The sequence below is a fragment of the Pistacia vera genome, unplaced genomic scaffold (genome assembly GCF_008641045.1).
Source record: "Pistacia vera cultivar Batoury unplaced genomic scaffold, PisVer_v2 Contig32, whole genome shotgun sequence".
Lineage (NCBI taxonomy): Eukaryota > Viridiplantae > Streptophyta > Magnoliopsida > Sapindales > Anacardiaceae > Pistacia > Pistacia vera.
In genome coordinates, this window is record NW_022196135.1 from 275,759 (window position 1) to 331,614 (window position 55,856).

Here is a 55,856-nt window from a genome sequence, read left to right on the forward strand (position 1 = left end):
GTATAATCTATGCACAAATAACAAAAACAGTGAGACATAATCTGATTCAATATTGATTGGGGCTAGTGAATTATGGTGTTATAGATTGCATACCTTTTATGTTGTTTTAAGATCAAGAAGAGGGAAGTAATAAATTGATGTTGAATAGAAGTTGGTCAAAGAAAAAGTCTTTCTCTCTGCTCCACGTCTCCTGTGATTATCTTTGTTATTTGGTTCTCTTTTACTCGTCAATATATTTGTTTTCAATTTGAGTGACATTTGTTTTACCATTTTGAACTCAACATCTCATGAGTAAGTAATGATTTTGTGCATTCCATTTCATTTAGACTTGTGAGATTGGTACTGTTAAATATGTGGTTCAATTGCAAGTTTTGATGTCCAGCATTTGGTTGATATTTTTGATGAATGAACTATGTTTAGTGGTACTGGTGTTCTGATAAATTCAATATGTTTAGTAACTTAAAACAGTGCATGCAAGATGGCTGGTGTGAAACGAAGAATGTATACTGATTCAGATATTCATGCTCTTCACAAAGAATTGGATGAGGTCTCATGTCCTATCTGCATGGACCATCCACATAATGCTGTTCTCCTCCTCTGCAGCTCACATGAGAAGGGTTGCAGATCTTTCGTTTGTGATACAAGTTACCGGCATTCAAATTGTTTGGACCGGTTTAAAAAATTAAGGGAGAGTTCTAGCAGTGTGACTTTACCTCATTCTTCACCTATAAACTCTTATAATGCTAGTAATACTTATGATGTGAACTTGGCTTTGAGAACTCATTTCATTGAAAGTAATGGAAATCACAATCCTAATGGAAGCAATGGTTCACCTGTTGGATTTTCTGAACAACCAGGCGAAAATAATATTGAAAATGTAGGTAGGCATTTAGAAATTCAAGGAGAAGGTAATCTGAATTTGGAAATGGGGGACTCTGTGTCCTTGCGTGAGAGGATTGAACTTGAAGAGGTAGATGTGGATAGTTCATTAGAATCAAGCTTGAATTTGACATGCCCCATGTGCCGAGGAGCCATTCAAGGCTGGGAGGTTGTAGAAGAGGCCCGAAAATATCTTAACTTGAAGAAGCGATCTTGTTCCAGGGAATCATGCTCTTTTGTTGGTAATTACCAGGAATTACGTCGACATGCTAGGAGGGTTCACCCAACAACCCGACCCTCAGACACTGACCCATCTAGAGAACGAGCCTGGCGACGCCTTGAGCACCAACGAGAATATGGTGATATTGTCAGTGCCATTCGCTCATCCATGCCAGGTGCTGTTGTAGTTGGGGACTATGTAATTGAGAATGGAGAAAGATTATCGGCTGGAAGAGAAAGTGGCACTGGTGAAGTTAATGGACCATGGTGGACTACTTTCTTTTTGTTTCACATGATTGGTTCAATTGACAGTGCTGGCGAATCAAGGGCTAGGTCAAGGGCTTGGACAAGGCACCGGCGTTCTGCGGGAGCTTTATCCGAGCGTCGTCGGTTCCTGTGGGGTGAGAATCTTTTGGGTCTACAAGATGATAATGATGATGACGACCTGCATATATTGAGTGATGCAGGTGAAGATGCATCTCCAGTCCCAAGAAGACGGCGGCGTTTGACACAGTCAAGGTCTGATGAGGACCAGCCATGAGTGATGTCTATTTCTGGTAAATTCTGCTTCGTTACACGACTTTGATATCCACTGGAATTGTATTTCAGATTGCTTTTGGCTGACCCAAATGGTAATTTTACCATCAATTTCCAGTATTATGCAGAAACTGCCTCTCTTAAGGGGAGAAGATTTATGGTGATTAACATGTTTATCAGAAACCATCTACTTTGAGAGAAGGGAAAGCAGGGTCTTTCATTTGGAGATATATTGACTGGGATTGTTTTTAACCTTGATGGGTTTCTGCACGCATGGGAAAGAAAGAGAATACCAGATTAAAATGGTTTACTGAAATTTATGTCCTTTGTATCTAGTGTCTTATGATTTCAACTTTTGAAGTTGTGTTGTATTCCGAATTGGGTTAATTTATATTCCTGTCTGTCATCTCTTTTCGTTTCCATTTGAGCAATTCTACACCTTTTTTACTTGAGCAATAGTTTTAAATTAGTGGGAATGTTTGTTTTATGCATTTAAAGCTTCATAAATGCGGAGTTGTGAAATCTGATTTTGAGAATGACTCCGTCTCGACGACTGTTTTTCAATTGTCTAAATTACTCGATTACTAATTTTGTTTGGAACAGAGAATGTTGGAACTGGTCGTATATAGTATCAACATAATTTATGTCCATTTTCATGATTTAAACATTACCAAATATTTCTGAAGTGGAGAATGAGATTGGTGTCAAATCCAGTGAAAGAAGATTCGTTATCTGGTTAGAGCCACTGTTTTAAAAATCGGATCGAACCAGTCGGTCCAACTAGTTGGACTGGGAATCGGTCATGTGTCCGGTTTGAGTCAACTCCAAAACTGTTATAATACAATGAGCCGCTTTAAACCGTTTGAAAACTGGATAATTTTAGTGAACCTCCGGTCCAACCGGACCAGCGGATAAACCGGTCGAAATTTTAAAAACCCCTAAATCCCTAATACGCAACGTAGTCCTTTCTCTGTTTCTCATCTTCTTCTCTTTCTCAGTTTCTTACGAAAATTTCTCAGCTTTTTCTCTGTTCTCTGTGAAAATTTCTCACCTTCTTCTCTGTTATCTACGAAAATTTCTCTCTGAAGTCCCACCCAAATAGCAACTGAACTCTCTGAAATCACCGACGACATCTTCCTCCCTCGCCGGAAATCGACGACGACAGCTCCGTTCCTTGCTGAAAATCGATGGCGGCAGCTCCATTCCTCGATCCAGGTAATAAACACGCCATTCCTCGATCCAGCTTCAATAATCAATAATGATTTCGTTGCAAACTTAATCTGGAGCAATAATCAATGCGCCATGGCTTTAGTCATTTGTTCATCAAAAAACTTTTGACTGTAATCGTTGTATTCTGTGTAGGCTTGGCTGTGGCTGGAGGCATTTGATTCGCGATGCTTGTGTTTATTTTTGAGTTAGTTTGTTTATTGAGTAGCTGTAAGTCTACTTTGACAATTAATATCTAAATTTTATCTTTTTGTCGCATCTCTGTAATCACCCTTAATTGATGTTTGGGGAAATGCATGTATTATGTAGTTGTCCAATGTCCCATTGAATTTCTTTGTTTAGAGCATACAAAGGAGCCCTAATTCTCAAATATCTAGGATGTATTCTTCACCAGAAATTTAAGTGTCAGCTGCAAAGGAAGTGGATACTTGTAACTTTTGTTACATGGCTACAATATGATCTGTCTGAATTTTATTTCTCAAGAGCAGCTACCTCAAATATGAACAGGTGTAAATATATATGAATTTTGTTTCTGCGCACATCAAGAGGAGAATTAGGTTATTAAGTTGATGGTTCATGTGTAAGTATATATCATCAGAAAGTTTGACTTGAATTGGAGACTTATAATGTTTATGAGGATTGGTGGTACTGTAAAAAAAATTGTTAATATGATTCCAAGCAGTTCTAGAGTGCATTAAGTTGGATTTGAGGGATTTTGCAATGCTTAATGTACTCTGCCCATTAATTGCCCACATGAATGTGCACCAAAATATTGGTCCTAATAATTTTTGAATGCCCATAATATTTCCATTAATTGCCCACATGAATGTGCCGACATCATCATGATGTGTGATGATGTCATTGGTCCAACCGGTTAAATCGTGACCCGGCTATCAGAGTGGGTTGCCCTTCGATCCAGTTTTTAAAACAATGGTTAGAGCCACGAAAGTGTATATTAATTCGTTACATAAACCATTAGTCGGACCCAGCTTGTAAGAGACTAGAACGTTCTTGGCTGTCTGCCACGTCAATTTCTGTCCGGAATACAAGAAGATTGATTCGGGTGAATGAGCTTAGAAATAACCAACAAAGCATAGTGTTAAACGTAGAAGACGTGGAGTGGAGTGTTGCCACCAGATCTATACATTACAGTATTACAGTAGACAAATAGAAACAATCTCACAAACCATTTGTTGGATCCCAAATTAATTTATTATTAAGTAAGAGATACATATTCCTTAATGGAGACAGTTTCCTTGAAACTCTCCCCTTATTCCACATCAAACCCTTGGGACCATGCCACGTCAATCCAAAACCAAGAAATGGATGGTAGAGGCAGTGACACATCAGTCATAAACTCAACTGGGATCGCTCTCAAAACCGGTGAGAAGGAAAGGTAGGAGAAGCAGAAACACACACAAAGACAAAACGCAACAGAATAGACACAAACCACGAGTTGGTTCTCTGGTAATATTAATCCAGAGAACACCACAAGCACTGTGGATAGTGGAAGAATAAGAGCATTAATTAATTAGAGGAAATTTCTTATTCAGCTCAGCTCCCATGTGACCCCACTTGGTGACCACCCCCAATTAAGGCTAACACTATATGGTTTTCATTACGCAAAAATATCTCCTTCTTCACATGCTCACCCAACATATCATTTCAACATTTATTTGTCATTTTCAGCCACATAGACAACCCACTCACTTCCAACTCTAACCATTATTTTAACATAAAACTTCACTTGGCCTTGCTGGCCCCAAAGGAGCTTCATACATAACTTGAATCCCATAGTACAACAAGGTGAACGTGAAATAATTAGAATTATTTAATTATTGGGTCAATAATGTTATCAATTACTTGAACAAGTCTCTAAAAATTTATATTGATGATCCCAAGGATAAAAACAGAATATTTTCCTTCTTACTAGATTATCATAAAAAGTATTTTCGGATTAATGCATGAATATAACCCTACCCTTTATTAGGTCTTAATTTATAGGCCATCACATGTTTGTCGTAAATTTTTCTATCCACCGAAATTTGAATTGAAGCACGTTTGTTCAGGGCAAAAGAAAAATTAAAGTGAAAGAAATCCAAGACCTAAGAGCATTTTTACCTATTGTGTACTGCAATCACTGCTATTTGTCCCCCTAATAAATATTCTCAGTCGAATAATTTAGCTTCTTCTTCACATATTCTTTTTATTTCCTTGATCTGAGTCCAAACCAGAATATTTTAGTCAAGGTTCATGGAACAGAACAAGCAACGTAATATGTTTACTTGTATTTCTTTACCATGAAGAAAGCAAATAATAGAATTGAAGTAATGGTTGGCAACTTGCTATACGTTTTGGGATTAGCTGGGGCTTATTTACAATGATTAATATTACCTGAACTTACTCCAATGAAAGCGTAAGCGTTTACACTAACTAGCAGGCAAAAATTGAATTACAAAAGTAAATGGAAATCAAAATCAAATTCGTAAAAAGTGGCACATCATGAAGGGACCACAGAGATGAAACAAGTGTATGGCTAAGAGTAATGACACAAGGGCTAGTTCTAATTGGGTGCTTAAATTGACTAAAATCCTTTCCTTAATACCCACCACATGATCGTCTTATATAATACATTGGCATGTTACAAAGAATCCCAAGCCAACCTTCCTCTACTCACTGCCTAGTTGTCTCTTCATCTTCCTTAGATTCACCTCCATTTTCTTTGTCTTCTTCTCCCCCAAAACCCTCTTTGTGTAGACAGGAATCTTTTAGCATACAGACAGCACAGATAGATCTTTCATTGCTGTCCATTTGACCAATTTTTTTTTATCTCTACTCTCATATTACACTATATATAATTAGGACTCTCAAAATATCAAGCTGAACATGCAGGTGAGCAAAGTATACACATAATATTAATTAAAATTAATACCATTCACATCAAGGCTTATGTTTATAAATAATCACCCTGAATTGTAGCAGATTTTTCAATGGCTCTTGAAGGTAACACCTCAACAACCAAGAGACATTATTTCATCTTCTACGAATAGGAGGAGTCCTACTTATAATGGTAAGAAAAACCCTTTTTCATAATTTGCATTGCTTACATTATAATTAACTGGAAAATTAACTCTGTAATTTCTGTTTTGTTTACTATTTTATCAGGGAAAGATGCTAAATCAAAAGATATAATCTTATATAAGCATCGAAGAAGATCGAAGAGAATTGAGTACTGCTGCAAGCCATTTGCATTTTTATATAGAAAAGATGTTGCAAAGTCTTGTTTCTATAGCACTCTGAATTTAAGAAGAGTTGGAAGAGAAAATAGAAGGCCGCATTGGATCCATTCTATGAAGACAAAGAAAGAAGATATTGTTCAAGGATTAGGTAGCAGTAGTCACAAAACAGATTCAACAACTCATGCTGCAGCTGGTAATAAAGTTTTACCTATAACTGACTCCACATTATCATCCTCCACCAATACAAACCAGCAACAAAGCACACAAGAAAAAAAAGAAAACAAGCTTGATAAAACCAGAACAATTTCAAGAATGAAGGAGCTGCTTAGATGGGCTGCTGCTACAAAATCAGAGAAGGGAGGCAAATTTATTGGCAGAAAGGTACTACGATCTGGCCACAGTAATTTTTTTAGCTAGAACATAACTTTATAATGCAAATATTACTTATTTTTATATATTCTTTGACCCTCCAGGTTCTTCAGTTTCGCAATCGATCAGCCTTGAAAGCAGTACCAGATGATGAGCAGCTAAACATTGAATCTCCTAAGATAAGTTTCAGATGGGAGGTGGAAAGTTGCTCCACCACTTCATCTGTCTACTCTGGAATTTCAATGGCTTCTTCATCGAAGAATTATGATCACCAAACCAATACAGTATCTTTGAATTCAACTCCTATTCATGACATAAATCATTTCACTCCAAGAAAAGGAAATTGGATCACCACAGACTCTGAATGTAAGATCTTCACCCCTCCACATACATCTCTCTCTGCATTAATCCACTTGAATATGAAGTAATTCTTTAAATTCTTTGTGCAGTTGTGGTGCTAGAGCTATAAAAGAAAGACCTAAAGAAGCTGAAGAAGATATGATTGATCTTGCATGGAATTGAGTCAAATTCAAGTACTATGGGCAATTGTTATAACGAGTATTGGTAGATGGGTTTGGTTCTATTTCTAGTTATGTGGAGATGCTAGAGAGAATTTAATTGTGTAAACATCAATGGAAGGATCTGAAATGTAACGAGTATTGGTACATTGCATGCATGCTTTACCTAATTAACTGATTATATCTTCCATTAGCATTAACAAGAAAAGCGGAATGTCTGGCGTAGATTAACCTTTAATATTTAGGAATTGATGTTCAATATTGGACTCATCACCTAACGCATAAACATATATGTTCATTATCTGTTCAAGGGTCTAATGTCCATTGCTTTCACTTGTTAAAAGCTAGCTGTATATATCTTCATAATATTAAATGAAGAATTATATCGATTCCAATAATATCATATTGATTAATTTCGTTTCTGATAAATAAAACTGTACCCACTCCACACCACATCAGAAACACACAATATATAATCTGAGACTCAGAGAGACTCTCTCAAACATTAATTCTTATTCCTCTAAGAAGCTACATTTTATAATGCGTCTGACCTGTCGGATATAAAGTTCATATATGTTTAAGAGAGTTAATGACTTTTTCCCACTCAAATAATGGTTTAATGATAAAATTTTAAAATATCATTTTAATATTAAATTTATATTTCGACGACGAACAGAAGAAACTTGGTCTAGGTGTGAGATTTGAAGAGAGAGATCAATAAGTCTTTTGGTGGTGAATGGAATTGGATTTGGTGGTTGAGATTGATTGTAATTTAACTTGGAAGGGGCGACTAAGAAAACCGTAGTTGCTCAATTGCTGGTGATTGGCGGGGTCGACGGGAGTTGGGTTGAGGGGTTTTGGTGAGTGATGATTGGGGAAGAAAATTGTGGTGGTGTGGGTGCAATGATTTCGTAACGAAAACGAATATAAATTTAGTAGTAAAATAGTATTTTAAAAGTCTGTATGTGGAAAAATATCATTACATATTATTTAGGTGGAAAAAAGTCATTTACTCTGTTTAATCCTGCCACCATTTTGGCTTGACAATCGGGGACATTGTCTTATATTATGTCTATGAAAATTAGACTGAAATTTGGACCATATATAATTTTTTTTCTATTTTTCCCACATGAATTGCCTCAAATCTAATAAAATAACGATGAGTTTGAAAGATTATTTCCTTTTGGCTGATATTCAAGTATATATGTGTTTGTATGCAAAAGCAAATTAAACATTTATTGTTGTATGTTCTACTTCTAATGGACATTATTCATTTCGGAAATGTTAAGGAGAAGAATGTGCAAGTGGGCCATTTATTAATGGAGAGTAAGACAGTAAGGGTGAAGCGATTTTCAGCACGGGCTTGGCGTTGGCCCAGCATGAACTTTTCCATTTCCAATTTTGCTCATTTACTTTTTGTAGTAATACCGACAAATCATAACACTGTAATCTAAACATAGTAAACTCGTATCCATTATGGCATTATCCACCTATAAAAAAAAAGCCAACATCATTAATTGTTAGTCGTGATAACTTGGAAATCTTTTTCACAATCTTTTCTTTACAAATCATCAAATATATGAGCTTCGTACCCTTCTTTATATTTTATCATAAATTCTCAATTATTTGTCATTCTCATGAGCCATACCATTGGCTTTACGTAGATCCAGAGACTGAGTCAATCTGAAGCAAGGCATGAAAAATACGAGTTAAGAGGCATTTGTCTCGACTATTAACTCATTTGAAAACGAAAGCAACCAAAGCCACATATTTTAACTTGCCCATCTCCTTCATCTCTGTATATTTCTTTCTCATTACCGCTCTAATTCTAACTAATCCCAACCACTTCTGCCCTCTTTCTTCTTCGAGAAAAAAAAAAATGTCTGATCACAGCCCTTACCCCAATTTCAACATCCTTAGCGTTGACGTTTCTGAACAAATTCTGTCACTGCTTCCAATCCCAACTCTAATTCGCGCCTCTTCTGTCTGTAAATCTTGGCACTCCATCATCTCCACTCCTTCTTTCTCCTGTCTCACGCGCTCCCTGCAAAATCGACACCCTTGGTTCTTTCTCTTCGGACTTCACAACACTAACTCGAAGAATAATCAATCTTTTGCCTTTGATCCCGTTTCCAATTCTTGGTTTCAACTCCCTGCAACTCAGGAGTCTCCCGGTGGTTGCTTTATTGGTGCTAATGGGTACTTTTTTACTACCACTCCAAGATTCAGTTACTGTAAGATTTTGAAGATGTTTTGGCGTCTTACTGCCCCGCTTAAGTTTTCTAGAATTAATCCTCTTGTGGGTGTTTTTTATGATGATGAATCTTGTAATTCTTCTTCCGGGTTTGAGGCTGACGTGCCTAAGTTTATTGTTGTGGGTGGCGTGAGGTTCATCGGTGGGTTGGTTGATATTGAGGACAGATTGGCTGTGGAGATTTATGATCCCAATTTGGATTCTTGGGAGTTATGTCCGCCTTTGCCGGCGGATTTCCCCTCAGGAAATTCAAGTCAGAACTTGTCTTCTGCATTGTTTAAAGGGAGATTCTATGTATTTGGTATCTATTCGTGTTTTATTTCGTCTTTTGATTTGAAAAATCATGTTTGGAGTGAGGTACAGACTCTAAGGCCTCCTGGGGTTATTTTTTCTTTCTTGATTGCTTGTCAAGATATGCTTGTTTTGGCTGGAATGTGTAATGCGCCACATGGACCGTCGTTTAATCTGTGGAAGATTGATCAGAACAGCATGGAGTTTAGTGAGATTGCAATTATGCCTCATAATTTTCTGTATGGTTTGGTTGATAGCGAAGAGGATGATAAATTTGCAAGCTTGAAATGTGTGGGGCTTGGTAATCTTATATATGTGTTCAATGAGGAGTATCATAAGAAGTATCCTGCTTGTGTTTGTGAGATTAGTAGCGAGTCTGGTAAGTGTAGCTGGAGGAGGGTGCCTCAATTGCCATTACCCGTTAATAAGTTTCATAAGGTCATTAGCTTTTGCTCAATGGTTTCACTTCATGACATTCTCAACCATGAGGAGGAAGAGATTGGCCCTGTCCTAGCTATGTCCGACTGAGAATTCATCTATTTGGCATGAATAGACCTTGATTTCCTTCTATCTTGTGAATGATTTATGTTATTATAGCATCTTAAATAGCATTAGCTTATTTATTGTAGGCAAATAAATGTAGTTCCTATATTATCTGTTGGTGACCACTTGTATTGAATAGATCGCAGCAACTGCCTCTTCAGAAGAGTTCTTTTAATTAGCTTTGAGTTATTTATTTAGTGTATATGTTTTGTATGAATAAATTCATCTTGTGAACTGTCTCTATGAAGGAGTGTCTTACGATAAGGGATATGTTGTGATCATAAGGGTTATCAAAATCTGTACATTTTTTGCTGACTTTTGTAGTTACTAGTAAAAGAAAATGACACGTCCCTTTGATTTACTGGTAATTTAAACTAATAATTTATGGGCTTCATGTTTTGGACATTTAAGGATGACCTTAGTCCATTGATTTGTGCAATATCCATTGCATATCAGTTCTCAGAACTAACAGCTCTGATCTCTTTCAGTGGGAACTATTCTTTATTACACTTGGAGAGGTTTTGTGGTCGACGACCTAGAACTCCACTGAATGTCAAGTTCTTAATTCCTAACCTTAACTTCAGAATATCTCTATTATCTTAGTATTACCTGTACTGTTAATGGAAGCTTTACTGGTTTTTTTCTTTTTTGTCAGGTCCTTTATTTTACTAGTTAGAAGTTCACAGACATATGTAATTTGTGCATGTGTTCACCAGCACATGTATGAGCATGTTCTAGACAGTGTATTCTAAAGCGGTTTGGACTGGCAAGCAGCTCCTGCTGTGTCTAAAAACCATGTTTCCTCAAAGCCAAGTTCCACTTTGTTGTAACACAAACTAGCTAGTTCCAGTTAAGTTAAGGTGATGTTTAGTCTCACCAATGACATGAGCTGATTACCACTCTGTAGAGGTGGCAAATATACACACCTTGATGGCTCAGAAGATATTGTAGAGTTGTTTGATAATGTAGTAATAATATATCAAGACAAACTTTAGTTGTAATAGTTTTTTTATGACATAATGCTGCTTGCAAAAATGTGGCCCTGTTGTGAGCCTTACAGTCTTAAAGAGTTTTGGACTTGCACGCAGATGCAACCCTTCTGGCCATTGTTCAAAATCAATGCTTCTCTAACTCAGCTTCCTGCTTGTAATAGCACCAACAAACAAGTTCAGTTATGCTGATGTTATGTTTCACTGTATACATAAAGCACAAGCTGATGATACCACTTGGTAGAGGTGGTCAGAAGACTGTCTTAATGGCTCATTTTGCAGGATTAAACCACCATGCAAATACACATTGGAACCACCTTTAAAGCTATGTTACTGCCTTGTATTTTATGATTAAGTTATTCATAAGGATTATCTTTGAGTTGCTTCTGATGAAATCTTTGTTCGTGTTGAGGTGAAAATATAGCAACATCAAGGCTTCTTGCTCACACGCTTTATGGGTTAGTCCTTTTTGCTCTGTTAAACACTAGTGAAGACGAGTGTATTCTGCTTCTTCCCTTTTGTATTTTAGTGAAGGAAGGAGGATATTCATATACTGCTGTTAAACGCCAACCATTTTCAGTTTCCAATTTCCAGTCACATATGAATTTATTTCTCAAAATTTAATTTCATGACAATGTTGCACAATTCAACTGATGGGTACGAAATTACGGTATATACATAAGAAATGGGTATGTTGATGCTACTGGAATGAGGCGTTTCATTAGCTGTTGTCTGCCCATTTTATAAAATCTCTCATTTTGCAATCCTAAGAAGATTTTTTCTGGGGATGGAGATGATGAAATTGGATTAAGTCAGGTGTTTTTATGGGCGATTAGCCTGATTTATTTACCTTCTATAAACCTCCTAGAAACTGTAGGGTAATGGTGTTTCAGATCCTACCGTTTACTTAGTCACAATTATTTGTCCAAGTACTTTATCTTCACTGGGAAGGCTCCATCTTTTATAAGTTCTTGATTAAGTTGATTCTGACTAGCTGAAGATCTTACCTATGATTATGAAAGCAATTTGCGGAAAACTTGAGGATGTTTAAAGTTTAAACTACTGTAAGCTTGTGTATTTTTTTATCATTTAATAGTTGATTCTTTCTTCTTTAGTTAAGTTTCGTGTGTTTAGCTTGAAGTTGGCTCAGATTTCTGAAAGGAGAAAGCGTTGTATGCGGCCTTTTATGAATTGTGCAATGATTTATTCCATGAAAGTAATTGGGGTGAAATGATGAATGGATCATATTGTGCGGTTTGAACATCTTGAATGCTTTGCTTTACAGAGACTTATCCATTCGTTCATGCAGGCTTATCAAAATGATTCAATGAATGTACTGATCTCCAGTAACAATTATACTAAGCATTTATAGTTACACCATCTATCACCAAGCACAATCTATGACTTGGTTTGGCTATATCATTGTCACTTTGTTCGTATCCTTCTCCAAGAAACTGCTATACAATTGAAATTTTGCCTAAGCAGGGATCATTTTATATGAAAATTTTGTTTTGTTTTGTTTTTTTTGTTTTTTTTTTTTCAGAATTTAAAAGTGGTACTTGTGCCATTAAAATTGTAGTACATGATTCATGGTTTCATTCTCATCCCCCGACTGTCAAGTTGATTTATGCATAAAGGTGTTGGTTATATGCATGAATATTCATCACCTGTAAATTCTAAAACTCAGCCTGAAACATGCTTAGCTACCAACATACAATCAATAAATCAGTAACTATAAAATTCACTCTCATCATCCACCTTAAATTTTATCATCATTCATAACATTTAGGGTGCATTTGGCTCAGGGAATGTTGAATTATTGGAAAGTTAGATTCCATTGAAGATTACTGGGAATCTTTAGAAAAATGTATTTGGTTTGTTGGAATAAATTAGTGGGTATGCTTTATTAATATGTTTGGTTGGGAGAAATAAATTGGTGGGTATGTTATTTAAATTACTGAATTATCCTATAATTAAATATTATTATTATATTATTTTTTAATATTGATTATTATTTGGATTATATAACCCCCATGCGTTTAAAAACTTAGCAAAAACAACCTCATAATAAAAGTTTGGAAAATCAACAAAGCACCCTCACCAACCTAGCAATTACTGACCGTCGTTAACCAATGTCAGTCGTTGGCAATCGGCAACCTAACGGCGCATGGAAGGTCCGAAATGGTCGTCGTGCGCCGATATGGCTATTTCCAGCAAGATATCTGGCCATCAACAGCTAGATCGTGGTGGTTGTCAGCAACAAGCAGCGGTAGGTGGGTGGGGGTGGTGGTTTGGGTGGGTTACAATTTGTCTTGAATTCAAGAGTAATTTTGTCTAAAAAGTTAATTAATTGGGGTGAAATAATAAAAGCAACATTCATGTAAATAAATTTAAAAATAAGGGTATTATTGTCTTAAAATTTTATTAATAAGGGATAAAATTATAATAAAAAAAGATTATCCTGATAATTTTATAATACTTAAAAAAATGAAAGTAATCAAATTGTCTTTTATATTACTAACAATAACTACTTTTATTTAAAGATTATTAGAATCTTATATTACTTAACAATCAAACGTAATAATTAAATAATATAAAAACATAAATATAATAATTAAATAATATAAAATGATACAACTCAGTAATCCCACCTTATCCCAACCAAACGCCCCCTTAAGATCCATAACCGAACAGGAATAGCTACATGCAACAACGTTAATAAACTCTAACGTGTTATCATTATCACTAACAACATCCCTTTAAAAATAAAATAATATAATACAAAAACTCAATACGCCCTGCTTCCTCAGCCTCAAGAAAACTAATGCAAGAACCACGAAAACACACCATAACCAATCCCAGTTCAAGTTTGTACACGCGCTCTCTCTCTCGCGTGAGGAAAGGCTGTTACTCCGTACCCTGAAACAACAAAACCCAATAAAAAACCAAAGTTTAAAAATATGATGTAAGGCAAGGCAGAGGTTTTAGCCTTTACTTTCTTTATCAAACAAATCTCTGCAACTTTGCTAGGGTTTTAGCTTCACAAATGGATAGATACCAGAAGGTGGAAAAACCGAAACCCGAGTCTCCCATAAACGAGAACGAGATCCGTATCACAACGCTAGGCGCTATCAGAAATTACATAACCTATGCGACTACTCTTCTTCAGGTACCCTTTTCATATGAATATTATTGTATTTGTTTGTGGAGGTGTTTCTGCGTTTGTTTTTGTGAGTACTCATTGGTGGTGTCTGTGTTGCGGATATTCGGCTTGAGTACTAGGGTTTTGTGCATGGGTGGCTTTTAAGGATTGTGAGTTTCTGTTTGTTTTTTGTTGATTGATGATTCTAATAGTCTGTATTTTGATGGATTTTGAACCAATGGTATGATTATTTGATATGGTACTTGGGTTACTTTTGGGCTAGTTATTGTGTATTAATAATGAGTTTTGGATTGGTTTTTGTAATGTTTGGATGATATGTTTCTAATTAATAGTTCACACTGTTGTTGTTATTGGATTTTATGCTATAAAGCGCTTGTAGATTGTTCGTTGTTAAGCGCTCCATTTAAAGAGTTTTCTTGTGTTTGTGATCATTTGTTTGGTGTTTTTCTTTTTCCCTTATGGGTGAATTAAGGATATTATGCCCCAGAAGAATGAAAAAAAGGAATCAAGATGAGACCCTGAATCCATTGATATTGAGTCCTTTTAGGAATATCCTCCTGAAGTTTGAATGGTCGTTTGTGCTTCTATGTACGGGCTAGTCGATTTGCACTACGTTTCTCAGAATGAATGTTGATAGTTGCGATGCTTACATTTTGCATTAGTTACACCTGGTTGTCCACCTGCTTCTTTTATTGGACTTTCCCTTTAACTTCTCAGTATGTGCTGAGTCTTCACATTCCCTAGTTGAATGTCTTCAGGCATCTGAGAGAATTACATCTAAAAGCATATTACTGCTCAAGTTTGTTGTTGCTTTTGATTCATTTGCTGAACCCACTTACATTTGGAAGTCATGGCATGGTTTTACACTTGAACTACATTTTACGAAATTGGTTGTTTAGGTTTATGTTTGGGCAGTTTCCAGACAGTTGTCTCTCCCTCCCCTTTTTTTCTCAGCTCTACTTGTTATCTGCTGGTCTTATGCTATCACAATGGTTAAGAGTGGTCTTATGTTATCAGAATGGCTAAGAGTGATTGTTAGTTCATCTTTTAGCAGAAAATGTGAATTGTGGGTATTGTTATTTACCTTCCTGTGATGTTTTATTAGGAGAAACGTGGGAAGGAGATTGTCTTAAAAGCAATGGGACAGGCAATCAACAAGACAGTAGCCATTGCTGAGATTATAAAGGTACTATCTTATTTAAAATGTCTGCAAGTTCCTCCTTACCCTTTGTCTCTCTCTCTTCCTCTCTCTATTCATTTATCTACTACATTTAATTAGCCATCTGTATCTTAAAACAGAAAAGAATTCCTCGGTTGCATCAAGATACTGCCATCAGCTCTGTTAGCATAACTGATATATGGGAACCCATCGAAGAGGGTCTTGTTCCGTAAGTTTGCAGAGTTTGTATGGAATAATGTACTTATTTTGATTCTACTATTTCTATATACCTCATCATTAATGTCTGATGCAGTGTGGAGATGACTCGACATGTCTCAATGATTTCAATAACCTTATCAGCCAGAGAACTAAACAAAAACTCTCCTGGGTAGGTTCATTAATCTATATTGTAATAGAAGTGTTTGTGCTGCTTTGGAATATTCTAAATAAGTTAAGATGCTAGTTAATTATTATGGTAAAGACTGTTGTGCTGTGATTTCCTTTTTGATAATTGTAAATGTTATTTTATTCCATCTGAATTTCTTATTTTCACATTCTCAATATGAATTGGAATACATTTTCACAGGTACCAAGCTCCATCTAATGTGGAACCACCAAAACCACAGTATCGCTATCAGTATCAGCAACAACAACAACCACCCAGACAAGGGCGTATTCCGTACAATGCTGTTAATGAAGGTAACGTCAGCAATAGGTTGATTAATTGCAATTATAATTCAAACACCTTTTATTTTATTTTATTTTATTATTATTATTTTTAATCTTAACATGTCTCCAGCATTTGACTTTTAGATTCATATGGCCGAGGCCAGGGTCGTGGTAGGGGGCGAGGGCGGGGTTTTGCCAGGGGTGGATATGGACACTATCAAGGTACTTTGAATATTGAATTGTGTTTAAATTGAGAAATTTTATTTTCTTATTTATTTTCTATAACTGTTTTTTTCATTTTTCCTGTTAGATGTGTGTCAAGGGTATTCATTTTGGTCTTTTAAGTTATCTTACTTCAGTCCTTTTTTCTGATAGAAAATGATGGGTATTCAAACTGGGGCAGAGGTGGTGGGCGAGGCAGAGGCGGGGGTTATCGTGGTAAGTTGCTTCTGTACTGCATTTGCAAACCAAAAAGACTATCCTTTATGTGGCATGTGATGAATTTAAGAAACTAAATTTTTGTTGACATTATGTGGTTGAATAAATATTTGAATACGGAAGTAATCTTGAAAATTAGATTTTTAAATTTTTTTACTTAACATTGGAATTATTAACCTGAAGAACATAATCATTCATATACCGCATAGAAGAGTTACAATCAGGTCTATATATTTTTGCAAGCCAGGAACTTGATTTTTGCTGGCATGTTTGTGTTAAACAAGTTATTAGCTGATCAATGGAAGCACATGCTTTTTTGATAGGAACCGGATATGAAAGAGGCAGAGGTGGAGGGGGCAGAGGTTACGGCCGTGGCCGTGGAAGGATGGGGGGGCGATCAAGGGGTGGTGGCTATTAAGCAATAGTCAGGGGTTGGTGTTCTTTTCTGCTTTAGCTAAATGCTTGCCTTTGCCAGTGAGGAAGATTTTATGGGAGTACTACTATTAATAGCGTGAAATGTGGCTTATGATCTCCAGCGTTGTTAAGCAGTGGTTTGGTGTTCTTTTCTCTAAAAGTATATGAATGTGGGCAAGGTTATTTTTTTTTTTTTGGGGGTCTTTTTTTGCATTTAGCCAAGAGCAAGTAGTCATTTTATGATTGCTGTAATTCGTTCACAGTTATGGTTGCTAATATTATGTTCATAATTTTACCTCCATTTTTCTTCATTCCATTGCAAGAATTGTCCTACATTTTCTATTTGATTAGAGGCCACAAAAATGGGAGTATTCCTGAACCACAGAAGCCCAGTGCAGTATCTGTGTGGTATTGGGAGGCTAAACTTTTGCAACTTTTTTCATTTTTTTATACATACCAAAACCCATCAGCTTGTTTGGGAATCGAAAATTTTAAGCTTTACGGGTGCAAAAGCTTATTTCATTTTGGACATAAAATGGATATTTTATTCTAGATCTAGTATATGATTCGGACTTTTGCAAGATGTACCAAACTTCAGAAAATCGGTGGCAAGCAAAATGGTAGCAATGAGAGAACAAAGTTGATGTATTGAAGTAATAACATTCCCTTGTTATTTTCTACGACAAAAAGAGATTAGAGATAAGTCCATGGCAGTTAAGATTTGTATGAAGTAATCAAGTCTCATATATATAAAGAAGAAAAATCCAATAATCTTTCAGATGTTAATATTCTTATACAAGAATCAAGCACACGTATACAAATTTAACAACGCAGGCTTTATGAAAGTAATGTAATGTTAAGAGAGAAAGGGTAAAGATGTTAATTAAGATGTCTAAGTTCATTAATTAAAACCTCCTTTCAATTAGTCCATGAACTTGTCTAGATTCATTTTTGTCTCGTTTTTTGACTTTTCCTTTTCTGGCTGCCCCGCCATACGTCACTGATATTAACATTACTGCACAATTATCATTAAGCAAAACTTTTATCACTTCCAATTTCCAGAATGATTTTTTTTGCATTATCTATCTGCATGACTGAGACATGAACTTAACAGCTTTACTGGCCAGGTTCATCCATATGGCCACCTTTTTATATTTTGTCTTCGCGACCTCACCCACTTGGCTTAAACTTTAACGTGTGTTTTAACATTAAGATGAGTTTGATAAACAGTATCAATTCACTGTAATAATAATAGTGAGAAGTAATGTTACAGTTATCGAAAAATACGCATTAAATTTATGTATGGAATGACATAGTATTATTCTAATTTATGTATTGAATAACGTGTTATTATCTTATTTTTTTTTTTTAAATTCATAACTAATTGACGATTAGGATGATGTCACATCATTTAATGTATAAATTTTGTGTATATTCTTGATAACTATATTATTTTCTTTATAGCGATAATAGAAACATTTGTTAATGAAGAAGCAACTTATGTTTATGACAACTAAATAAAAGAATTTGAGGCTAATTCTCGATATTCTATATTGTAGTTAGATCAAAGTTAATCTAAATAGGTTATACTGTATCAGGGTTAGATCAGAATTAACATAAATAAATATTTTTTTTAATTAAATTGGACGGTTAAACCCATTGAGAGGCCTGCCCTGCAATGACACGTGCGCCAATGAAATACGTGACAGGAGTGTTGAAATTCAGACTACGGAATGTAGACGTTATGGCCGCCAGGTTCACGTCCAATTCCTACAGTTGCTTCTATCTATAAAATGTATATGTCGATCTATCATTGCTTCGCTTAGCTGTTTCTTCTTTATCTCATCAGAAACAGCGTTTACTGATGAGAAGAGAAAGTATGGAAGGGAGTTCAAAGAAGACTACTCCAAGAAATAAAGAAAATCTCTTTCATGTTATTCACAAAGTTCCTGCTGGTGATGGTCCTTATGTTCGAGCTAAACATGCTCAGGTTCTTTTTTTTATTCGATTCTTCCCGTTAATTTGTTACTTTCTTTGTAATCTTAGGCTTTGAAGGCTTTCTATAATTAGTTTGAACTAAATTATGGAATTAATCAAATAAGAACGAGCGAGCTACCTAGATACATCAAATAAGTCGATCCATCGTTTAAACTCTTTAAAAAGTACATTATAATGATCAAATTTTGTTCTTTTAGTGTGAATTTGTTCTACTTTCTCTTCTTAATTTTGTTCTCTCTTATCATGCCTGTAGGCTAAGCTTATTCAAGGTTTTAAAATAACAATATGAATTATATTCTTGGATCCTTGATTTGCTAGCTAGGTTGGCTAGCTAGGTTCAATGGTATTGTACTTGAAGAAATCTTGAATAATGAAGTAGTTGAACGATTTGCAGCTAGTTCAAAAGGATCCAGAAGCAGCTATAGTGTTGTTCTGGAAGGCAATAAATGCGGGAGATAGAGTAGATAGTGCTTTAAAAGACATGGCAGTGGTGATGAAGCAACTCGATAGAAGTGAAGAAGCCATTGAAGCCATCAAGTCTTTTAGACGTCTTTGCTCCAAACAAGCTCAGGATTCTCTTGACAACGTCCTTATTGACTTGTACAAGGTACATATATATAAATATATGTCTCATCATCATCAAATTTATATTGAACGTAAACAATATCTAGCTTCTTAATTTTGAGTTTAATAATGTATAACCCTAGCTTATACCCGTTTTGCTTTGGATTTTGATTTTGATGGTAATTAACTAATCATTAATGGAATTTGTAGAAATGTGGGAAAATAGATGAGCAGATTGAGATGATAAAACGAAAGCTAAGACTTATATATCAAGGAGAGGTTTTCCATGGAAAACCTACAAAGACTGCACGCTCTCATGGCAAGAAATTTCAAGTTTCCGTCAAGCAAGAAACTTCGAGATTACTGGTACGTCAGTTTTTCCAATTTAATTGTTCTCTTTGCATTCACCAGCTACCTACAAATGAAAACAAAATTCCACTTCTTGTTGAAGCCACATTCATACATTTTGTGGGACAAATTATAAAAATCTTCAATCAAAACACTGATCATTGAGACTTGAAAGAAAAATTAATGAACTACAATATATGACGACAGAGACGAGTATGGTCATCGTGTTGGCAGTTGCCACTAAAATAGCTAATACACATTATTAATGAACTTGCAGGGCAATTTGGGTTGGGCGTACATGCAGAAATTAAACTACATGGCAGCGGAGGTGGTGTATCAGAAAGCTCAGATGATCGACCCAGATGCCAATAAGGCATGCAACTTGGGCTTCTGTCTAATGAAACAGGCCCGATTCGATGAAGCCCAGTCAGTTATTCAACATGTGTTAGAAGGTAGAGTTCCAGGATCAGAGGATTGCAAAGCAAGAAAACGGGCTGAGGAATTGTTACAAGAACTGGAGTCAAGGCAACCGATACCGGATTTGTCGGATGCTTTGGGTTTTAATCTGGATGATGATTTTGTGAAGGGGCTTGAACAAATGATAAATGAATGGGCTCCTTCTAGATCCAAAAGGCTTCCTATCTTTGAAGAGATTTCTTCATTCAGAGACCAGTTAGCATGTTAATTTACTTGTTATTCTCTCTTTTTTAGTTTGGAGTGTGAGGTAAGGTACTCTTACTTTTTTAATTCAAGTGTTCATAATCATAAATGTATCCAAATAAATATTTCTTGTAAATAATGGGCGTAATTTAATGAAAAAAATTATATATTTGTTTTCGTTATAATCTGAGTTACAAATGCATTATTTTTTGAGCGGAAAACAGATAGATTAGCCATTTCCAATGGTGCTTAACGAGCATTTTAGCATCTTCATTAATTTTTAAATATAAAAAATAAAATTTTTATTCAAATCCAACACTCTTAAAATTTAAAGAAAATGCTCTTTAAAATTTAAATAAAATGTTCTTTATTTTCAAGAAAGACATTTAATAAGGGAGATAATTATTAAATAAAATGCATAGAAATTTATAGTTTATTAATTAAAATTGTGATAGAGAGTGAAATTTGAATCTCTAGATGTGGAGAATCAAACTCATTTAAAGGATAAAGAGTTGGACTCTTGTTTTTATGGACAGACTTTTTATAATAAAGAGTTCGGGCCATATAAAGAGTCTGCTCTAAGAACATCTCCAATAGTGCTCTTTATTTTACATAAATAAATACAGTATTTTTATTAATTTTTAAATATAAAGAACAAAATTTGTATTCAAATCCAATAGACTCTTAACATTAGACTTAATAAATAGGAGAGATAATTAATACTAAAATGTATAGAAACTTGTAATTTATTAAATAAAATTGGGATAGAGAGTGAAACTTAACTCTCTAAATGTAAAGAGTCAAACTCACTCTTTAATTTATATTTAAAAAATAAATAGTCTATTAGAGCATCTCCAAATGATTATTTATATGACTCAAACTTTTTTATTATAAAGAGTTTATCCATAAAAACAAGAGTCCAACAGACTCTTTATTTTTAAAATATAAATTAGAGAGTGAGTTTGGCTCTCCACATTTACAGAGTCAAATTTCACTCTCTATCCTAATTTTAATTAATAAACTACAAGTTCCTATGCATTTTATTTATTAATTCTCTCTCCCATTAAGTTTTTTTCTTAAAAATAAAGAGCATCTTCATTAAATTTAAAGAGTCTATTGGATTTGAATAAAAATTATGTTCTTTATATTTAAAAATGAATGAAGATGCTATTCAAAATAAAGAACACAATTAAATATGCTCTTAGAGTATCTCCAAATGACTCTTTATATGACTCAAACTCTTTATTATAAAGAGTTTATCCATAAAAATAAGAGTTAAATAGTCTCTTTATTCTTTAAATATAAATTATAGAGTGAGTTTGACTCTCCATCTAGAGAGTTAAATTTCACTCTTTATCCTAATTTTAAATAATAAATAAATTTTAAATAATAAATTACAAGCTTCTATGAATTTTATTTATTATTTATCTCTCCTATTAAGTTTTTTTATTGAAAAAACATATTATTTCTTCAAAAATTTAAAAAGTCTATTGGATTTGAATAAAATTTTTGTTATTTATATTTAAAAATTAATGAAGATGTTCTTTATTTTAAAGAGCACCATTGAAGATGCTCTTAGACTATTGTTTTTATAAACAAACTCTTTATAATAAAGAGTTTGGGTTATATAAAGAGTTATTTTGAAGATACTCTTACAATATACAAATACAATTAGAACTGAATTAGGATTTGGAAAGGAAATCTGCTTTTGTTAAACAGTAATTCTAGGTCCACAATTCACTTTCACAACTTTTTCTCATAACTCTTAACGTGGCAACTCATAATTGGTTAAACACTCTTAACGTGGCAACTCGTAATTGGTTAAACAGCAGGATCCTAGAAGCAAATGAAACTCATTTATGAATTGACCAATTACGAATTGTCAAATTCGAGAGAATGAGCATTTTTATGTGTTAAATTTAGACTACGATTATATTTCTTGGAAATACAAAAATTTTTACAAAGTAAATAAATTAATTATGTCCCTAATAGGCTAAAACTATTCAGCTGTTAATAAGTAAGGGTGTTCAAAAGAACCGGTTAGAACCGGAATCGGCGGATACCCTGGGTTTGGTTTTGGTTCCTACCCAAAACCAGTAGTCAATGGGTAGGTTTCGGTTCCAAATTTTTGGAACTGTTACTGTGCGGTTCCGGTTTCGATTCCTATAGTTAGGAACCAGAATCAGAACCAGGAACCAGGAACTGAGACTAATATAAAATAAAATTAAAGATTAGGGGGATTAATAAAATTTTTTGTAGAAAAAGTAATGTGAATACATTTATATTTATATTTCATAATATTTAAAGTAAGTTGGTTTGACTTTTGAGAATCTACCTTTACAAAGTAATGGAGTTTGTAATTTTGAATTTATAATTTGTAATTTTATTTTTGTTAACAAGTGTAGGTGGGGGGTATTGTAGGTTTTTAAGGGTTTTTTCATTTTAAAAATTTTGGGGGTCATAATTATATAGGGTACCCAGAATCGGAACCGAAACCGTTGTTACAGGTTTGGTTCTGGGTACCTAGGAACCAGAACCGTCGGTTTGGTTCTGGTTCAAATTTCAAGGAACCGTCGGTTCCGGTTCCTTCAAAAAGTGCAGGGTACCCAGAACCGAACCACCCTATTAATAAGAGTAAACGATGCCCACCCAAGGTTTGGCTAATGACATTTCCAACAAAAAGTTTCAAAATGCAACTTACTACCCATGTTAAGATATCTATTAAGTTTAATTGAAAAAGGACAAAATAGTAAATTAAAAAAAAGAGTCAAGGGGGAATTCTATATTTGATCCCCTATATATAAACATTATAAAAAAAAAAAAAAAAAACCCTGACTCAAACCTTTTAAACTCTTCCCCACCCCGCTGCCCCAAATCCTCTCCCACCAATTGCCGGAATTGCACTGTAAAGTAATGGAAACCATAAACAACCCTACACAAATCTTGCATTGTAACGTCGGGCGCATATTAGGTAGATTATCTTGTGGTTGATGGAAATTCGTGTGAGAAGGTGAAAGGATTCCAGTCAAGTGCGACTTTTTTTGTCGGCCAAACTTGTCACTCCGATGACTCCTTGGCCACCATTCATCATCCTCAAACCCCACACATACCAGCAACCATTTGCACCTCCCCACCTGGAAATTTGTACCACCCACCGTTATCGTGCTCGCAAGATTGAGTTTCCAATCGTGTCGAACATCTAGCACATGGGGCCACCCCCTCTCACCATTCTCTCATCTACTGGACCCCCACTACCTAGCATCCTTAACCTTTCAAGCCCCCATAACCACAAACGTTCACTCATTAGAGTTTGTTTTGCGTTGATTGTGGAGTTGGTTGGCAGAACCCACCTGGCCGAGTGCGATTCTAACCAATTGGGTGAGAAGGTGAGAAAGTCCAACCAACTTTTTTTTTAATTTTTGTTTTGATTTGGATGATGTTGTTGTGTGTTGATTGGATAGGGTGATGGTGTAGTGTGTGATTTGGATAATAGTGAAGATTTTGTGAGTTGATTTTTGTGAAAAGATTGTGGCGAGAAGGTTGGTAGTCGGAATCACAACCGGAATTGAGGTAGAGAGAAGGAGAAAGGAAAAAAAAAGATGAAAGAGGGTATTTTCGTCTTTCTATTGTTTTTACAATGCTAGAGAACATATTTGCTAATGGAACATAAGGGTGGGTGGGGAAAGTGTCAGTTTCGAAACTTGATGGGTGAGAAGGGTATCATTTTGAAACTTGACAGTTGGGAAGGTTATTAGCCCAAACCTTGGGTGGGGAAAAATCGTTTACTCTTTTAATAAAGCCAAACGAGAAACGTAACCTCGTAGGCGGCTAGGTGCCATCCAACTCCCAAACCGCCTCCTCTATTAAGATTTATCGTTTTTTGAGATTTGGTCTTTTCGCTCCAATATTCCAAATCCCCAAATCACCCCAAAGGCCCCCACATACCCCCCCAAATCTACCCAACTCCGACTTGAATTTTAACTCCGTACACTAAAGTCCTTTTAACCCCACGCAAATTTAGTAGTTTCATCACCTTCGCTTGCTTCCCATGGCAACCAAAGAACCAGAGATAATTACAGACAAGACCCAGATGAGGAACTGGTCAAGAGCTATGAGATCACAAGGCAAAACCATAGGCTTAGTACCCACTATGGGTTATCTCCATGAAGGTCATTTATCTCTGGTCAAACAATCCCACCGCCACGCCAATCTCACTGTTGTCTCCATCTATGTCAACCCAGGTCAGTTCTCTCTCCGAGGACTTATCGACTTACCTTCTGATTTTCAAGGTGATTCCGCAAGGTTATGTCTCTTTCTAAAGCTGTGGATGTTGTCTTCCACCCTATAATCTTTATGACTATAAAAACAATTTCAAAAATAACGATGTTAATGATAGTAAGAGGAGTGAGTCTGGTAATGCGGTGTGGAGTTGTTTCATGTGTTGAAGAAAGGGGATGGGGCATGAGACTTGGGTGAGAGTCGGAGATTGGAGAAGGGTCTGTGTGGGAAGAGTCGGCTGTTTTCTTCAGAGGGTGGCTACCATTGTTAGCAAGTTGTTAATATTGTGGAGCGATTTTGCTTTTTTGGGAAGAAAGATTATCAGCAGTTTCGTGTTATTCAGCGAATGGTGAGTATTCTGTGGAAAACAAATTAATGATAGAAAAGTTGTTTATTTTCCTGTCAAAAAATCAGGTTGTGATGATCATCGGTTTTGAACAAAACAACAGAAATTGGATTCTGCGTTTGATTGGGTTTGAATGTTACTGTGATGCTTAAAGTTGCCTTCTCTTCTTATATGTTAAATTCGGAACTGAAGATGATTTTCAAGTATAATGTATTAAATTTTTAGTGTTGAAATCGAGGCTCATGTAGTTTGGCGTTGGGATGATTCATGAAACATTTAAAAATTTCTTTCTTTATGTTTTGGGAACTATGTTGAGTGTGGGAATTGGCCTATAACCATCATATTCACGTGGGGTGAGAAAGTTCCTTAAGGGGTAGTTGAATCGGCTATTTTATTTGCATGCCAACATTTTTGCTGTATGAAAACTTGTCTTTCTTCTGTTTTCTGGAATGTAGAAGATCGAGACCGAGACTCAGCATGCAAAGAAAAGAGTTTTGGAGTGATTTGATTTTCATGGATTTGTCATTTGAAATATTAGAAAATGTCATGCTTATAGATTGTGATGACTGATGTGTATTCATTTAATAGTTGAAACTAGATTTGCAACATGACAGTTGATTTGTATATGTCTGTCCAATTAAAAACTAAAATCAGCAAATTTGAGTAATTTTTTTTTTTAACTCTAAATGAGTTCCCTGTTAGTTAAGTGCTTGGCTTGAGCAATTGGCTTCAATGATGCCATTAATAAGCTACAAGGGATTACACACTGCTGCTAATTGATTTCTCATCTGTTGACTTCCTACAGGTTCGAGATCTGATTTTGGCATAGAAGTGATAGGTTCTGAAATAGTTCGAGATGAGGATGGCCTTGCTTTGAGTTCTCGTAATGTGCACCTATCGCCTGAAGAAAGGGAAAAGGTCCTCTCAATGCTGTTGATCCTCTTGTGCTATGATCTACATATAACATGTATTGATTTATTCAATTTTGTATTCTGCAGGATTGTCTATAAACAGGTCATTATCAGAGCTGATCTTCTGCAGAAAAGGGTCAAATTAACTGTAAAGATTTGAGGGACTTGGTCATCCAAGCAATAAATGATGTGGGGGAAGAATGACTATGCTGAGCAAGAATTGAACTCTCTATACCCTTTAGTTTCCTGTAATTTGGATTGATATATGCCTATCTGAATTGCTTTATGAGCAATTAGAGCTTATTATTAAACAATCAAGGGCACAAGTATCAGAAACTATGCTAGGGATCTTCCTTGTATTCAAAGGTTTACTTGTTATATGCCCTTTTTGATGGCTGCCAGAGTTCCTTGGTTTTTGAGTGGTAGAATGAAAACAGAGCCTATGGCTCCAAATGTTGACCAAAGCTCCTTTCTTGAATATGCATACTTTAAACACCTGACTACTTATTGAATAGCACCAGTGTTTTATTTTATTGGACAAAGCAAAGCATTTATTTTTGAAACTTTTTAGGTTTTTATTTTGAGGTGCTCTAATTTACAATGATTCCTGCCAGCAGATTGTAGACCAAGAAAGTTTGGAGGCGATGGAAGATATAAGAGTCCTGTTGTCTTTTGCATTGTGCCTGGTTTGGGAAGGTCCGCCTCATAGATAACATGGAAATCAAATTATGAGCATTTTTCTATTAGCTTCAATTTCTCCTTGTAAATGCCATTTGTTGCCTTTCTTTTTCTTTTTCTGACAGCTGCTGTAATAGCCTTGCTCATTCTGAGTTTCAATTAACTATTGGATAGACGATCAAATTTTGTTTTGTAAATTGTAACACAAAAAATAAGCAAAAATGAATGTTTGTTGTATTTTATTGAATGATTATATGGGTGTTTCTGAGATGGTTCACCCGAATTAGAGACTGGAATCTGGACTGCACTCTTGGATATGGATATGGTGGTTTTAAATTTAATAAGGTAGCATTAATGTATAATATGTGAACTTACAGAAACAAAATTCATTTAAGGTGCACAAACTAATGTAATGGGTAATATCATTTAATTGGTCTGAAGAAAAAGAAAACCTATTACCAGAATAATCATCCCGCAAAGGAAAGTTGACCAAATGTTTGAGTGGAAGTTCACTGTTGCAGTAACTGCAAGAAGGTGAAACGCAATCTCTGTAATCAGTCAGTTATTTTCAACAGATGATGTTTCAAATCAAAAGGAATGACAAATTTCCACACACGGAAGACCTCGTAACAAATGAATTCAAATACAAACATACAAGCACCGTTCCTGATTAAAGCTATAGCGGAAAGAGACTGCAAAATCTGTAGGAAAACTGGCATAGTGAAAACTTTTCGACAAGCAAAAACAATCTTCGTGGAGAGTAAGGTAAACATCAACATTTGAAGCCACCACAAATGGACAATACTACGATGAGAATCAAGGCAATTATGATTCCCAGAACTATCAGTTTTATCTTCATGTTTTGCAACCACATCTTCCTTCTCATCTTCGTTCCCTGCTGCCTGAAATCCTGTGCCTGCAACACCAGAAACAACGGAATTTACATTATCACATCAGCTAGCTTTAGAAAATATTGCCAAATTTAGTAATCGTCGTTGACCTGTGAGCGAAGATTCTCTGTCTTATCCACCAGAAGCTCAATTTTCTCTCCACGGTCAAGAACCTGTACATAGATTTATTACTCGCAACAGAACACCATATTCCATCAAAAAAGCAGAGGCACAGCCATAAAAAGAAAATAACTGTATTCGTAGCACACAAACAAGCAAATAGAAGCTTCAACAGGAATGCCTTACCTTCTCAATGTTTTCCATCATAACACCTTTCACTTCTGAAACCTGAGCCTTCACTTTAGACAGCTTGCTGATCTCCTCCGGATGATCAACACAATATTGCATCTGCTCCTTCAACTTGGGCCTACATCATTGAAAAAAAAAAAAAATTACAGCATTAATGTATATTGTGTGGCATAGATAGAAGACACAAGCCATTTCATAACACAGTCCTCAGAATAGAGCGAGAAAGATTACCCAAACTCCCTGTTCAAGCTGTTAGCAACTGCCATCGCAGCTTTTCCTCCACCATATTTCTTGGTAAAATCCTCTTTTACTCGCTCAAGGAAGGCAATTGGAAGCTGTCGGCCAACAGATTCAACAGCAACCACACAGTATGCTGCGACATTCAAAGATTTGGTTAGTTTTCTCAATAAATTGAAGGACAAGAAAAAGGTTCAAAATTGAGTAAAATAGGAGACAGCAAGAGTCCAAGAAGTGAACCAATAGGAAAAGACTTCATCAAGTTATCAAAACCAGAAATACCTACTCTAGCTTTGTGGTCATTAAACACTACTCAATCACTGAAATTTGAACGTATTAATTCTATTATCAGCTTCAGACTAACAGAGAATACTATTGCCTGCAACCCTTAATTCCTTTTTGAAAATAGACAAATAGATATCCAAACAACAATTTTTCATGATTAACTGCATTCACACTATCAAATCCAACCAATGGTCAAGAACACCGATCATATAACAAAGACTTAAAAAACCAACCAATAACAATGATGGATCTGAAGTTCTGAAAACTGAACAGGTAAAATACCATCTAAAACTCAAAGTTAGAAATAAAAGCATTAATATCTATTCTTCACAACACTATCTAAGCCCAAACTATAGTTCACCCATAAGTATTCCAATATAAACACAATTAAGAGGAGTCAGTAACTTACATCATCAAAAGAACAGAAACATTAACCGGAAGCAAAACCAGCTTCCCTAATTTAGGCAACCAAACATAGCAAATACATAAAAACTAATTGATTCTATTATTGAAGTTGTCTCGGATTTCTCAGCAACGTCAGAAACAAACATCCGAAACAATCAGATCAAATCAAACTCTACAAACTAAATAAGCACGATCCGTGCAAACTTAACCACTAAAAAATAAACTACTATTTTCCATCAAACTGAGCAAAGTAACAATCACTTAGCTTCAAAATATACTTGCATAATTAATGAACAATAAACTTAAATCCAAAACCAAATCTACAAAGCACAAACTGTCGGTCATACACCTGATCATTCAAAATCTAAAATCTTACAATCCGATCAGAATAATCACAAACAAACGCAAGAAACGCACAGATCAGAAGATAAATGAGAAATAAAATAAAATGAATATCACAGGAAACGAGAGAAAGATGATATACTGAAGCCGTCATCAACGAGGTAGTTAAAAGTATGGCCATCGCAGTTGTAAGTGAACTTCTTGTTACTAGCAGGAAGTTTCTGGAGACACTGTGCTGCTATGCTCGTAAAGTTTCCGGTGAACTCGGTGTACTCTGCTAGTATGACGGTTCCACGAGCCACGAAGCTGTAGATCAACGACTGCTGCCCCATTTCTGATCACTAAAACGAGTCTACAACTACTACAACAACAACAACTAACCCTAGCAAAGAGAAATATGTTTATTAAGAGAGAAAAAAAAATGTTTGGAGGCTTTGTTGTTGTTGTAGTTGTTGCAGCAGATTTATCAAACGAACGATTTTATTGTTGTCAGTTGAGAGAGTTCTCGCTTAGGGGAGAAGCTAAATGCTTTGTAGCGTTTGGGAGGAGTTGTTTCTAGTTTAGCTACCCTCCAAGTTCAGGTGGATTAACCGAAATGCCACGCAGTTTCTTAGTTTGAATTTTGAATTTCGCTTTTAAATTCATTATCAAATAGTCTAAGTCTACGGTCTACCTATGCATAACTAAAAGTAGCCATTGGCTTGGTTTGACACATTATTTTTACCCATATTCCGAAAATATTGTTTGATTTGTTATTTGAGAAATATTAGTATATTTTTTTAATTATTTTTAAACCTTTTAAATTTATTAATTTTATTAAATACTCTCAAAAAAAGTTTAAAAACTAACAAAAACACCCTTATCTACCCATACTTGTCAGATTTCGACAACCATCGTCGGTGGTAGCCGAAATATATCACAATGGTCTACAAACGACCAGAACTGGTCAGTAATTTACCGATTTGGCCATCACCAAATCTTGGCCATTATTGACTGACAACGACATCCATATCTTTGGCCATCGTTGACGGTCAGATTTGGACTTTTCCCACAGTCGACAACCAGATATAGCCGTAGATCTAGCCTTTTCCGACCAGATCCGTGGTGGATCTGGCCAGAAAAGGCCATATCGACGCCTTACCCGCCAGATCTGACCAGTTTGCATCGTAACGCCATTTTTCGGCCAAATTCCGACGGTGGTGGCCGAAATCTGGCACTGTGGGTGGGTGGGGGTGTTTTTGTCATTTTATAAATTTTTTATATATTGGGGTGTTTAGTTAAATTAGCAAACCTAGGAGTTTTTTTGTAAATTTTTAAATTTTACCTCGTAATACTCTTCTATTCAACTACCCAATATTATTTCTAAAATCCTATCCAAAATAATAAAACAAACGGACCCTTAAACCATTCTTGGGTGTCCGAGTGGTTAAATAGAGATTCTTAAAGTATTATTTAAGAAATCATGAGTTAGATTTACCTAATTGTTAGTAGGAGTACCCACTAGAGGTTTATCCAATCGTTAATTTTAGAGTCTTGAAAATTAGTTGAGCTACATGTAAACTGGTTCGGATATCTCAATCACCAAAAAAAAGAAAAAAAAAAAAAAAAAAAAAAAAGACATAACTAAAACAGAGCCCTTTATTTTGTCACAGTCATAAACAGTAATATGTGAATGATAAGATTTATAATATACTTTTGTGAAATTGACGATAGAAGAAAGGGGTAAGACTTATTTGAAAAGTGAAAATACTGGCAGTACCTAGTAAAATGTAATCCATACTCTTAAGTAAAAGTATATTAAATTAGGTAACTTTTTGATGTAGAGTACAAATAATATTTCTTTGGTTTTTACTTTTTTATAGAATGTTAAATCGTCAATGACAAGATTAGAAGAAAATAGATGAATTGTATTTGAAAATGACTTTATTTCTTGCTTTCAGTTAAATTTGTATTTGATGTAGAGTACAAATAATCTTTCTTTGGTTTATAGAGTGTTAAATCGTCAATGACAAGATTAGAAGAAAATAGATGATTTTTATTTGAAAATGACTTTATTTCTTGCTTTCAGTTAAATTTGTAGAACAAGCAACTTGAATAAAAAGTTAGATTAGATTAATTAATAAATTTAGTGGAGTTAATTAAGCCAAGTTATCTTAATATGGAATAGGAATTGGAAGCTTAGGGTCAGTTTGTTTTATTATTTTGGATAGGATTTTAGAAATAATATTTGGTAGTTGAATAGGAGAGTATTACGAGGTAAAATTTAAAAATTTGTAAAAAAAACCCCTTAGGGTTGCTAATTTAACTAAACACCCCAATATATAAAATTTTTGTAAAATGACAAAAACACCCCCATCCACCCACAGTGCCACCGCCAAAATCTGGCCGAAAAATGGCGTTACGACGCAGACCGGTCGGATCTGGCTGGTAGGGTGTCAATATGGCATTTTTCGGCCAAATCCACCACGGATCTGGCCGGAAAAGGCCAGATCTGGCTGTCGATAGTCGAAAAAGTCCAGATTTAACCGTCAGCGATAACCAAAGATATGGTCGTCATTGTCGGTCAACGATGGCCAAGATTTGGCCGTCGTTGACCGTCAAAAATAGCCATTTCTTTGGCCGTCAGATCGGTGAATTGCCGGCCAGTTCCGATCATTTGTAGGCCGTTGTGAAAGATTCCGGCCACCACCGACGGTGGTTGCCGGAATCTGACAAGTATGGGTGGGTGGGGGTATTTTTGTTAATTTTTAAACTTTTTTTGGAGGTATTTAATGAAATTAATAAACTTAAGGGGTCTAAAAGCAATTAAAAAATATACTAATATTTCTCAAATAACAAAACAAACAATATTTTGGGAATAAGATTGGAAATACGGATAGAAATAATGTGCTTAACAAAGCCTTAGTTGCGTCAGAGTGCGTCAAATGTGTGCGGTCAATTCCATCAATAAACACCATGGATAATTATTGCTTAACTAAGGCCGAAATACAATTTCACACCCTAGGTTTTGTAAATCTACTTTCTACCCCTGGTTTCGAAAAATATCATGTTTTACCCAAAATTCAAGGTTACACGTTATTTATAACAGAGTAAGGATATTATCATCATTACACTATGCCTTGGAACCTTAAACCCTAGCTGCACCGTAGCTCTTTGGACTTCCCTGTGAATCGATTGATCTCATAGTTTTCTGTTTGGTTGCCGAGAAAAAAAAAAAATTCTTCGTTTGCTCAGCAACCAAACACTCATTGAATCTCAACTTCTTGCCCTTTTCATTTTCTGTTTGGTTTCCAAGAAAATATGAGAAAATAAATTTTCTCATTTTCTCAACAACCAAACAAAGGGTGATATGGTGGCGGTGTTTGTGTTAATTGTTATTTTTTATTCATATTGATTATGATTGTAAAATTCAATTGATTTCCCCCCATGTGTTTCACTCTTTCAAATCATTTTTTTGTTATCCTATTTGGATTAAGAAACAAAATATGTGTTTGTTTGTTTATTTATTAAGATTATTATTTTGAAAATCAATCCAAATAAAATAATATTTTTTCTATTGAAAATGAAAAGTGGGTAGGACTTGTTTTTAATTATTTTATTCTAATATTTTTTCAACTCTATTCAACTAAAAACAATTACATTTCAAATAAAAACTTTATAAATTAACAAAAACACCCTCACCCACCCAAGCCACTGTTCGTCGCCAGCAGCTGTCGCTGTTGCCACAAACGGCCACCTCCGGCATTGGAACGACGCATGACCAGTTGAATCTGATTGGTTGTGCACCGATCTTGTCGTTTCCGGCCAGATCCACCATGGATCTAGTCAGAAATGGCTAAATCTATAGCCAGAGATCTGGCCGTCGTTGACGACTTCATTTTGGGGGGTGGTTTTGTTAATTTTTAAAGTTTTATTGTGAGTGTGTTTTTGTTAAATTTTAAAGTTTTATTGTGGAGTATTTTTGGTAAATTATAAAGTTTTATTGTGGAGTATTTTTGGTAAATTATAAAGTTTTATTGTGAGGGGTGTTTAGCTAAATTAGCAAATGTAGGGGGTTAAAATAATCTAAATATTTTTAGAAAATGTTTTCCAAAAATGTATCAAACAATTATTCAGTCTTTTATCTAACTCTGATATAATTTTCAAGTATTATATTAAACACATTGTCAGAATCTTATCTTATTCTATTTAATATATTCTATTCTATTCAGATAGTTTTTCAAAATAACATTTTTTTCAAATAACCTATCAAACAGGTCCTTTGTTTTTTAGGTTGTACACTAAATTATTGTGTTGCACCAAGATGGAAAACTCTTTGTAAGTAAATAAACTTGAATAATAAGTTCGTTTTCATTTCAGGTAGCATTGTTAGCAATGATTTGTTGCAGTCTTGCAGAGAGTGGAAGTGGTTGATGGAAATAGAGTTAAATCATCAACCATAATATTTAATAAAAAATTCCCAAAGAAATGTTCAAAAAATCCATGGATGCACATAGAGGTGGAAAAGCAGCCGGCCCGACCCGACCCGACCCACAGCGGGTCGATCCTGACCCGCCCGACAACATTGGTTGGCCGGGTTAGGCCCACCAATGTTGGAGAATTGGCTGGCCCAACCTGGACAGCCAACCCTAACCCGCCGGGTTAGGCCGCGGGTTGGGCTGGGTTAACCCTCTTTTTTATTATTATTATTTTTTTATTTTGTTTAAGTTTAAATGTTTAATTAACTTTTCAAATGAATAATTAACAATTTATAAATGAATAAATGTAATTGTTTTTAGTTAAGTGTTAATTTCTTTTCAAATATCAATAATTAAATTAAATTAAATTTTTTTTTGTTAACATTCCAAATATTAATTCAATTTTAATACATTAAAATTATAATATAAGAATAATTAAATTTATTCATTTATTAAAAAATAAAATAAGAAATTACAATAATTATTGTCTCGTTAAAACCTCATCAAGAAAAACCTAATGGGACAAAAACTTGGTAAGGAAAAAAGAGTGCAATAATTGACAATTAATTTACAAGTTACAATTTACAAAACAACTAATTTTGGGGTTCACTAGGACCTCTCTCATCCGTATCATCTATATTATAAAATTGAAATGATTCTATTAAAGTATCGTCGACAACCTCGTATTGACCTTGATGGCGCGACCGTTCCCAATATCGAAGACATGTGAGGACTTCAATCATTTTTTGTGAAAGTTTAGTCCTCCTTTCATTTAAAATTCTTCCACTTGCACTAAATGTTTGTTCGGATGAGACGGTTGAGACAGGAACAACGAAAACATCCAAGGCAAGTCTTGATAATACCGAAAAAATACATTTTCTGACTCTCCAATAGTCTAAGAGATCAATGTTGGTCTCTATTGTGGATCTACTGATAACATTTCAGGGGTTACCAAATGTTGTTGAAGCTCATTACTTTGCGACTGCATGGAAGATAGTGCATTAGTTATTGTTGTTGGTGGTGGAGCTTCTGAAGAGGAGGCTGTGCTTCAGATTCGGGTCCTCTTCGGCCTATTCAGTGCACCCAAAGAGTAGAAGTCTTCATTTGTTTCTTCTAATGTAGCTTCCCTGGATGTTTTGCCTCTTTGCGGGTTCCCATACCTATTTTCATATTGGAAATATACTTCAAAAAGTGTATTTTTTACCTCTCCTATTTGATTGACATATACTTCGGTTTGTAAATTTTCACATAAATTGTCAAAACCATTTTCTAAACCTGCTAATTTAATTCTAGGATTAANAAAAACATTAAAAATATTTAGGGGTATTTAATTGAATTAACAAATTTAGAGGGTTTAAAAAATGTTGAATAAAGTTGAATGATATTGTGAGTTTTTTGGTATTTTACTGTTTAACTTTTTTGGGAATACTAAAAGTAGTATTCCCAAAATCCAACCAAACGAAGCCTTTGGTTGGGAGAAATAAATTTGTGGGTATGTTATTTAAATTACTGAATTGTCCTATAATTAAATATTATTATTATATTATTTTTTAATATTGATTATTATTTGGATTATATAACCCCCCTGCATTTAAAAACTTAGCAAAAACAACCTCATAATAAAAGTTTGGAAAATCAACAAAGCACCCTCACCAACCTAGCCATTGCCGACCGCCGATAACCACCGTCGGCCGTTGGCAACCGACAACCTGACGGCGCATGGAAGGTCTGAAATGGTCGTCGTGCGCTGATATGGCTATTTCCAGCAAGATATCTGGCCATCAACGGCCAGATCGTGGTGGTTGTCGGCAACAAGCAGCGGTAGGTGGGTGGGGGTGGTGGCTTGGATGGGCTACAATTTGTCTTGAATTCAAGGGTAATTTTGTCCAAAAAGTTAATTAATGATGGTGAAATAGTAAAAGCAACATTCATGTAAATAAGTTTAAAAATAAGGGTATTATTGTCTTAAAGTTTTATTAATAAGGGATAGAATTATAATAAAAAAAGATTACCCTGATAATTTTATAATACCTAAAAAAAATGGAAGTAATCAAACTGTCTTTAATATTACTAGCAATAACTACTCTTAATATTTAAAGATTATCGAAATCTTATATTACTTAACAATCAAACATAATAATCAAGTAATATAAGATGATTTAACTCAATAATACCACATTATCCCAACCAAACGCCCCTCAAAAGATTCATTTAAGAACAATCGAATAGGAATAGCTACATGCAACATCGTTAATAAACTCTGTCATCATTATCACTAACAACATCCCTTTAAAAATAAAATAATATAATACAAAAACTCAATACACCCTGCTGCCTCAGCCTCAAGAAAACTAATCCAAGAACCACGAAAACACACCATAACCAATCCCAGTTCAAGTTTGTACACGCGCTCTCTCTTTCGCGTGAGGAAAGGCTATAACTCCGTACCCTGAAACAACAAAACCCAATAAAAAACCAAAGTTTAAAAATATGATGTAAGGCAAGGCAGAGGTTTTAGCCTTTACTTTCTTTATCAAACAAATCTCTGCAACTTTGCTAGGGTTTTAGCTTCACAAATGGATAGATACCAGAAGGTGGAAAAACCGAAACCCGAGTCTCCCATAAACGAGAACGAGATCCGTATCACAACGCTAGGCGCTATCAGAAACTACATAACCTATGCGACTACTCTTCTTCAGGTACCCTTTTCATATGAATATTATTGTATTTGTTTGTGGAGGTGTTTCTGCGTTTGTTTTTGTGAGTACTCATTGGTGGTGTCTGTGTTGCGGATATTCGGCTTGAGTACTAGGGTTTTGTGCATGGGTGGCTTTTAAGGATTGTGAGTTTCTGTTTGTTTTTTGTTGATTGATGATTCTAATAGTCTGTATTTTGATGGATTTTGAACCAATGGTATGATTATTTGATATGGTACTTGGGTTACTTTTGGGCTAGTTATTGTGTATTAATAATGAGTTTTGGATTGGTTTTTGTAATGTTTGGATGATATGTTTCTAATTAATAGTTCACACTGTTGTTGTTATTGGATTTTATGCTATAAAGCGCTTGTAGATTGTTCGTTGTTAAGCGCTCCATTTAAAGAGTTTTCTTGTGTTTGTGATCATTTGTTTGGTGTTTTTCTTTTTCCCTTATGGGTGAATTAAGGATATTATGCCCCAGAAGAATGAAAAAAAGGAATCAAGATGAGACCCTGAATCCATTGATATTGAGTCCTTTTAGGAATATCCTCCTGAAGTTTGAATGGTCGTTTGTGCTTCTATGTACGGGCTAGTCTATTTGCACTACGTTTCTCAGAATTAATGTTGATAGTTGCGATGCTTACATTTTGCATTAGTTACACCTGGTTGTCCACCTGCTTCTTTTATTGGACTTTCCCTTTAACTTCTCAGTATGTGCTGAGTCTTCACATTCCCTAGTTGAATGTCTTCAGCCATCTGAGAGCCTTACATCTAAAAGCCTATTACTGCTCAAGTTTGTTGTTGCTTTTGATTCATTTGCTGAACCCACTTACATTTGGAATTCATGGCATGGTTTCACACTTGAATTACATTTTACGAAATTGGTTGTTTAGGTTTATGTTTGGGCAGTTTCCAGACAGTTGTCTCTCCCTCCCCTTTTTTTCTCAGCTCTACTTGTTATCTGCTGGTCTTATGCTATCACAATGGTTAAGAGTGGTCTTATGTTATCAGAATGGCTAAGAGTGATTGTTAGTTCATCTTTTAGCAGAAAATGTGAATTGTGGGTATTGTTATTTACCTTCCTGTGATGTTTTATTAGGAGAAACGTGGGAAGGAGATTGTCTTAAAAGCAATGGGACAGGCAATCAACAAGACAGTAGCCATTGCTGAGATTATAAAGGTACTATCTTATTTAAAATGTCTGCAAGTTCCTCCTTACCCTTTCTCTCTCTCTTCCTCTCTCTATTCATTTATCTACTACATTTAATTAGCCATCTGTATCTTAAAACAGAAAAGAATTCCTCGGTTGCATCAAGATACTGCCATCAGCTCTGTTAGCATAACTGATATATGGGAACCCATCGAAGAGGGTCTTGTTCCGTAAGTTTGCAGAGTTCGTATGGAATAATGTACTTATTTTGATTCTACTATTTCTATATACCTCATCATTAATGTCTGATGCAGTGTGGAGATGACTCGACATGTCTCAATGATTTCAATAACCTTATCAGCCAGAGAACTAAACAAAAACTCTCCTGGGTAGGTTCATTAATCTATATTGTAATAGAAGTGTTTGTGCTGCTTTGGAATATTCTAAATAAGTTAAGATGCTAGTTAATTATTATGGTAAAGACTGTTGTGCTGTGATTTCCTTTTTGATAATTGTAAATGTTATTTTATTCCATCTGAATTTCTTATTTTCACATTCTCAATATGAATTGGAATACATTTTCACAGGTACCAAGCTCCATCTAATGTGGAACCACCAAAACCACAGTATCGCTATCAGTATCAGCAACAACAACAACCACCCAGACAAGGGCGTATTCCGTACAATGCTGTTAATGAAGGTAACGTCAGCAATAGGTTGATTAATTGCAATTATAATTCAAACACCTTTTATTTTATTTTATTTTATTATTATTATTTTTAATCTTAACATGTCTCCAGCATTTGACTTTTAGATTCATATGGCCGAGGCCAGGGTCGTGGTAGGGGGCGAGGGCGGGGTTTTGCCAGGGGTGGATATGGACACTATCAAGGTACTTTGAATATTGAATTGTGTTTAAATTGAGAAATTTTATTTTCTTATTTATTTTCTATAACTGTTTTTTTCATTTTTCCTGTTAGATGTGTGTCAAGGGTATTCATTTTGGTCTTTTAAGTTATCTTACTTCAGTCCTTTTTTCTGATAGAAAATGATGGGTATTCAAACTGGGGCAGAGGTGGTGGGCGAGGCAGAGGCGGGGGTTATCGTGGTAAGTTGCTTCTGTACTGCATTTGCAAACCAAAAAGACTATCCTTTATGTGGCATGTGATGAATTTAAGAAACTAAATTTTTGTTGACATTATGTGGTTGAATAAATATTTGAATACGGAAGTAATCTTGAAAATTAGATTTTTAAATTTTTTTACTTAACATTGGAATTATTAACCTGAAGAACATAATCATTCATATACCGCATAGAAGAGTTACAATCAGGTCTATATATTTTTGCAAGCCAGGAACTTGATTTTTGCTGGCATGTTTGTGTTAAACAAGTTATTAGCTGATCAATGGAAGCACATGCTTTTTTGATAGGAACCGGATATGAAAGAGGCAGAGGTGGAGGGGGCAGAGGTTACGGCCGTGGCCGTGGAAGGATGGGGGGGCGATCAAGGGGTGGTGGCTATTAAGCAATAGTCAGGGGTTGGTGTTCTTTTCTGCTTTAGCTAAATGCTTGCCTTTGCCAGTGAGGAAGATTTTATGGGAGTACTACTATTAATAGCGTGAAATGTGGCTTATGATCTCCAGCGTTGTTAAGCAGTGGTTTGGTGTTCTTTTCTCTAAAAGTATATGAATGTGGGCAAGGTTATTTTTTTTTTTTTAAGGGTCTTTTTTTGCATTTAGCCAAGAGCAAGTAGTCATTTTATGATTGCTGTAATTCGTTCACAGTTATGGTTGCTAATATTATGTTCATAATTTTACCTCCATTTTTCTTCATTCCATTGCAAGAATTGTCCTACATTTTCTATTTGATTAGAGGCCACAAAAATGGGAGTATTCCTGAACCACAGAAGCCCAGTGCAGTATCTGTGTGGTATTGGGAGGCTAAACTTTTGCAACTTTTTTCATTTTTTTATACATACCAAAACCCATCAGCTTGTTTGGGAATCGAAAATTTTAAGCTTTACGGGTGCAAAAGCTTATTTCATTTTGGACATAAAATGGATATTTTATTCTAGATCTAGTATATGATTCGGACTTTTGCAAGATGTACCAAACTTCAGAAAATCGGTGGCAAGCAAAATGGTAGCAATGAGAGAACAAAGTTGATGTATTGAAGTAATAACATTCCCTTGTTATTTTCTACGACAAAAAGAGATTAGAGATAAGTCCATGGCAGTTAAGATTTGTATGAAGTAATCAAGTCTCATATATATAAAGAAGAAAAATCCAATAATCTTTCAGATGTTAATATTCTTATACAAGAATCAAGCACACGTATACAAATTTAACAACGCAGGCTTTATGAAAGTAATGTAATGTTAAGAGAGAAAGGGTAAAGATGTTAATTAAGATGTCTAAGTTCATTAATTAAAACCTCCTTTCAATTAGTCCATGAACTTGTCCAGATTCATTTTTGTCTCGTTTTTAGACTTTTCCTTTTCTGGCTGCCCCGCCCTACGTCACTGATATTAACATTACTGCACAATTATCATTAAGCAACACTTTTATCACTTCCAATTTCCAGAATATTTTTGCATAATCTATCTGCTTGACTGAGAGATGAACTTGACAGCTTTACAGGCCAGGTTCATCCGTATGGCTACCTTTTATATTTTGTCTTCGCGACCTCATCCACTTGGCTTAAACTTTAACGTGTGTTTTAACATTAAGATGAGCCTGATAAACGGTATCAATTCACTATAATAATAGTGACGAGCAATGTTATAGTTATAAAAGATTATGTATCGAATTTATATATTAAATGACGTAACGTCATCTTATTTTCTTAAAAGAAGAAATTTATAATTAATCGATGGTTAGAATGACGTCACGTGATTTAATGTATATTTTTCTAATAGTGATAATAGAAACATGTGTTTCTATTAATGAAGAAGCTACTTATGTTTATGACAACTAAATAAAAGAATTTGAGGCCAATTCTCGATATTCTATGTTGTAGTTAGATCAAAGTTAATCTAAATAGGTTATACTGTATCAGGGTTAGATCAGAATTAACATAAATAAATATTTTTTTTATTAAATTGGACGGTTAAACCCATTGAGAGACCTGCCCTGCAATGACACGTGCGCCAATGATATACGTGGCAGGAGTGTTGAAATTCAGACTACGGAATGTAGACGTTATGTCAGCCAGGTTCACGTCCAATTCCTACAGTTGCTTCTATCTATAAAATGTATATCTCGATCTATCATTGCTTCGCTTAGCTGTTTCTTCTTTATCTCATCAGAAACAGCGTTTACTGATGACAAGAGAAAGTATGGAAGGGAGTTCAAAGAAGACTAGTCCAAGAAATAAAGAAAATCTATTTCATGTTATTCACAAAGTTCCTGCTGGTGATGGCCCTTATGTTCGAGCTAAACATGCTCAGGTTCTTTTTTTAATTCGATTCTTCCCGTTAATTTGTTACTTTCTTTGTAATCTTAGGCTTTGAAGGCTTTCTATAATTAGTTTGAACTAAATTATGGAATTAATCAAATAAGAACGAGCGAGCTACCTAGATACATCAAATAAGTCGATCCATCGTTTAAACTCTTTAAAAAGTACATTATAATGATCAAATTTTGTTCTTTTAGTGTGAATTTGTTCTACTTTCTCTTCTTAATTTTGTTCTCTCTTATCATGCCTGTAGGCTAAGCTTATTCAAGGTTTTAAAATAACAATATGAATTATATTCTTGGATCCTTGATTTGCTAGCTAGGTTGGCTAGCTAGGTTCAATGGTATTGTACTTGAAGAAATCTTGAATAATGAAGTAGTTGAACGATTTGCAGCTAGTTCAAAAGGATCCAGAAGCAGCTATAGTGTTGTTCTGGAAGGCAATAAATGCGGGAGATAGAGTAGATAGTGCTTTAAAAGACATGGCAGTGGTGATGAAGCAACTCGATAGAAGTGAAGAAGCCATTGAAGCCATCAAGTCTTTTAGACGTCTTTGCTCCAAACAAGCTCAGGATTCTCTTGACAACGTCCTTATTGACTTGTACAAGGTACATATATATAAATATATGTCTCATCATCATCAAATTTATATTGAACGTAAACAATATCTAGCTTCTTAATTTTGAGTTTAATAATGTATAACCCTAGCTTATACCCGTTTTGCTTTGGATTTTGATTTTGATGGTAATTAACTAATCATTAATGGAATTTGTAGAAATGTGGGAAAATAGATGAGCAGATTGAGATGATAAAACGAAAGCTAAGACTTATATATCAAGGAGAGGTTTTCCATGGAAAACCTACAAAGACTGCACGCTCTCATGGCAAGAAATTTCAAGTTTCCGTCAAGCAAGAAACTTCGAGATTACTGGTACGTCAGTTTTTCCAATTTAATTGTTCTCTTTGCATTCACCAGCTACCTACAAATGAAAACAAAATTCCACTTCTTGTTGAAGCCACATTCATACATTTTGTGGGACAAATTATAAAAATCTTCAATCAAAACACTGATCATTGAGACTTGAAAGAAAAATTAATGAACTACAATATATGACGACAGAGACGAGTATGGTCATCGTGTTGGCAGTTGCCACTAAAATAGCTAATACACATTATTAATGAACTTGCAGGGCAATTTGGGTTGGGCGTACATGCAGAAATTAAACTACATGGCAGCGGAGGTGGTGTATCAGAAAGCTCAGATGATCGACCCAGATGCCAATAAGGCATGCAACTTGGGCTTCTGCCTAATGAAACAGGCCCGATTCGATGAAGCCCAGTCAGTTCTTCAACATGTGTTAGAAGGCAGAGTTCCAGGATCAGAGGATTGCAAAGCAAGAAAGCGGGCTGAGGGATTGTTACAAGAGCTGGAGTCAAGGCAACCGATACCGGATTTGTCGGATGCTGTGGGTTTTAATCTGGATGATGATTTTGTGAAGGGGCTTGAACAAATGATAAATGAATGGGCTCCTTCTAGATCCAAAAGGCTTCCCATCTTTGAAGAGATTTCTTCATTTAGAGACCAGTTAGCATGTTAATTTACTTGTTATTCTCTCTTTTTTAGTTTGGAGTGTGAGGTGAGGTGAGGTGAGGTGAGGTGAGGTGAGCTAGTAGCGTTTTCTCTCTTACTTCTTTAATTTAAGTGTTCATAATCATAAATGTATCCAAATAAATATTTCTTGTAAATAATGGGCGTAATTTAATGACAAAAATTATATGTTTTCGTTATAGTCTCGGTTACAAATGCATTATTTTTTTTAGCGGAAAACATTTTCAATAACAATTTTTATATAAATAAAAAACATTTTATTAATTTTTAAATATAAAGAACAAAATTTTTTATTCAAATCCAATTGACTCTTTAAATTAGATTTAATAAATATGAGAGAGACATAATAGAAGAGATAAGTAATAATTAAATATATAGAAACTTGTAATTTATTAAATAAAATTGGGATAGAGGGTAATATTTAACTCTCTAGATGTAGAGAGTCAAACTCACTCTTTAATTCATATTTAAAGAATAAGAGCATCTCCAATGGTGTTCTTTATTTTGGATAGCATCTTCATTAATTTTTAAATATAAAGTATACAATTTTTATTCAAATCCAATAGACTATTTAAATTTAATGAAGATATTCTCTATTTTTAAGAAAGAGTCTTTAAATTTAATGAAGATACTCTTTATTTTTAAGAAATATACTTAATGGGAGAAAAAATTAATAAATAGAATACATAGAAATTTGTAGTTTATTAATTAAAATTAGGATAGAGAGTGAAATTTGACTTTCTAAATGTGGAGAGTCAAACCCACTCTCTAATTTATATTTTAAAGATAAAGAACACTCTTGTTTTTATGGATAGATCCTTTATAATAAAGAATTTTGGGCATATAAAGAGTCATTTAGAGATGCTCTAAAGAGTCTATTAGAGTATCTTCAAATGACTCTTTATATGACTCAAACTCTTTATTATAAAGAATTTATCCATAAAAATAAGAGTTCAACAGTCTCCTTATTCTTTAAATATAAATTATATAGTGAGTTTGACTCTCCACGTCTAGAGAGTCAAATTTCACTCTCTATCCTAATTTTAAATAATAAATTACAAGTTTCTATGCATTTTATTTATTATTTATCTCTCCTGTTAAGTTTTTTTATTGAAAAAACATATTATTTCTCCAAAAATTTAAAAAGTCTATTGGATTTGAATAAATTTTTTGTTATTTATATTTAAAAATGAATGAAAATGCGAGCACCATTGGAGATGCTCTTAGACTATTGTTTTTATAAACAAACTCTTTATAATAAAGAGTTCGAGTTATATAAAGAGTCTTTTGAAGATGCTCTTACAAGATACAAGTACAATTAGAACTGAATTTGGATTTGGATAGGAAGTCTGCTTTTGTTAAACAGTAATTCTAGGTCCACAATTCACTTTCATAATTTGTTCTTATAACTATTAACGTGGCAACTCGTAATTAGTCAAATAGTAAGATCCTCAAAGCAAATGAGACTCATTTATGAATTGACCAATTATAAACTGCTACGTCGGAGAGAATGACCATTTTTATTTGTTAAATTTATACTATGATTATATTTCTTGGAAATACAAAAAAATTTACAAAGTAAATTAATTAATTATGTCCCTAATAGGCTAAAAGCCTAAAACTATTCAGCTATTAATAAGAGTAAAATTGCCCACCCAAGGTTTGGCCTAATGACATTTTCCCAACAAAATGTTTCAAAATGCAACTTTATTACCCATGTTAAGATCCATCTATTAAGTTTAACTGAAAAATGACTAAATAGTAAATTAGAAAAACAGTCAAGGGGTAATTCTGTCATTTGATCCCCTATATATAAACTTAAAAAAAAAAAAAAAAAAAAAAAACCTGACTCAAACCCTTTTAAACTCTTCCCCACCCTGCCGCCCCAAAATCCTTCACCCCCACCAATCAGCCGGAATTGCACTCGTAAAGTAATGGAACCCATAAACAACCCTACACAAATCTTGCATTGTAACGTCGGGCGCCATATTAGGTAGATTATGTTCTTGTGGTTGATGGGAAATTCGTGTGAGAAGGTGAAAGGATTCCGGTCAAGTGCGACTTTTTTTGTAGGCCAAACTTGTCGCCTCCGACGACTTCCCTGGCCACCATTCATCATCCCTCACCAACCCCAAACATTACCAGCAACCATCTGCCACCTTCCTACCTGGAAAATGTTGTACCACCCACCTGTTATCGAACTCGCAAGATTGAATTTCCAATCGTGTCGAACACCTAGCAATTGAGGCCACCCCCTCCTCACCATTCTCTCATCTACTCGACCCCCACTACCTAGCATCCTTAACCTTTCAAGCCCCCATAACCACAAACGTTCACTCATTAGAGTTTTTGTTTGCGTTGATTGTGGAGTTGGTTTGGCAGAACCCACCTGGCCGAGTGCGATTCTAACCAATTGGTATGAGAAGGTGAGAAAAGTCCAACCAACTTTTTTTTTTAATTTTTGTTTTGATTTGGATGATGTTGTTGTGTGTTGATTTGGATATGGGTGATGGTGTAGTGTGTTGATTTGGATAATAGTGAAGATTTTGTGAGTTGATTTTTGTGAAAAGATTGTGGCGAGAAGGTTGGATTAGTCGGAATCACAACCGGAATTAGAGGTAGAGAAGGAGAAAGGAAAAAAAAGAATGAAAGAGGGTATTTTCGTCTTTCTATTGTTTTTACAATGCTAGAGAACATATTTTGCTAATGGAACATAAGGGTGGGTGGGGAAAGTGTCAGTTTTGAAACTTGATAGGTGACAAGACTGTAGGGGTGAGCGGTTCCGGGTACCCTGTATTTTCCGAGGGAACCAGAACCGGAACCGTACAGTGCATGTTCCTAAAAAAAGGAACCGGAACCGGAACTGCACAGTGCAGGTTCCTTAAAAAAGGAACCGGAATCGGAACCGCATAGTGCAAGTTCTTCAATTCAAGGAACCGGAACCTAAAATGCAGGTTCCGATTCCTTTTCAGGGTACCTTGTAAAAAGTCAATTACCCCCTATTAGTTTAAAAAATAACAAAAATACCTTATAAGTTTACAAATACACCCCTAACAAATTTTCATTATTCATTCATTTGTGTCCAATGTAACTCATAACCTGTAATCTCTAAGAAACACTTGAATTGTTAATCATTTAATTAAGTATTGTAATATTATTTATAATAGAATGTTATAATTAATTAAATAATCATACCATAAATTTATAATATAATGTTATAATAATTTGATTAAGTATTGTGTAAATTAGTAAATTACTAATGTTTATAATATAATGTCATAATCAATTAAGTATCATTAATTATTAATGTTATTAATATATGATCATACTATAATAGTTATAATGTAATGTTTATAATGAATTATAATCATCTATAAATCTATAATTTAATATTATAATAATTAAATTTCAAATCATTAATTAATATACTAATGTTTATAATGGAATGTTATAATTGATTAAGTAATCATATTACAAATAATAAAGTAATGTCATAATTAATTAAATTTTTAATCGTTTAATTAAGTAATGTAATAGTATAGTAAATACTAATGTTTATAATGTAATGTTATAAATTCATACTAATTAAGTAATTATGTAATTTAACTATATAATGCTATAATTAAATAAGTGATCATAATAATGTAATATAATAATATTATAATTTAATTGAGTAATTATTTAATTATAATGTAATGCTTAATTAATGTTTATAATGAAATGTTTTAAGGTAATATTATATTAATTAATTCCTTATCATTTAATTAAGTATTGTGCTAATGTTTATATGTAATAGTAATTACTAATGTTTAAAACATAATATCATAACTCATAATCAATTAATTAATCATTTAATTATTTAATGTTATATTAATTATATGATCATACTATAATAGTATAATGTAATATTATAATGAATTAAGTAATCATACTATAATATATAATTTAATATATAATTAATTAAATTTCAAATCATTTGATTAATATACCAATGTTTATAATGAAATATTAATTGATTAAGTAATCATATTATAATATATAAGGTATGTTATAATTAATTAAATTTTTATCGTTCAAAGTATGTAATAATATAGTAAATTAGTAAATTACTATGTTTAATGTAATGTTATAAATTCATAACTATTATGTAATTATGTAATCATTTAACTATGTAATCCTACATTAAGTAAGTGATCTAATATATAATGTATATATAATATTATATTTTATTGAGTAATTATTTAACTTAATGTATGCTTAATTGTTTATAAGGTAATATTATAATTAATTAAATTTCTTATCATTTATTAAATATTGTGTTAATGTTTATGTAGTAAATTAGTCATTACTAATGTTTAAACATAATATCATAACTCATAATCAATTAAGTAATCATTTATTTATAATGTTTATATTAATTATATGATCATACTATAATAGTTAATGTAATGTTTAATGAATTAAGTAATCATACATAATCTATAATTTATATTATAATATTAAATTTCAAATCATTTAATTAATATACTAATGCTTATATGGAATGTTATAATTGATAGTATCATATAAATATATAAGTATGTTATAATTAATTAAATTTTTAATCGTTTAATTAGTAATGTAATATTATAAATTACTAATGTTTATAATGTAAGTTATAAATTCATAACTAATTATGTAATTATGTAATCATTTAACTATGTAATGCTATAATTAAGTAAGTGATCATAACATATGTAATATAATAATATTATATTTATTGAGTTTATTTAATTATAATGTAATGCTTAATTAATGTTTTAAGTAATATTATAATTAATTAAATTTCTTAAATTTAATTATATTTGGCTAATGTTTATTAATAAATTAGTAATTACTAATGTTTAAACATAATACCATAACTCATAATCAATTAAGTAATCTTTAATTATATAATGATATATTAATTATATGATTATACTATAATGGTATAATGTATGTTATAATGAATTAAGTAATCATACTATAAATCTATAATTTAATATTATAATTATTAAATTTCAAATCATATGATCAATATACTAATGTTTATTAGAATGTTATAATTGATTAAGTAATTATATTATAAATATATAGGTATTTTATAATTAATTAAATTTTTAATCGTTTAATTAAGTAAAGTAATAATATATAAATTACTAATGTTTATAATGTATGTTATAAATTCATAACTATTAAGTAATTATAAATCATTAACTATGTAATTCTATAATTAAGTAATGATCATATATATAATGTAATATAATAATATTATAATTTATTGAGTAATTATTTAACTATAATGTAATGTTTAATATTTTATAATGAAATGTTTATAAGGTAATGTTATAATTATTAAATTTCTATAATTTAATTAAGTATTGTGCTAATGTTTATGTAGTAAATTAGTAATTACTAATGTTTAAAACATAATATCACAACTCATAATCATAAGTATCATTTAATTATGTATAGTTATATTAATTTATACAAGATAAATAGTAATATAATAATGTTATAATAATTATTAAAACATACTAAATATAAATCTATAATTTTAATTTATAAATATATTAATTTCAAATCTTGATTAATTAAACTATGTTTATAATGGAATGTTATATTTTTAGTATCATATTATAAATATATAAGTAATGTTATATTAATTAATTTTTAATCGTTTATTAAGTAATGTAATATATAGTATTAGTATTACTAATGTTTATAATGAATGTTATAAATTTATAACTAATTATGTAATTATGTATCATTTAACTATATATGCTAATATTAAGTAAGTGATCATAATATATAATGTAATATAATAATATTATAATTTAATTGAGTATTATTAACTATAATGTAATGCTTATTAATGTTTATAATGAAATATTATAAGGTAGTGTTATGATTAATTAAATTTCTTACTATTTAATTAAGTATTATGCTAATGTTTATGTAAATGTAATTAGTAATATTTTATAATAAATGACATAATCAATTAAGTAATTATTTAATTATAATATTTAATTAATTATATAATCATACTATAATGTAATGATAGTGATTAACTATTAAATAATCATACTATAAATTTTTAATGTAATATTATAATTAATTAATTTTTAATCATTTAATTAGTTTGTACTAATGTTATAATTGATTAAGTATTATACTATAAATCTATAACTAATGCTATAATTAATTAAATTTCTATTTAAGTCAATTAATTAACTATTTAATTATGTTATAACTTATCAATTAATTAAGTAGTAATCATTAATGTATGCTATAATTAATTATACTATAAATCAATTAAGTAATGTTAAAATATAATTAATTAAGTAATTATTTAACTATAATGTAATATATAATTGATTAAGTATGATATTTAACTAGTAATTAAATTTTTTAAGTTTATCAATTTATCATATATTAATTATTACTAATTTATTATAATATACTTAGAACTTGATAATTGAAGTAAATAACTAAATATATTATTACTCAATCAAATATATTATTTATTCAAAATAATTATTTTAATAACATTAAAAATGTAAACACTTTTAATTGGATCTAATTTCAATTATTCACTAATTGATCAAAACTTTAATATTAATGTATATAATATAAGCTTTTAATATGGTGTAATTTATATGTAATAAGTATAATTGTATTCGTATATTTATTTAATTAGGTTTTCTAAAAATTTAATTTTTCATTTTAATTTTTTTATATGTAAAATAATAGAAACTCCCCCATTATTTACATTTCACAAATTTTCATTATAGTCCAGGTTCCAAAATAGGTTTAAACAGGTTCTAAACAGGTTCCAAACAGGTTTCAAAGCAGTTCCAAATAGGTTCCAAAACAGGTTCAAACCGGGTACCCCCTATAGGTTCCAAACAGGGTACCCTTTTTACAGGTTCTGGTTCCGGTTCTGGTTCCTCCACATGCAAGAACCGGAACCGGAACCGTACAGTAGCGATTTTAAAAATTGGAACTGGAACCTATCCGTACAGTGTAGGTTCTGGATAGGTTCTGATTTTGGTTTCGATTTTTACCCTCGATTTTGTTTCGATTCTTACTTCGGTTTCGGTTTTACCCGATCTATGCTTACCCCTGACAGAGTATCATTTTGAAAGAGTTTTAGGTCAATCCTTGGGTGGGAAAAATCGTTTACTATGTTAATAAAGCCAAATGAGAAACGTAACCTGTAGGCGCCATCCAACTCCCAAACCCGCCGCCTCTATTAAGACCAACCCCGCCTCTATTAAGATTTGTCTTTTTTGAGATTTGTCTTTTCGCTTTCCAATATTCCAATCCCCAAATCAGCCCCCAAAGGCCCCCCCACCCAACTCCGAGTTGAATTTACTCCGTACACTAAAAGTCCGCTTTTTAACCCCAAGCAAATTAGTTAGTTTCACCACCTTCGCTTGTTTCCCATGGCAACCAAAGAACCAGAGATAATTACAGACAAGACCCGATGAGGAACTGGTCAAGAGCCATGAGTATTCACAAGGCAAAACCATAGGCTTAGTACCCACTATGGGTTATCTCCATGAAGGTCATTTATCTCTGGTCAAACAATCCCACCGCCACGCTAATCTCACTGTTGTCTCCATCTATGTCAACCCAGGTCAGTTCTCTCCTTCCGAGGACTTATCGATTTACCCTTCTGATTTTCAGGGTGATCTCCGCAAGGTTATGTCTCTTTCTAAAGCTGTGGATGTTGTCTTCCACCCTCATAATCTTTATGACTATAAAAACAATTTCAAAAATAACGATGTTAATGATAGTAAGAGGAGTGAGTCTGGTAATGCTGGTAGTGGAGTTGTTTCATGTGTTGAAGAAAAGGGGATGGGGCATGAGACTTGGGTGAGAGTCGAGAGATTGGAGAAGGGTCTGTGTGGGAAGAGTCGGCCTGTTTTCTTCAGAGGGGTGGCTACCATTGTTAGCAAGTTGTTTAATATTGTGGAGCCTGATTTTGCTTTCTTTGGGAAGAAAGATTATCAGCAGTTTCGTGTTATTCAGCGAATGGTGAGTATTCTGTGGAAAACAAATTAATGATAGAAAAGTTGTTTATTTTCCTGTCAAAAAAATCAGGTTGTGATGATCATCGGTTTTGAACAAAACAACAGAAATTGGATTCTGTGTTTGATTTGGGTTTGAATGTTTACTGTGATGCTTAAAAGTTTCCTTCTCTTCTTATATGTTAAATTAGGATCTGAAGATGATTTTCAATTATAATGTATTAAATTGTTAGTGTTGAAATTGAGGCTCATGTAGTTTGGCGTTGGAATGATTCATGAAACATTTAAAAATTTTCTTTCTTTATGTTTTTGGGAACTATGTTGAGTGTGAGGATGTTGGCCTATAACCATCATATTCACTGTGGGGTGAGAAAGTGCCTTAAGGGGTAGTTGAATCGGCTATTTTATTTGCATGCCATACATTTTTGCTGTATGAAAACTCTGTTCTCTTCATGTTTTCTGGAATGTAGAAGATCGAGACCGAGACTCAAGCATGCAAAGAAAAGAGTTTTGGAGTGATTTGATTTTCATGGTATTTGTCATTTGAACTAATTAGAAAATGTCATGCTTAATAGATTGTGATGACTGATGTGTATTCATTTAATAGTTGAAACTAGATTTGCAACATGACAGTTGATTTGATATATGTCTGTCCAATTAAAAACTAAAATCAGCAAATTTTAGTAATTTTTTTTTTTTTACTCTAAATGAGTTCCCTGTTAGTTAAGTGCTTGGCTTGAGCAATTGGCTTCAATGATGCCATTAATAAGCTACAAGGGATTACACACTGCTGCTAATTGATTTCTCATCTGTTTGACTTCTACAGGTTCGAGATCTTGATTTTGGCATAGAAGTGATAGGTTCTGAAATAGCTCGAGATGAAGATGGCCTTGCTTTGAGTTCTCGTAATGTGCACCTATCGCCTGAAGAAAGGGAAAAGGTCCTCTCAATGCTGCTGATCCTCTTGTGCTATGATCTACATATAACATTGTATTGATTTATTCAATTTTGTATTCTGCAGGCATTGTCTATAAACAGGTCATTATTCAGAGCTAGATCTTCTGCAGAAAAGGGTCAAATTAACTGTAAAGAATTGAGGGACTTGGTCATCCAAGCAATAAATGATGCTGGGGGAAGAATTGACTATGCTGAGGCAAGACTTGAAACTCTCTATACCCTTTAGTTTCCCTGTAATTTGGATTGATAATATGCCTATCTGAATTTGCTTTATGAGCAATTAGAACTTTATTCATTAAACCAATCAAGAGCACAAGTATCAGAAACATATGCTAGGTGATCTTCCTTGTATTCAAAGGTTTACTTGTTATATGCCCTTTTTGATGGCTGCCAGAGTTCCTTGGTTTTATGAGTGGTAGAATGAAAACAGAGCCTATGGCTCCAAATGTTGACCAAAGCTCCTTTCTTGAATATGCATACTTTAAACACCTGACATACTTATTGAATAGCACCAGTGTTTTATTTTATTGGACAAAGCAAAGCATTTATATTTTGAAACTTTTTAGGTTTTTTATTTTGAGGTGCTCTAATTTTACAATGATTCCTGCCAGCAGATTGTAGACCAAGAAAGTTTGGAGGCGATGGAAGAGATAAAGAGTCCTGTTGTCTTTTGCATTGCTGCCTGGTTTGGGAAGGTCCGCCTCATAGATAACATGGAAATCAATATTATGAAGCATTTTTCTCATTAGCTTCAATTTCTCCTTGCTAAATGCCATTTTGTTAGCCTTTTTTTCTTTTTCTGACAGCTGGCTGTAATAGCCTTTCTTATTCTTGAGTTTCAATTAACTTATTGGGTGGGTAGATGATCAAATTTTGTTTTGTAACACAAACAATAAGCAAAAATGAATTGTTTTTTGTATTTTATTGGAATGATTATATGGTGTGTTCTGAGATGGTTCACCCGAATTAGAGACTGGAATCTGCACTCTTGGACATGGATATGGTGGTTTTAAATTTTAATAAGGTAGCATTAATGTTATAATATGTGATACTTACAGAAACAAAATTCATTTAAGGTGCACAAACTAATGTAATGGGTAATTATCATTTAATTGGTCTGAAGAAAAAGAAAACCTTATTACCAGAATAAATCATCCCTGTAAAGGAAAGTTGACCAAATATTTGACGGTGGAAGTTCAATGTTGCAGTAACTGCACGAAGGTGAAATATAATCTCTGTAATCAGTCAGTTATTTTCAACAGATGATGTTTCAAATCAAAAGGAATGACAAATTTCCACACACGGAAGACCTCGTAACAAATGAATTCAAAAATACAAACTATACAAGCACCGTCTCCTGATATAAAGCTATAGCAGGAAAGAGACTACAAAATCTGTAGGAAAACTGGCATAGTGAAAACTTTTCGACAAGCAAAAACCAATCCTTGTGGAGAGCAAGGTAAACATCAACATTTGAAGCCACCACAAATGGACAATACTATGATGAGAATCAAGGCAATTATGATTCCCAGAACTATCAGTTTTATCTTCATGTTTTGCAACCACATCTTCCTTCTCATCTTCGTTCCCTGCTGCCTGAAATCCTGTGCCTGCAACACCAGAAACAACGGAATTTACATTATCACATCAGCTAGCTTTAGAAAATATTGCCAAATTTAGTAATCAATAAACAATGATATACAGTCGTTGACCTGTGAGCGAAGATTCTCTGTCTTATCCACCAGAAGCTCAATTTTCTCTCCACGGTCAAGAACCTGTACATAGATTTATTACTCGCAACAGAACACCATATTCCATCAAAAAAGCAGAGGCACAGCCATAAAAAGAAAATAACTGTATTCGTAGCACACAAACAAGCAAATAGAAGCTTCAACAGGAATGCCTTACCTTCTCAATGTTTTCCATCATAACACCTTTCACCTCTGAAACCTGAGCCTTCACTTTAGACAGCTTGCTGATCTCCTCAGGATGATCAACACAATATTGCATCTGCTCCTTCAATTTGGGCCTACATCATTGAAAAAAAAAAAAATTACAGCATTAATGTATATTGTGTGGCATAGATAGAAGACACAAGCCATTTCATAACACAGTCCTCAGAATAGAGAGAGAAAGATTACCCAAACTCCCTGTTCAAGCTGTTAGCAACTGCCATCGCAGCTTTTCCTCCACCATATTTCTTGGTAAAATCNAAATAACTGTATTCGTAGCACACAAACAAGCAAATAGAAGCTTCAACAGGAATGCCTTACCTTCTCAATGTTTTCCATCATAACACCTTTCACTTCTGAAACCTGAGCCTTCACTTTAGACAGCTTGCTGATCTCCTCCGGATGATCAACACAATATTGCATCTGCTCCTTCAATTTGGGCCTACATCATTGAAAAAAAAAAAAAATTACAGCATTAATGTATATTGTGTGGCATAGATAGAAGACACAAGCCATTTCATAACACAGTCCTCAGAATAGAGCGAGAAAGATTACCCAAACTCCCTGTTCAAGCTGTTAGCAACTGCCATCGCAGCTTTTCCTCCACCATATTTCTTGGTAAAATCCTCTTTTACTCGCTCAAGGAAGGCAATTGGAAGCTGTCGGCCAACAGATTCAACAGCAACCACACAGTATGCTGCGACATTCAAAGATTTGGTTAGTTTTCTCAATAAATTGAAGGACAAGAAAAAGGTTCAAAATTGAGTAAAATAGGAGACAGCAAGAGTCCAAGAAGTGAACCAATAGGAAAAGACTTCATCAAGTTATCAAAACCAGAAATACCTACTCTAGCTTTGTGGTCATTAAACACTACTCAATCACTGAAATTTGAACGTATTAATTCTATTATCAGCTTCAGACTAACAGAGAATACTATTGCCTGCAACCCTTAATTCCTTTTTGAAAATAGACAAATAGATATCCAAACAACAATTTTTCATGATTAACTGCATTCACACTATCAAATCCAACCAATGGTCAAGAACACCGATCATATAACAGAGACTTAAAAAACCAACCAATAACAATGATGGATCTGAAGTTCTGAAAACTGAACAGGTAAAATACCATCTAAAACTCAAAGTTAGAAATAAAAGCATTAATATCTATTCTTCACAATACCATCTAAGCCCAAACTATAGTTCACACATAAGTATTCCAATACAAACACAATTAAGAGGAGTCAGTAACTTACATCATCAAAAGAACAGAAACATTAACCGGAAGCAAAACCAGCTTCCCTAATTTAGGCAACCAAACATAGCAAATACATAAAAACTAATTGATTCTATTATTGAAGTTGTCTCGGATTTCTCAGCAACGTCAGAAACAAACTTCCGAAACAATCAGATCAAATCAAACTCTACAGACTAAATAAGCACGATCCGTGCAAACTTAACCACTAAAAAATAAACTACTATTTTCCATCAAACTGAGCAAAGTAACAATCACTTAGCTTCAAAATATACTTGCATAATTAATGAACAATAAACTTAAATCCAAAACCAAATCTACAAAGCACAAACTGTCGGTCATACACCTGATCATTCAAAATCTAAAATCTTACAATCCGATCAGAATAATCACAAACAAACGCAAGAAACGCACAGATCAGAAGATAAATGAGAAATAAAATAAAATGAATATCACAGGAAACGAGAGAAAGAGGATATACTGAAGCCGTCATCGACGAGGTAGTTAAAAGTATGGCCATCGCAGTTGTAAGTGAACTTGTTGTTACTAGCAGGAAGTTTCTGGAGACACTGTGCTGCTATGCTCGTAAAGTTTCCGGTGAACTCGGTGTACTCGGCTAGTATGACGGTTCCACGAGCCACGAAGCTGTAGATCAACGACTGTTGCCCCATTTCTGATCACTAAAACGAGTCTACAACTACTACAACAACAACAACTAACCCTAGCAAAGAGAAATATGTTTATTAAGAGAGAGAAAAAAAATGTTTGGAGGCTTTGTTGTTGTTGTAGTTGTTGCAGCAGATTTATCAAACGAACGATTTTATTGTTGTCAGTTGAGAGAGTTCTCGCTTAGGGGAGAAGCTAAATGCTTTGTAGCGTTTGGGAGCAGTTGTTTCTAGTTTAGCTACCCTCCAAGTTCAGGTGGATTAACCGAAATGCCACGCAGTTTCTTAGTTTGAATTTTGAATTTCGCCTTTAAATTCATCATCACATAGTCTAAGTCTACGGTCTACCTGTGATCATAATTCACTAACTTTTTTACGTCGTTAACATAACTAAAACTAAACAATCCGTGGGTGTCCGACTGGTTAAATAGAGACTTTTAGAGT

The 55,856-nt window shown here is 33.8% G+C and overlaps 10 protein-coding genes and 1 pseudogene across 10 annotated transcripts; 9 read left to right on the forward strand and 2 right to left on the reverse strand.

Annotated features, from left to right (window-relative positions):
• Positions 1-284: 284 nt before the first annotated feature.
• On the forward strand, positions 285-1,859 carry LOC116136771. The gene is made up of 2 exons (XM_031422443.1): positions 285-1,655; positions 1,754-1,859. Exon 1 carries the CDS (start codon positions 479-481, stop codon positions 1,637-1,639), a length of 1,161 nt encoding a protein of 386 aa, XP_031278303.1. The 5' UTR covers positions 285-478; the 3' UTR covers positions 1,640-1,655; positions 1,754-1,859.
• A 3,677-nt stretch (positions 1,860-5,536) lies between these two features.
• Positions 5,537-7,208, forward strand: LOC116136824. The gene is made up of 5 exons (XM_031422497.1): positions 5,537-5,754; positions 5,845-5,932; positions 6,028-6,482; positions 6,575-6,836; positions 6,920-7,208. The coding sequence occupies exons 1-5, from the start codon at positions 5,749-5,751 to the stop codon at positions 6,937-6,939; spliced, it is 831 nt and encodes a 276-aa protein (XP_031278357.1). The 5' UTR covers positions 5,537-5,748; the 3' UTR covers positions 6,940-7,208.
• A 1,448-nt stretch (positions 7,209-8,656) lies between these two features.
• Positions 8,657-10,265, forward strand: LOC116136769 (F-box/kelch-repeat protein At3g24760). Its single transcript, XM_031422438.1, has one exon. The coding sequence runs from the start codon at positions 8,868-8,870 to the stop codon at positions 10,059-10,061; it is 1,194 nt and encodes a 397-aa protein (XP_031278298.1). The 5' UTR covers positions 8,657-8,867; the 3' UTR covers positions 10,062-10,265.
• Positions 10,266-14,017: 3,752 nt separating this feature from the next.
• On the forward strand, positions 14,018-17,214 carry LOC116136815 (ribonuclease P protein subunit p25-like protein). The gene is made up of 8 exons (XM_031422488.1): positions 14,018-14,234; positions 15,334-15,414; positions 15,528-15,616; positions 15,701-15,775; positions 15,974-16,086; positions 16,201-16,278; positions 16,432-16,494; positions 16,818-17,214. The coding sequence occupies exons 1-8, from the start codon at positions 14,112-14,114 to the stop codon at positions 16,910-16,912; spliced, it is 717 nt and encodes a 238-aa protein (XP_031278348.1). The 5' UTR covers positions 14,018-14,111; the 3' UTR covers positions 16,913-17,214.
• Positions 17,215-18,737: 1,523 nt separating this feature from the next.
• On the forward strand, positions 18,738-42,684 carry LOC116136747 (protein SULFUR DEFICIENCY-INDUCED 1-like). Its single transcript, XM_031422410.1, has 5 exons — positions 18,738-18,898; positions 19,301-19,513; positions 19,681-19,836; positions 20,096-20,537; positions 42,574-42,684. Exons 1-4 carry the CDS (start codon positions 18,773-18,775, stop codon positions 20,501-20,503), a joined length of 903 nt encoding a protein of 300 aa, XP_031278270.1. The 5' UTR covers positions 18,738-18,772; the 3' UTR covers positions 20,504-20,537; positions 42,574-42,684.
• LOC116136789 lies at positions 24,491-26,173 on the forward strand (annotated as a pseudogene).
• Positions 27,451-29,707, reverse strand: LOC116136750 (putative vesicle-associated membrane protein 726). The gene is made up of 5 exons (XM_031422413.1): positions 29,302-29,707; positions 28,122-28,263; positions 27,888-28,008; positions 27,692-27,754; positions 27,451-27,607 (listed from the first exon to the last, which is right to left on the reverse strand). The coding sequence occupies exons 1-5, from the start codon at positions 29,489-29,491 to the stop codon at positions 27,464-27,466; spliced, it is 660 nt and encodes a 219-aa protein (XP_031278273.1). The 5' UTR covers positions 29,492-29,707; the 3' UTR covers positions 27,451-27,463.
• LOC116136749 (ribonuclease P protein subunit p25-like protein) lies at positions 36,035-39,294 on the forward strand. Its single transcript, XM_031422412.1, has 8 exons — positions 36,035-36,315; positions 37,415-37,495; positions 37,607-37,695; positions 37,780-37,854; positions 38,053-38,165; positions 38,280-38,357; positions 38,511-38,573; positions 38,897-39,294. The coding sequence occupies exons 1-8, from the start codon at positions 36,193-36,195 to the stop codon at positions 38,989-38,991; spliced, it is 717 nt and encodes a 238-aa protein (XP_031278272.1). The 5' UTR covers positions 36,035-36,192; the 3' UTR covers positions 38,992-39,294.
• On the forward strand, positions 40,726-42,661 carry LOC116136748 (protein SULFUR DEFICIENCY-INDUCED 1-like). The gene is made up of 4 exons (XM_031422411.1): positions 40,726-40,914; positions 41,317-41,529; positions 41,697-41,852; positions 42,112-42,661. The coding sequence occupies exons 1-4, from the start codon at positions 40,789-40,791 to the stop codon at positions 42,517-42,519; spliced, it is 903 nt and encodes a 300-aa protein (XP_031278271.1). The 5' UTR covers positions 40,726-40,788; the 3' UTR covers positions 42,520-42,661.
• Positions 42,685-49,918: 7,234 nt separating the features above from the next.
• LOC116136811 (pantoate--beta-alanine ligase-like) lies at positions 49,919-52,511 on the forward strand. Its single transcript, XM_031422480.1, is given in 6 exon segments — positions 49,919-50,027; positions 50,030-50,064; positions 50,067-50,591; positions 51,411-51,524; positions 51,606-51,737; positions 52,156-52,511. Coding segments are annotated over 6 exon segments (972 nt in total). The 5' UTR covers positions 49,919-49,996; the 3' UTR covers positions 52,291-52,511.
• Positions 52,512-52,743: 232 nt separating this feature from the next.
• LOC116136780 (putative vesicle-associated membrane protein 726) lies at positions 52,744-55,636 on the reverse strand. The gene is made up of 5 exons (XM_031422455.1): positions 55,229-55,636; positions 54,049-54,190; positions 53,815-53,935; positions 53,254-53,316; positions 52,744-53,151 (listed from the first exon to the last, which is right to left on the reverse strand). Exons 1-5 carry the CDS (start codon positions 55,416-55,418, stop codon positions 53,008-53,010), a joined length of 660 nt encoding a protein of 219 aa, XP_031278315.1. The 5' UTR covers positions 55,419-55,636; the 3' UTR covers positions 52,744-53,007.
• Between the last annotated feature and the right edge of the window lie 220 nt (positions 55,637-55,856).

What these genes read in the sequence shown, in the direction of transcription:
- LOC116136771 (XM_031422443.1), top strand. Translation starts at nt 479, where the DNA reads ATGGCTGGTGTGAAACGAAGAATGTATACTGATTCAGATATTCATGCT.
- LOC116136824 (XM_031422497.1), top strand. An exon ending in GAGGAGTCCTACTTATAATG is followed by an intron (nt 5,933 to 6,027) that starts GTAAGAAAAACC and finishes CTATTTTATCAG; the next exon opens with GGAAAGATGCTAAATCAAAA. An exon ending in GATCACCACAGACTCTGAAT is followed by an intron (nt 6,837 to 6,919) that starts GTAAGATCTTCA and finishes TTCTTTGTGCAG; the next exon opens with TTGTGGTGCTAGAGCTATAA.
- LOC116136769 (XM_031422438.1), top strand. Translation starts at nt 8,868, where the DNA reads ATGTCTGATCACAGCCCTTACCCCAATTTCAACATCCTTAGCGTTGAC.
- LOC116136815 (XM_031422488.1), top strand. Translation starts at nt 14,112, where the DNA reads ATGGATAGATACCAGAAGGTGGAAAAACCGAAACCCGAGTCTCCCATA. An exon ending in ATCGAAGAGGGTCTTGTTCC is followed by an intron (nt 15,617 to 15,700) that starts GTAAGTTTGCAG and finishes TGTCTGATGCAG; the next exon opens with TGTGGAGATGACTCGACATG. An exon ending in CAGAGGCGGGGGTTATCGTG is followed by an intron (nt 16,495 to 16,817) that starts GTAAGTTGCTTC and finishes CTTTTTTGATAG; the next exon opens with GAACCGGATATGAAAGAGGC.
- LOC116136747 (XM_031422410.1), top strand. Translation starts at nt 18,773, where the DNA reads ATGAGAAGAGAAAGTATGGAAGGGAGTTCAAAGAAGACTACTCCAAGA. An exon ending in TCCTTATTGACTTGTACAAG is followed by an intron (nt 19,514 to 19,680) that starts GTACATATATAT and finishes TGGAATTTGTAG; the next exon opens with AAATGTGGGAAAATAGATGA. An exon ending in AAGAAACTTCGAGATTACTG is followed by an intron (nt 19,837 to 20,095) that starts GTACGTCAGTTT and finishes ATGAACTTGCAG; the next exon opens with GGCAATTTGGGTTGGGCGTA.
- LOC116136750 (XM_031422413.1), bottom strand. Translation starts at nt 29,491, where the DNA reads ATGGGGCAGCAGTCGTTGATCTACAGCTTCGTGGCTCGTGGAACCGTC. An exon ending in TGATGGAAAACATTGAGAAG is followed by an intron (nt 27,755 to 27,887) that starts GTAAGGCATTCC and finishes ATCTATGTACAG; the next exon opens with GTTCTTGACCGTGGAGAGAA. An exon ending in CAGAGAATCTTCGCTCACAG is followed by an intron (nt 27,608 to 27,691) that starts GTCAACGACGAT and finishes CTGGTGTTGCAG; the next exon opens with GCACAGGATTTCAGGCAGCA.
- LOC116136749 (XM_031422412.1), top strand. Translation starts at nt 36,193, where the DNA reads ATGGATAGATACCAGAAGGTGGAAAAACCGAAACCCGAGTCTCCCATA. An exon ending in ATGCGACTACTCTTCTTCAG is followed by an intron (nt 36,316 to 37,414) that starts GTACCCTTTTCA and finishes ATGTTTTATTAG; the next exon opens with GAGAAACGTGGGAAGGAGAT. An exon ending in GTACAATGCTGTTAATGAAG is followed by an intron (nt 38,166 to 38,279) that starts GTAACGTCAGCA and finishes TTTGACTTTTAG; the next exon opens with ATTCATATGGCCGAGGCCAG.
- LOC116136748 (XM_031422411.1), top strand. Translation starts at nt 40,789, where the DNA reads ATGACAAGAGAAAGTATGGAAGGGAGTTCAAAGAAGACTAGTCCAAGA. An exon ending in TTCGAGCTAAACATGCTCAG is followed by an intron (nt 40,915 to 41,316) that starts GTTCTTTTTTTA and finishes AACGATTTGCAG; the next exon opens with CTAGTTCAAAAGGATCCAGA. An exon ending in TCCTTATTGACTTGTACAAG is followed by an intron (nt 41,530 to 41,696) that starts GTACATATATAT and finishes TGGAATTTGTAG; the next exon opens with AAATGTGGGAAAATAGATGA.
- LOC116136780 (XM_031422455.1), bottom strand. Translation starts at nt 55,418, where the DNA reads ATGGGGCAACAGTCGTTGATCTACAGCTTCGTGGCTCGTGGAACCGTC. An exon ending in AGCTTGAACAGGGAGTTTGG is followed by an intron (nt 53,936 to 54,048) that starts GTAATCTTTCTC and finishes TCAATGATGTAG; the next exon opens with GCCCAAATTGAAGGAGCAGA. An exon ending in CAGAGAATCTTCGCTCACAG is followed by an intron (nt 53,152 to 53,253) that starts GTCAACGACTGT and finishes CTGGTGTTGCAG; the next exon opens with GCACAGGATTTCAGGCAGCA.